At 37.7% G+C, this 61110-nt stretch overlaps 1 protein-coding gene and 1 long non-coding RNA gene across 15 annotated transcripts; one reads left to right on the top strand and one right to left on the bottom strand.

The window, feature by feature from the left end:
• Window positions 1-3201: 3201 nt before the first annotated feature.
• Window positions 3202-60856, top strand: ppfibp2b (PPFIA binding protein 2b). 14 transcript variants are annotated; one of them, XM_066700456.1, is made up of 28 exons: window positions 3202-3354; window positions 15090-15194; window positions 26080-26285; window positions 33841-33927; window positions 35083-35196; window positions 41019-41150; window positions 44390-44581; window positions 45917-46009; window positions 47950-48061; window positions 48777-48809; window positions 49653-49714; window positions 50991-51066; window positions 51358-51464; window positions 51559-51647; window positions 51998-52069; window positions 52734-52794; window positions 53679-53720; window positions 54068-54212; window positions 55172-55204; window positions 56150-56285; window positions 56754-56882; window positions 57499-57649; window positions 58004-58115; window positions 58249-58337; window positions 58482-58604; window positions 58897-59022; window positions 59215-59403; window positions 59871-60856. In XM_066700456.1, exons 2-28 carry the CDS (start codon window positions 15131-15133, stop codon window positions 60066-60068), a joined length of 2973 nt encoding a protein of 990 aa, XP_066556553.1. In that variant the 5' UTR covers window positions 3202-3354; window positions 15090-15130; the 3' UTR covers window positions 60069-60856. The 14 variants fall into 14 exon arrangements, with proteins under 14 accessions (XP_066556553.1, XP_066556561.1, XP_066556564.1 ...); XM_066700457.1 differs by lacking the exon at window positions 3202-3354 and adding an exon at window positions 11903-11974; XM_066700464.1 differs by lacking the exon at window positions 44390-44581.
• LOC136747556 (uncharacterized) lies at window positions 11852-50413 on the bottom strand. The gene is made up of 3 exons (XR_010816530.1): window positions 50186-50413; window positions 49929-49997; window positions 11852-11940 (listed from the first exon to the last, which is right to left on the bottom strand). It is a non-coding gene; the product is annotated as an uncharacterized LOC136747556 (long non-coding RNA).
• Window positions 60857-61110: the final 254 nt, after the last annotated feature.

Genomic DNA, 61110 nt, shown 5'->3' with positions numbered 1-61110 from the left:
GAGGGAGCCAGATACCTGTGTAGTCAGAAGTATGCACGCTGTGGTTCTAAAGTAAAATATAGGCCTATGTGTGATAATATTCTGCACTCAGATGTATGTGTGTATGTTTTACTAAAGTGGAAATCTTATGTTGTAAGACATTCTTATTGCCTTGGATTAATTTAATACCGTGGATTTGTTGTGTACTCCCCACCATTGGTGTTACAGCAAAGCGCTTTTATGAAAGTTTTATGTGACATTCCCACAACTCTATGGATTTTTTCATTTGTTAGGGAAAACAAAATTAAACATCTATTTCTTAAACATCTTCATTCGCAAATATGAGGAATTAGGCCTTGTAGACAAAATTAAAAATAAAACATTACTATGAATGTTGATGCAAATAAATAAATATAGTGAAGAATATAACTAGGAATGTATACGTATATTTCTATTAAATTTATATATTCACACTTTGGGATCAATACATTATTTAAACAGATTCCTACCCTTCTATATGATGAATAAGCACTCAACTGGGTCCCAGTTTCAATGTGCTGTGAATAGGTTGAATAACAAAAAATATAAAAGTATTGGTTAATGAGGTAGTCCTGCTCAATAAGGTTAAATTGTATTGCTGTTATTATTAGGAACTAGACGTGGTCAACATAAATTAAATGTATATATGTAAATGTACTTATTTCAGCCTGCTTTAAACCAGACATTACTTTGTACTGCAAACAGGTTTTCAGTAGTATTAGAACATAAGAAAGTTTACAATCCAGAGGAGGCCATTCGCCCCATCGTGCTCATTTGGTGTCCATTAATATCTAAGTGATCAAGGATCCTATCCAGTCTGTTTTTGAATGTTCCCAAATTGTCTCTTCAGCCACATCGCTGGGGAGTTTGTTCAGATTGTGACGCCTCTCTGTGTGAAGAAGTGTCTCCTGTTTTCTGTCTTGAATGCCTTGAAGCCCAATTTCCTTTTGTGTCCCCGGGTGCGTGTGTCCCTGCTGATCTGGAAAAGCTCCTCTGGTTTGATGTGGTCGATGCCTTTCATGATTTTGAAGACTTGGATCAAGTCCCCACGTAGTCTCCTCTGTTCCAGGGTGAAAAGGTTCAGGTCCTCAGTCTCTCAGTAGGACATTCCCTTCAGACCTGGAATAAGTCTGGTTGCTCCTCTGAACTGCCTCTAGAGCAGCGATATCTTTCTTGAAGTGTGGAGCCCAGAACTGTCCACAGTATCCAGATGAGCTCTAACTAGTGCATTGTACAGTCTGAACAGCACTGCCCTTGTTCTCAATTCTACACTTTTGACAATATACCCCAGCATTGTGTTTGCCTTTTTTATTGCTTCCCCACATTGTTTGGATGGAGAAAGTGAGGAGTCCACATAGACTCCTAGGTCTTTCTCATGTGTTACTTCATCTAGTTCTGTTCCTCCCATAGTGTAATTATAGTGGACATGTTTGTTACCTGCATGTATTACCTTGCACTTGTCCACATTGAATTTCATCTGCCAGGTGTCGGCCCACAACTGAATATTATCTAAGTCCCTTTGAATAGCCTGTGCTGCCGAGATTGTTTCTGCTGAGCCACCTATTTTAGTATCATCTGCAAATTTGACAAGTTTACTAACTATCCCAGAGTCCAGATCATTAATATAGATTAGAAAAAGCAAAGGCCCTAGTACTGATCCCTGTGGAACTCCACTAACAACCTCACTCCAGTTAGAAGCGACTCCTCTAATCAACACCCTCTGTTTCCTAGACATCAACCAGTTCATAATCCATCTACTTACATTACCCTGAATGCCTACAGCTTCCAATTTGAGGATCAGTCTTTGGTGTGGAACCTTATCAAAAGCTTTTGGAAAATCTAAGTATATCATATCATCTGCTTTCACGTGATCTACAGCTGCAGTTGCACGTTCAACAAATTCCAATAAATTAGTAAGACATGATCTGCCTCATCTAAACCCATGTTGACTATCTCCAAGAATATGGTTTTCATTAAGATGCTCCTCTATTTTCTGTCTAATCATTTTTTCCAACATTTTACAGGTGATGCAGGTGAGACTGATTGGTCTGTAATTTCCTGGCTCAGTTTTGTCCTCTTTCTTGTGGATTGGTTTGACATTTGCTGTCTTCCAATCAGTTGGCACATCCCCTGTTCTAAGGAGATGTATCCTCCTATAATTGACATTCATTGCATATATATGGAGGACTAACCATGCAAGATTAAAAATAATTACACAGAGAAAATAATACATCAATAACACAAAATTAATACAATATTGAAATGAATCAAACAGTTTAAATAAATAAATGGATATTATTAATTCATATATTTATTTCAACATTGAGTGTATTTATTTTTACTGTTGGCAGGGATATAGACACTAGAATCCATATGTTGAAAACAAAAACAAAAAATGAGGAAGAAACTTCAGCAGATGGCACTGTCGTGTTCCCCAAAATATTCCTCCTCACTTCGATCGTGCTTGGCCTTGCATTTAAACTATGTGGCAAGATAATTATTCAGTTTAACAGGTTTTGTGAATTAAGGACCGACAGTTAATAAGTAATTGTTTCCATACAAAGGATGTGGAGAAACTAACATGTGGCCGGATTAAATCAAAACTGTGACCCACCCGCTAATAGCGAACTACAAACCTGTACCTCATAGCGGTGACATTAGTGATTAGAAGAAAGTGGCATCTTATGAAGATGAAGCGCAACTCAGTACAGCTCTGTAGTTTTGATTCAGTCCGGCCCATGGTATGATGATTCCTATAGTCTACTGTACGTGAAAAACGTGCTCCAGGCTTTCTGGTGGTTTTATTTACTATAAGGAAATAATTGGAAACACACATTTCGATAGTGTAACTGAAGTCACTAACAGACATTGGTTAGCAAGTTGTAATAAATGAACGGCAGTTAGAGCATGCTGTCAATTGCACGATACAGTCGGAACTGCTACGTCTTTATCCCAGACCGCACAAGTGCAGTGCGTCGCGCTGCTGCAGCGCACATTTGCACAGTGCTGCGCAGATCTGCAGAATTCCACCGATTCCATTCGTGCACCGCGCAGACCCTCGCAGAGCTGCGGACATCTGCGCTACAGTAGCGCTGCGCTGCGCAGTCTGCACCGGGCCGGCCTGGCACGCCTCTCATCACATGACAGGTGATTGGAGACCGACTTGGCTATTGAACTGTGGCGACAGACATTCGCAGTGGGACCGGCAATAAGAGCTGCCAGGCATTGGCAGGATCTGCGCAGAGCAACCTGAACAAGCCCGAAGTCCCCGACACATGAGCCAGCTTCATCAGCAGTGTCTGACCACAGAGAAAAGTACAGCATTAAAGTCACAAGGTTAGTAGTTATTTGAAATGATCAAATATTTGGTTTATTCATTTACTGTTAAACTTACTGTTTGCGTGTGCTTGCTTATATTTGGTATGACTATATAAATAGTATAGGAAGCGATTTTAGAGTGCTTGTTTCTGTTGTTTCTGCAACTATTCAATGATTTTAAACCGTTTTCTTTTAATTGCAATTCAATGCGTTATTCTTTTAAGTGCAAAGAGCCACCGGAGGCGCATAACCTTCCATGCAAGTCTTTTTAGAAACATACCCCCAGTGTTAATATTTCATGTTTTTAAGTTAGTGCACGTCTGTGCATCTGTCTTCATTTGTTTATGTGTATACACACACATTTCACATGCCAAGGACTAAAAACTTTTTTTTTTTTAATGTTACACAATTATATAATTTTAGAAATACTACACTTTTCTAACAGGTGCATGGTAATAAGCTGAAGGTAGATCTATAGCACCTGTCTCAACATGTTGTGTGCTGTAGTGAAATTAGACATTTGTTTCAGTGTGGAAAGTAGAAAATGCAATGTCTGCTCTGTGCCTTTAGCTGGTTCTCATATATAGCAAGTTTGCTTGATTCTAAACATGGTCTATTCAGGTACTTTTGTGACGGATATTCCAAGAAAACCGGTATGAGCTGAACAGCTGGCATTGAACTTGATTGTAACACGTTTTGAACCCTTTTAGAAATATCTGAGGTGCAGAGTTGATGGAGGCAAGACTATCATATTACAGTGTACTAACAAAAAATTACTGAAACTGGTCTGGCTTTGAATGAAAGTGAATTGAGATTAAAGTAGGACATGGGAGAGCTTCTGTTTGTGAGTTGTACCTTGTGTCTTTGGAATTCTTTATTATAAAAGAGTAACAGTAGGTTATGGAGGTTAATGTGAGAAAAGTATTGTATTACACATTTTGATATTAAGGGAAAGCTATTTGCCCTTAGGTCCTCATCTTTACCATGCGGTGCAAACAAGTCAGATTATCGTCCCCTACATTCAGGAAGGGGACATGCTGGTTAATTGTGAACTGTGATTAAAGCAAGACAACCGGCTTTGGTCAAATGATTGTGCTGTGAATTATATACACAGTATCAGTCCATGTAGTTTACACAGCTGGGCAATCCACTGAACAGTATTTATTGTACAAAGGATTTAAAAATAACTAAAACCAAGATGCTCAGAATTTTTAAACTTATAATGTGGGTGTGACAGAAACAAACCTGCTACCTGAAATGTGGTTACCTCCCATTCATTAGCAAAATAAAGGACATGTCCACTTCTCAACTACAGCAAATATAATTTATTGAGGCAGTGGTATCTTAACACAAGGGCAAGAATAGTTCACAACCTACTTTCTGGTAATGATGCTCTGGATAAGATGTAATACTGTGGTATTCAGACATCCCATCGATTCATATTCTATTACATATTTTATTTCCATATACATAGGAAGTACCTTATACCATGACTGTCATGGACTTATAAACCGATAAGCACATCCTTATCATCCAGAATCTGGTACGTTATTCAAATCTAGGAGTCCAATAATAAACAGATCACTGCATCAGTGCCTTGGAGCTGTGTTGTGTTCCCAGCGTCTGCTGACCTGGACGAGAGAAGCCGTCTTTACACAGATGAACAATAACCTTTTACAGTTTCACAGGAAAAACGTTTTCTTGCTCTGGCAGTTGAATGTTACCAATTTCGCTCTGGGAAAATGGATAACCTGAATTAAGTGCTGTTGATATGAACTGTATATGGAAACAGGCATTATGTTGAAGATCATGTTCTGTAGCAAATGCATGAAGCCTAACCTTTCGCCTTGTTCTGCTTGCAGGGTAAACAGTGCACGATTGTGTGTCTTCATTGTGACAACATCTCTGTCCTGAGCAAGAATTAGAATACAGATACTGCAGCTGTCAAATGTCTTGGGTAGAGGAATCATTATTTTAAATGGGGGATGGGAAAAAATATATAGTAATAAGACAAGTCTGTAGGAAGAGAATGTTGGAAATAATCTTCGTCGTTTTAAAATCCACTACCAAATTACCCAAAGGTTAATTGCTTTATTTGATAATACTTTCAGTGTAAGCACACTGTTCATGTGGTATGCTTTTAAAAATACCATGCTGCTCTCAAATAAACTTCATGAGGCAATTCACTGGAACCAAATGGACTTTCTCAGGGAGACAATACTATTCTCTGAAAAGAAACACAGGATGAAGACATTTCCACGCTAGTCATACTTGATGCGTTTAAGCAGGGCTGAGACGTTTTCGTTTTCATTTTCAGTAAATAGTGCATCTCTGCCTTACTGAATGACTCACTGGAATAGTTACACAAGGCCGGTTCTCAAAGGGGGCAGATTGGAAGGAAGTTTGGCTCTTAAATCAATAGCGGGATCTTGTCACTGAAGCTGAAACACAGACCGTAACTAGTGGAAGTAATAAATAAGTCTTCTGTTATATTTGTAGATTAAAAAACACTGGAGGCTGACAGGTTTATACTTAATTATTTATCGTATGAATTACTACCCACTACACATATGGTGAGAAGTAAACAAGACCAAACATCTGCGGTGTATGTAGTCAATTTATTATTTTCAATGCATTAAACTATATTTCTTTGAATGGGCTACAAATGTAAGGGTGAAATATGATGCTTTGCTAGGCATTTCTGGCAAAGGGTCCAACAGTGAAAGGAAGATGGTAGAGACTAAATGTGGAAAAGAATGGCTCATTTGTGGAAATCTCACAAGCACACATCCAATTGTTATTAATTTAACAAGTTAAAAATACATTACACATCACTTCCTCAGTGGCTACAAGGCAAACAATAACCCATTCCCTGGCATAAATGCAACTTGAGAAAGGGGAACATATTTGTCAACTAGATAATTTAGATCTATTCATCCCCATCTAACATAAATCCACATGTTATGATCTATGTAAACAATGACGGGTGTTATAGTCTTGTCTCATCCAGCAGTCACATTGCTTTTACCTAGACAGTTTCCATTGGGTTATCTTAAACCAGCAGTATGAGAGACTAAGCATGTCCTCAGCAATTCAATATCAGTCCTATAAACTTCCTGTGCTGAACCCCCACCCCCACCCCCTCCAGTTCAATATCAATTAAATTACTTTGTTCATTGCTTGTTCTTTACAAGAAAACATAACAAATAATAATACATAAGATAATTGTTCTCCAGAGGAATGAAAATTGGAGACCCTTCATGTGAATCCACAGAGTCACTTGGAATTGCATTCCCGCAGACTGTTCTACTTTCTTTAAATGTTTTCTGACATTTGCTCTTGCGAATGATTTTCACATCAGTGCACTTTTCTCAAATTATATCTCCATGCCCTTCTTGAAACATCCTCTTGTGCGTCAGAACTGCCAGCTCAGATTGTGGCAGGTAAGCGTGCAAGACTGGGTCTGGGTGAGGGAATCGGCAGGGATGTCCGAGGGAGCTTTGGGAATCTTCAAACAGGAAGCTGGTGGACTTTAATGTAATAGACCTAATACATACGGGATGTTTCCATTAAGGATAGATTTGTACAGAAAGCACAGTTATACATACATAGATGCATACGTAACATGTCATGTTAAATTTTATTAATAAAAATACAGATTTAAAGGAAGATATAAAACTGACAGTGGGCTTTTTTGTAATAATTTTAAATGTTGGTGTATTATAAAATCACAAGACCTCCCATACTGACTTTCACATACATTCTCACAGCCGCAAACTGGAAAGATGTTCTTTTTACATGTTGGTGCAAGACTATCACTGTTTTTATTTTGGATGTCCATATATTATAAATAAATACCAATGTGTGAGAGATCTAGATCTAGATATGCAAAAATCATGTTCAGAGGAGGTTAGAATCCTAAAATCCCAATTTAAGAGTCACTCTTAATATATGGATAAAAGCATTATATAATTCCATGTCATTACTGCATTATTTAGCAGCTGCTCATGAATTCTCCTTTCATGTAAAAATATTAATTTGTGTTGACAAGCTTGTGTCATATGCTGCCTTCTGATGTTGTTTTTCCATATCTGTCACATGCGCAGGAATACATTCCCAAAGCATTGCACACTTAAATGCACAACAATTGTATTGCTGTTTTAAGTGTGAAATCAGCAGAAAGTATGTTTTGAAATAACCATTAACACCACCACAACCTGGGTTTTACTTTAGAAACTAAAAAATGTGAATCTGGAATTCTGTGTTTGAAAGATTTTATAAAAAGTTATTTTAGAAAGGAAACAATGGTTTTAAAGTTGTACTATGTTTTACATTTTATTTCATGCAGTTACAATTTCAAGGCAGTTCATGAAAGACCTAGACTGGTCTCCTAACTGAATAACTGACATCGTCTGATAAGGGCCCATGTTGAAACTGGGGCAGTAGCTTGCTTCTATATTCATGTTTATTTTGAAAAATATTATTTTCACCACAGGACAAGTTTAGTTAATTCACACTTCCTTTAAAGATTTCAGAACAGGAAGTAGCTGCACAACAGAAAAATACACCCTTCACTTTGGATCATTTGGGTTAAGCGTGCAGGTTTCGCTCACAAGAACTGTTAGTTCAGGTACAAAATAAGCATTTAGTATCAAAGGAGGTAACTTTTGCCTGTGAGATACAAGGTTTGAAAATGAAATGGTCAGATTTACTTTGCAGGAAGAATGCAGTATTGTGTTGCTTACAAAATCTACTGCTTACTCTGCATTTCCAAACTTCATTTGGCTTGATTGCTGGTACAAATACTGGTGTACCGCACAATGTCGTCGTCTGTCAGTAACATTACACTTGGCTATGTTGATGCTGACATTTTAGATAACAAATAACATTCCTGTGACAAGCTGGAAAGGCTTGACAGAGAATGGCAAATTCAAGGTTGCATCAGGATTTTCACATTACAGATAAGTGAACGTCTGATATAGTAAAGTGGTATATTGTTTATGCGTTTCACAAATAATTTGCACTACCTTTCAATGAGGTCTTTGTTTTTGTGATTGTTAATGACAAAAAAAGAATGTAAGGATTTAAAAATTAGATTTATTTATTGGCAACCTTGTTTTAAATCCATAGAAATCGACCGGTGTGAATCACTGTAATACTTAAATGATGTCCTCATATTCTTCAGTGCCAAATGCACATACAGATACAAGTATAAGTCTAGCCAGGGCTTAATTCAGAAGACATTACAGCAATAACACTTAACAAGCGCAGAATAAAAGCCACAATATGTATACTTGTACTTGTGGTTTGCAAATTATTTGGATTTTACAGCATGTCTAAAGATCACTGAAAGCTCTCCCAAACTCAAATTATGATTGACATACAATGTGATTTCTTTAAATATAATTAATTAATTCAAAACTATTTTAATGACAATGCAAACTGTCAAGTAGAAAAGCTATTGAGTTATATTAATTATACATAAAACAAGGCCATTTCAAAGTAAAGCGAGCAGTTGCAATGTAGAACTCGCAGCATGGCCAATTTTATTTTGTCTAATTTATTAAGTTTTGTTATCTTCTGTATTTATATTGGCTACAAACTGCAACTATCTAGGAAGCAAAAGGGAAAATGAAATCCTGTTATTTATTTTTTAAATACTTATTTCCTGATACATGCTGTAGAAAAAAATCAAAACGGATAGCTGGAATATATGGTGGTAATTGCATCGCATATGAGAAAACACATTTTAAATCAAAACCATACACTTATCTAACTGCAGTAACCTTTTAGCTGTTTTTGGATATTCAATGTGTTTTCTTTCTTTTTTTATCAAGCTCTTTCTTATGAACATGTGGAAACTAAAGTTAATCCACTTAAATAAAAGTGAATTGAAATACTGGAGTACAACAGCAGAGAAAATCCTTGCTGAAAGTAGCCATGGAGGAAAAACCAACACACAAAATGCCAGCAGTCAAAGGATGTTATTATAAGAATAGAAAGCATAAAAATAACTACTTCCTGCCCAAGTGGTTTTATTTATGCTCTGACTAGCCAATACTAGTTATGTCTACCCCACTGGATTTGTCTTGGATCCCTCAACTTTGAGTAGGACAATTCAAAGTGTATTAATTAATTGGCATACAAATATAGATTTATACCCAGGCATCACCTCTTGTAGATGTTATGAGAAAACGGCAAGGAAGTGAAGCACGGCGCTTCTTCTGTCGAAGGTATTAGGAGATTATCAGGAGCTTGAGCTGATCTGTGTATGTTTTCAGACTGTTTCTTATAATGAGGGATTTCTGTTCTGTTTATGTCATGGGAAAATAACTGCAGGATGAGTCCCACCCTGACAACATCAGTCAGATGGAACGGTTTGGGGTTCAGTAACACTGTAAACACCTAGATTAAAAAAATGATATTAGTGGTTATTTTAGTTATAGATAAAAATAATGAGAAAAGATACAAGGGCTGCTCAGATTTCAATAAGTAGGGATTTCAGGGCGAGTTATTTATTGCAGTTCCCTGTGCATTCTCACAATTAAATGGAGTGTATGTGGTAGGGGGGAATCTTGGAGCACTTTGGGTTCCATTCACGGCTGCTTTCGTTTCATATTAAGATTTTCTGCCCGGCTGGCTAAAGTTAACCTGCATGAAATGATACAAATGTTCAATAGTTTGCTTACCTTTGTAAATTAGCACTTAAAACAATAAATAAAGGAAAATTATGTCAGTTTTTGTAATCCTAGAAAAGCGTCCGTCACATCAAGAGACCGTGTACAGGGCAAATAAATGATTTAAATATGATTCATGTTTATTTTATATATTATGCATCAGATTTGAATGAAAGAACTTCTGAACACAATTATATATATTTTCTTTTTAAACTAACTTTCAGTGGAGTACTACTATAACATTTATTTTTTAAATGCTATTTTACAAGGTTGAGCTGGCCTCCAGTTCTGCACTTGAAGATATACAATAATTCTAAGCATTTCACTACTCGGGTTTGTACTGACTACTGGTAATGGACAAGCTACTACTATGCGTCTATTTTGTGGTTTTGTTTTTCCCTTCTCCTAACTTGATAGTTAAACCATTTAAACCATTTAAACCAGTTAAACCATTTTTTGCAAACAGGTTTTCCACAACTGCCATTTAGTTTTTGTTTTTCTGGAGATAAAACGTAGGCAGACGTTTGACTAAGCTTACAGCGTTAAGAACGAGACACTGTTGAGTGTAATTCTATCTGCTGGCTTTAGTTAATCTACACAAAATATATGAGAAATCTCCTTGCAGTACAGATAATACATTCAGGTGTGCAGTGATCTCATGTTTTGACAAAAACATCTTGTATACTTTATTCAGAGGTAATATCCTCATAAATAATACTTAACTATCAATTCTGTTTTATGTTAATTAATGCACTGGATTAAAATGTTTATTGTCACCAACAAATTGGTTGTTGATGTATTTCACAGTAAAGGTCACTTATAAAGCTAAGAACAACAACATTGCATCCTGGGAAAGGATCAGTTATCTCTGCAGGGTTAGCTCAGTGGCTGGCCATGTACCATGATCTGTCTGTTTTTTTCCAGTTGGACTTTGTTTTAACATTTTTTGGTTGGTTGTTTCTTGTGTTGTTAATTATTAAATGACCCCTTCATGCTGGATGTTTGTGCATTGTTACATTGAGCAATGGATGTTATTAACCTGTATAGATATAGCAGTCTCCTCTCTTAGATTAACTGATGAAGAATAAACAAAAAGAAACAAACTCATATGTACAGTATGTACGTAAACAAAAATAACCAAGGGCCTAATTAATATCATAGTCCTTCTGTGCCAAGGACTGTGCTGACATGATGCATTTTCAGCCTTTTAGTGTAGAGGGAATACATTTGGAAAACAAAAAAACCAAAAAGCAAAAAATAAGCCTTGCCCACAAGATACCAGTGGTATGGGCCAGGTGGGGGAACTGCTATAGTTAGGTAACAAACAACATCCTTTGGTTTTGAATTACAGAGTGGATTTTGCTATAAACATGCCAAGTACGCCTCCAGAAGAATGAGATTTTAATTAGGCAAGAAAAACATTGAGACATTTTGCAAAAGGCTGGGGGAATAATGCTTATGTGAGTGTACATTGTCAACATTTAAAATATACATTAAGATTCCTATTTTAATTCACTTTCATAAAGTATTGTTTTCTTTATTGGGGGAGCAGGGGTTCACAGAAAAACAAACCAACAATATAAGCAGAAGTAATTCTAGCGAGAGACCCATTTATGCATCATTCCACACAAAATGCTTCTTGTTTTTTCACAGACCTTGTTCTCAAATCTTATCAAGGTTTTTCCTGCCTGATATCTAGAAACCAGATACTCAAATACAAGCTGGGGCCTCGTCATACACTTACAACACTATCAAGCATGTGACGTCCACAGTGTCACTAATCTTTTTTGCCGATAGCAGCAGTGCCCCACTGTGGCCTGGAGATTCTCAGTAACCCAGTCCCAACTTTGCAATGCAAGTTCTTCTCAATTAATCTTGCTGTGAGGGGTTTCTGCAGAAGCTCAGGAATTCTCTTGTCATACATGTGCTGTGAATGGAAAGGGGGAGTTTCAAGACTTAAGGTACAGAATTAAGGTGCAGTATCATTAGGAATAACATGCTTTCCAAACTAAAGATGACTTTAGACAGTGTTGATTGAATGATGTGGTCAGGAAAAAACATTTATGTTGTGCACATACATAATTTCAACTTCTCTCCTGTTTATTAGAACAGTGAACTGTTGGAAAAACAGTCAGTAAATAGCTTAAGCATTAGCTTGGTGTCATCAAAATGTGTCCTTGTTGTTTACTGCTATAAATGTACCTTATGTAACCCACACAACTACAAATACATTTATCTAACTTGCTGTGGTATATTGAATCATGTGGTAAAAAAACATTTTGAGGGAACAACCTATTTGCACAGGATGATCAAAACCTTGACATGCTTCTACTTGCGAAGACAGACCTCTTACTGGCTTTAAAAACAAAGTAGGGGAAAAAACCTGTTCATAAGCATGGGCAGTAACATTGTTTAAACCAGTTCACGGAGAATGGGGTAGTTTGGGCTTGTGGCTTCAATCCTCCAAGATTAAATCCACCACAGCTATGTACTGAACACTAATTCAGACTGAATTTGCTGGCTTGGGGTGGTCTTTGAAATTCACCATGAAAATGCAGAATTGCTAAAAACAGCAAATAGTATTGTATCTGTTTTTCCTTCTGTCATAAGTGTTCCAGACTGCTTAAAAATTGCATCTTCTACAGCTGTATGGAGTGATATAGATAATAGATAAAGGCTTTTGCATTGGTCATTGCAAACCTATGCTATAGGACAGCCCAGTGAAGATCAGACCATGCTAAGGCACAGCAAGGTATACGATGGTGAATAATGACAAGGGAGCCATTCCGAGCTACAGTTTAGAATCGAACTACTGTAGTGGAAAGCCAGTGAAATTGGGTCAGACAAGAAACATGACAGAGCTTGAACAGTTTTGTAAAGAAGAATGGTCAAATATTTCCAAATCTAGGTGTGAAAGTTTGGTAGAGACCTATCCCAACATACTCTCAGCTGTAATTGCTGCCAAAGGTGCATCTACCCTGTTTTAACTTGGTGAACTGAAATAGCTGGGGGGTAGAGACTTATCCAATTATAACATTTCAGTTGTATTTTTAATATATTTTACAATAAAACCTTTTTTCCCCTTAACAGTATGGAATAGGGTGTGTAGATATGTGGACGAAATCCTCCTATAAATGCATGATACTCTGGTGTTGGTGCAATAAATCTGATCCGAGTAGGTGAGTCAAAAGCATAATCTTGAAAAACCAGAATGACAACATGGGTGTATAAAACGAGATGTAAATTTGCAGACAAACTAGTGGGGTGACATACAATGACAGAAGACTAAAACAAAAGGTTAAAATCAAGGTAAAAAGGTACGTGGAATACAGCATTTAACATCTTCATTACAAAGAAATGTTAAAATAGCAAACACACTTTACCTTTACATTGCGTTCTATAGCTGTAACTGAATGACATCTATTGCCAGTTTTGTTAAATTGACCAACAAGGGTGGGAGATGGATAGGACAGTTTTAACTTTGGGAGAAGCACCATTTTAAACATCTGGAACATCCTTCTTACTTCAAATGTGTATTCAAACTGCAGAATCTATTATTTCTACTCAGTACTAGGAGGTGCTGACCTTTATATAATATTTGACTAAAGGCTTTAATTCAGTTTCTATTATCAGTGCAGTGATTATTCTTTTACCGTTGCCTCTGTTAATAGCCAGTTCTCCAAAATTGCTCAATAGAATGACTGTCAGTAGTCATGAATGGAACCATTACTCTCACTGTTGTGAAACTAAATGTGGCTATATAATTATCACCATTGACGCACACGCTCCTTTCAGCATGCTATTTAGCGACAGTTGTCTTTTGTTTTGAGGCATTTGCATGTTATTAGACACAATGAATTGTCATGTATATTTCCGTAAATGCAACATTCATATTAACTTCATACTTGTGTTTATTTGTTTTTGCTTTTTTAAACTCGCACACTAATATTTAGTCATATCCTGATCAATTACAGTTTTAAATGAACCATCTGCATGTTGAATGAGACACTGTATTGTGGTCTTGTGTAAATTGAAATATAGGCCTTGGTTGCAAAGCACCTCAGATGCAGTAGACATGCCATGACCTCAATTTGGTATAATGGTCTGACAAAGGACTGTAAGCCGAAGCGAACTGAAGGGTTTGAAAACACGTATCCAATGCTCAAGATGTATCAAACAACAACCATTTCTTAGGATTAAACAAAGATCTGGACCAGATCAAACATTCAATTTTCAGATGTAGTATGCGAGAACAATTACTGAAGTTATAATGGAGGATTTATTTATTTATTTAAAGTGCAACCAAAATTAGGAGTTGTATTCTAACAATCTCCAAGCATGATAACACATACCACACCCTTCTCCCATGGGGCGCATGAGGCAGTCAAAGGCAAGGATATTGACATTGGAAAAAGACAGTATGTTATAAGATGCACAGCACTTGCTATTTTGAGATTAGATTCAAATCACTGCGAGGCATTGTGACTGAACAGGCAATCTCTACCTCTCTTTTGACACTAAAACCAGATCGACATTCCTGTGAGGCCTAATTAACCTTTGATTTCTCTAAAGGTAAAATAATAGTTATTTCTCTTTAAATTAAATGTATTCCCCACAGATGTAGTTTGCCAGAGGGGTTCAGTCACAGACATTCCTGCTGAACATATACTTTTTCTTCAATAGCAGGGATAGGATTAAGACTTGTATTGCATAGCACTTTTTTTTTATTGAAATGGTTACTTTCAGTTGGGAGTAATGTATTAGCTACTGTTATTAGCATAATATTTTTAATGCCTCTCTTGAGGACATTTGCATAGATGTGTGCCTGTCAGTATATACTTATACATTTGCTTTTCTGTGTTCAAGATGCTCCAGCTTGTAACCCACCAACACAAACACACACCACCATACCACCATGTTCTGAGCCATTTGAGGGTTTCATTCATAACAGACATTCTCTTTATTTCAACTTTTGTAGCCGAGTTGTGTTTATACAAGAGGCCACGAGACATATGGATTTCAAAAATCAAGATGTATGTTGTTATGACTAGTGATTGAATGTCCTTTTTTTTGCAGGGTCAAGTGAAGTAGAAAAACGGATGCTGTAACGCATCGTCATGACATCAGATGCTAGCCATATGCTGGAGGCAGCACTGGAGCAAATGGATGACATTATTGCAGGTAAAATCTGTGTTTTAGGAGGCACCTTTAAAAACAATATTTCTGTTCAGAAGCATATTTCTAGGTCACTCTTCAATATGCAAGACCACATTTACCAATTGAACTCATCGTGTGGCCCAGTATATTTATATACTACGCTGAAAAATACATGCATAACAGGAAAGCCTAACACCCTACAGTTTGATGAGAAAGTGAAAATTAAGGATGTGAGAGCTATATGGTATTCTTATTTTCACCTAATTTAGGTTGTTGATATTCTGTCATTTAGTCTTTGGGTGCTGAATGTTCTTTAACTGGCATGATTTTTATAATTTTTTTCAGTGAATGTATTTAGTTAAATGAGGTTATACACTCACACCAAATCACCTCCAAAATCACTGGCACTGTTGATAAAGCGAAGATGGAAATACATGTATAATTTGAGAAATCATTAATAAAGTAGAATATATTGCACAATATATGTTGGAGAATTACAATATAGCTCATTACCAGTGTTTATTTTATACAGCCTTCTTTGCTCATCTTTATTCATCATTTTGGAGATAACTATATGCCATAATTAAAAAAAGATTAATTAAATTAAGTTTCACATGATAGGTGACTGAGTTTTCAATCCTAGTATCGTTTAGGAATATATTAAATCAAATAAGTGTATTGTGCCAACTGGCAGTTAATGAATACATGCTTTCTTTATTCAGGTTAGCATGTTGCTGAACCGTCTTATATAAGCAGAGTAGGCCTACATTCACAACAGCTAAACGGTTTATAATTCTTCCCAAATCCCATCCAATCACCTTTGAAATTATTTCACAGGGAGTGGCTGATTGTGAGAGACAGCAGGTGTGGTGAAGTACACCTAACTGAAATACCACGGCTGTGCAAGGGTATCACACCAAGTAGGACTAATTAATACCTCTTCCTTTAAGAACAGTGCACTTTCAAACAAACCCTACCAACAGACAGACCCCTTTAAGTACTGTATCCAGGCACTGTTCATAAGCTAATGATTGTCCGAGACGCTACCTCGGTGCGATGTACATCTCATACAGTGAGGGAAAAAAGTATTTGACCCCCTGCTGATTTTGTACGTTTGCCCACTGACAAAGAAATGATCAGTCTATAATTTTAATGGTAGGTGTATTTTAACAGTGAGAGACAGAATAACAACAAAAACATCCAGAAAAATGCATTTCAAAAGTTATAAATTGATTTGCATTTTAATGAGGGAAATAAGTATTTGATCCCCTATCAATCAGCAAGATTTCTGGCTCCCAGGTGTCTTTTATACAGGTAACGAGCTGAGACTCTCTTAAAGGGACTCTCCTAATCTCAGCTCGTTACCTGTATAAAAGACACCTGTCCACAGAAGCAATCAATCAATCAGATTCCAAACTCTCCACCATGGCCAAGACCAAAGAGCTGTCCAAGGATTGTAGACCTACACAAGGCTGGAATGGGCTACAAGACCATCGCCAAGCAGCTTGGTGAGAAGGTGACAACAGTTGGTGCGATTATTCGCAAATGGAAGAAACACAAAATAACTGTCAGTCTCCCTCGGTCTGGGGCTCCATGCAAGATCTCACCTCGTGGAGTTTCAATGATCATGAGAACGGTGAGGAATCAGCCCAGAACTACACGGGAGGATCTTGTTAATGATCTCAAGGCAGCTGGGACCATAGTCACCAAGAAAACAATTGATAACACACTACGCCGTGAAGGACTGAAATCCTGCAGCGCCCGCAAGGTCCCCCTGCTCAAGAAAGCACACGTACAGGCCTGTCTGAAGTTTGCCAATGAACATCTGAATGATTCAGAGGAGAACTGGGTGAAAGTGTTGTGGTCAGATGAGACCAAAATCAAGCTCTTTGGCATCAACTCAACTCGCCGTGTTTGGAGGAGGAGGAATGACCCCAAGAACACCATCCCCACCGTCAAACATGGAGGTGGAAACATTATGCTTTGGGGGTGTTTTTCTGCTAAGGGGACGGGACAACTGCACCGCATCAAAGGGACGATGGACGGGGCCATGTACCGTCAAATCTTGGGTGAGAACCTCCTTCCCTCAGCCAGGGCATTGAAAATGGGTCGTGGATGGATATTCCAGCGTGACAATGACCCAAAACACACAGCCAAGGCAACAAAGGAGTGGCTCAAGAAGAAGCACATTAAGGTCCTGGAGTGGCCTAGCCAGTCTCCAGACCTTAATCCCATAGAAAATCTGTGGAGGGAGCTGAAGGTTCGAGTTGCCAAACGTCAACCTCGAAACCTTAATGACTTTGAGAGGATCTGCAAAGAGGAGTGGGACAAAATCCCTCCTGAGATGTGTGCAAACCTGGTGGCCAACTACAAGAAACGTCTGACCTCTGTGATTGCCAACAAGGGTTTTGCCACCAAGTACTAAGTCGAAGGGGTCAAATACTTATTTCCCTCATTAACATGCAAATCAATTTATAACTTTTTTGAAATGCATTTTTCTGGATTTTTTTGCTGTTATTCTGTCTCTCACGGTTAAAATACACCTACCATTAAAATTATAGACTGATCATTTCTTCGTCAGTGGGCAAACGTACAAAATCAGCAGGGGATCAAATACTTTTTTCCCCTCACTGTATGCCATTGGATTATGAATCGAGTACTGTGCCTGGGACGCATGCTTTTATTTATTTTGAGGTGGGGGGGGTATATTAAATCTTGCTGTCCTGGTGATTTTTGTTAATAGTTAAAAGAGCGACAAAGAAGATGTTCTGTCAAATGTGGGAACAAAAACATGTTAGAGGAACTCACAAAGATGAACGACATGTAAAATGTGTCTTTTATAACATTTCTTTCTACAGCTCAGCACAAATCATCATTAATTAAGGGACATGTTATCTGAAATTAATAATATTACTCATTTCTCAAAGCAGCAAATAGTGTTTTAATTACACCTTCAAGGAAGTGAATCATTAGTTTCAATTGGCTCTGAATGATGGAGAAGTACAGAACCATTAAAAGCGTAGGTGCAGACGATATTTAAAGTGCGGCGTCTGTAGTTCGTGTCAGTCCTCGTAATCTCTTCCTGCTGTAATGGATGCAGTAACATATCTGCCACCTCTTCTCGATGCTTCTTTTTTTAAACAATATGCCAGACGTCTCTTTCAAGATTCAGAAGGTTGATTGTGGAAAATGGACTTCATCCGGTCTTGCTGGGTAATTTCAAAATCAGATTTGATTTGGACCAATTTAATCTTGGAAGAGGAACTCAAAATCTGTGTCCTAAAAGAAAAGATATACATATACACACATATATAGATACATTGATATTTAATTTCAATTGCATGAATATTTAATTACATATTGATTAGTAATAGTATTGTGATTAAAGAGCCATATACTGGCAACATTGCTACATTTACTGTAGTTACCAAAAATGCTGTCGTTTACATATCACAACCTAAGGACTATAGTGTACAAACCCAACGATTCATCTCCTCATTGAGTTAATGCCAATACTGTTGGTTCATAATATACATCTTATCATTTAACTGCATTTTGAAGTCTATCAAAGTTTTTGCTGTGTAATTGATATACTTTTACTTTTCTGGTATCCTGCCTTTAGTTTTCATGTAATCACAGCATGCAGTAAATCTGCAGCCACCATCCCGCCTCATTGGTTTAGTTTAGTGAACCTTTGTGCTCTGTGTATTTACCAATTATGATGTATGTACTGAGGTATTGGAAACATTTCCTTCAGCCTCCGTTGGATCCATTTCATGCGTTAGTGATACATTTCAGACTGTGTCGATTATCAACCAGCACAAGGATATCAAATCGCATTGAAGTGCTATACCGAATTAAAAAAACAGCTATAAATAGTAAAGGTTAACAACCACAAGCACTGCTTTCACAGTTCTGATAAGGACACAGTCTTGCAGTGCTTTTATATTAATTTTTATATAATTACTCTGTTATAATAAACAATTGCTAGATGGCTGCTCTCCTGAATGGGGATTTGTGCAGCGATTCACTCAGGTATAGAAATGTTCTAATCTTTACTGACATAAATCATCAATAACAGAACTATTTATAACATTATTTATTATTCTAAATTTATACCCTTCTGAATTTGGAGTCAGCAATTGCTTATTGCTGACTGGTACAACCTTTGTACAGCCACAGTGGAGGTGAAGATGACACATACATGTACATGTCCTCCCAGTAATGCACTCTCAGGACTTTGTTTTGTCTCACTGAATACTCGGCATAATCAGCAGAACCGGAAGATTGTAGGAAACACCATCGCTAGCACTGATAACGCTGCAAAATCACCAATGCCAGAGAAGCTTCAAGGGTCACCATTGTGCCAAAGGAACCCAGGTCAAATAGAGGCAAAGCTCTCTTCTCCAATGTGAATCTTAAATACTCTTTACACTATTTGTTCCAGTAAAAAGTTTAACCGCAGCTAAACCAAATCAGTTACTGATCAGTGAATCAGATCATTTTTTATACCAAGTTACTCAATTAAGAGATAACGTTTAGTATAACCATTTAAATTTAGAACTATTTATACATATATATTTACAGAAAGTGTGCGTTTATTTGGCTTAGTCTCAAATCAGTGCTCTTATTAATTGCATTTTGGGATTTCCATTTTTATTTTGGTGGGATGTGCATGAATTAACTAAAGGTGACGCAGATCTTACAAATTAGTTCATTCGTTGTCTAGATGAATTATTGAATTAATTATGATACCACGTACCAGTATACTGTAAATATATATTCCTTTGTCTATAGCATTTTGCATTATTCTGAACAATGCATTTACATAAGAGACAGAGAATCGTCTGCGAGCCTCGTTTAAATATGGGGATCTCTTGTTGGAATTCATGCCCTATTTCGTATTTCTGACCTTGGGGTCAGATCAAACATTCTCCACTCATGCTGAAGAAATGTGCCGTCTAGTAATGGACTTAATTGAATTTTTATAACAAGATAAACAATATTCACAGAATTGGAGTCAAATGTGATGCAACTCTGCCATTAATCCGCTCATCTCGTGCTCCGTATGGTAACAGTTCTTTAAAGATACGGTTTTACATTTAAACAAATATCATAACATTTTTAAAATGAATTGTACAATGATTTGCATAGAAGGGGGATTACAGATTTTCACAAGCAAATGTTTTAACCTTATTCTCTCTGAAAGTAATAGTGCCTAAGGGTTAGAAAGTATTAAGTGTACAAAACCGTGATATTGGTTTTGTATTCAAACCATACATGTTGTATTTGATATATTAATGGGTTTTACTCCCCCCCCCCCACCTATTGTTTATATCGTCATATCTTATTAACATTTTAATTACTAGTTCCCAAACTGACAGGGAAACTCACAGTGGGAAGCTCAGGCCCAGGCTTAGTGGGTAAGTGAAGTAGGCAAATGCCTAGGGTGGCAAAACTCAGGGGCAGCAAAAGTTAGGGGCGGCAACATGGGAAAAAAAAAAAAAAAAAAAAAGTAATCAGATTGCAATAAATTGTGATATAATGTATTGTAATGATTTGGGGGTTCTGCCCATGAAGGGTACTCAAACCCTGTTCTCCTGCGCCTCCCTCAGTGCAGACAGGGCTTCCTCAAAGCTCCTCCCATGCACAAGGAGGTAATCTTAGTAAACCAGGCATCGTGTCGGGGGCACACCCCCCTAACATCTTTTCCATTAGCCGTTCAAATGAACGGCATGGCTCAGAAAATGCAGTCTTGGGCCTGGCTTCAGGGGACAGAGCTACCTGCCAGTAGCCAGTTCTCAAATCCAGGGAGGAGAACCACTTTGACCCTGAAACTAGATCCAGAGACTCATCAATCTGTGGTAGGGGATAGGAGTCGCTGAGCGTCACTTCATTGAGCCTGCGACAGTCCACACAAAATCTCCATGTCCCGTCTGTCTTGGAGACCAGGACCACAGGTGACGCCCAGGGACTGTCGGAGGGCTCAGTGATGCCAGCCGCCTTCATCTCCTCCAGAGCTTGATCAGCAGCAGCTTGGCGGGCCTGTGGCATTCGTCAAGGGCGTTGCTCGATTGGATGGGCATCCCCAGTGTTGATGGGGTGTTGGACAAAGTGGGTCCTTCCAACATCCCCAGGAGTGGTAGCAAAGATGTGGCGGAACTCATGAATTAGGTCCCAGAGCTGTTGGCACTGCTCAGCTTGGAGGCCTTCACAGTTTTCCGTCCACAGCTTGTGAGCGGTGGCAGTGGCGGCTTCAGCTGCTGGGTCGCCTCATAGAGGGCCCGGTGGTTGGGTGGGACTGAACACGATGTGTGACCGCACCAGAACCTCTTTTCAGTGATTTGGAGGCTTGAAGGTGCACTGGCGGCCCCTTGTGGAACTGCACCATGCCAGCTTGTATTTCAAGTACTGCCCCAGTGAACTGGAGGAAGTCCAGTCCCAGGGTGCAGGGCTTCTGGATTTCAGCCACCCACACCATGTGGATGAATGAACAGCTGGCTATATTAATCCGCATCCGCTTCCGTCCTCTCATGGCAGCTTCCTCTCCAGTCACTGTGGTCAGTGGTGCCCTTGATGACCCCAACAACAAGCAACAAGTCAGGGCGTGGCAGAAGACTCCTTCGATCTCAATCACAATATAACAGTTGTCCCCTCCTGTGTGGCAGTTATCAGACCGGACTGGGTCTGAGTGAGGTCGGACGCTATTGACTCACGGTGCGGTGCGGGCTGGTACAGCAGGCAGCTGAGTGGAGGAGAGGCACGGACCGTCCCCAACACCGGTCCCAGCTCGTTTCCCTGGGGAGGGGGTGGCAGACCAGCAAGGGAGACCTGACAGCAGCATTGAATGTGCCCGGGTTGCCCACATCACCATCAAATTATAGGTTCGGGCTCCTCTGACAGGCATGGGTCATCTGCAGTCTGAATGTCATATTTATTCAGTGGTGAGTCCTCAGAAGAAGGCCTTGGTTGCCAGGTCCTCCTTTTCCACAGCGGGGAAACTGTCATATCCATGCCAGGCAAGATAGCGCACAGCAGCGGCGAATTGGCCCAGAGGTTCGCCAGGACAGCAGAAAAGAGTAGCAAGTCGATGACGCAAGATGAGGGCTGGCTCAGCTGCTCCAAAGTGATAATCAAGGGCTAGACTGACAGCCTTATATTCCAACAATTCATTGTTGGTAACATCAAGCGAAGCTGCAGTTAATTGGACAACTTTCTCTTCCTCAGTCCATTTGTCCACAATACTGCTGGCATTGCCCGTCACTGTTGCGATTGGGGAGCGCAGTTTCTTAAAGTTGAAACTGATCAGAAATGATTTGCGGTCCACAATGACAGGATCGGCTGAATGGTTGACTTGCGATCATTTCAATAGAACATGCACTTGCACAAAACCTGGATCTGCATGCCTTTGAGTAATTAAATTGAGTAATTTTAAGGTAATACTGTTTTCTTACTAAAATTGTTCAACATTTTGGTACATTTATATTATTATCAACATGATTTTGTGGTAATTAACTGATTTAGAGTTGCATTTGTGTGTGTGTAAATGAAAGATTGGGGGGAGGGCACTGTGTTTATATCTTGCCAATGGGGGGGGGCACTTTTATGTTTTGCCTATGGCGGCACAATGTGTAAGGCCACGCTGGGGAAGCTGCATTTCCTGGAGCACATTTAGCAGTTGCCAAAACGATTTCACTAATGGTAAATACACGTATAATGTATAATGTATTCAGTGTGTGTGTGTATGTTGAACAATACATAAGGAGTTATGTATTCTATCTTGCATTAAATACCTCTTTAGTAAACCTGAAAAAAGTAATATGAAACATATAGAAAACTAAGAGAGTTACAGATTAAAAATGTGCTTTTTTTCTTGCTCTAAACAGATACATTTCCAAAATTTGTTAGTATCCCCTCTCTCTTGCCAGACATTAACATCAGATTTATGGCAGAACTGTTGCTTGCCACTTACATTATCCTTAATACCTAAATCAATAAAATGGGAATATTAAGCAAACAAATTGTAAAAAAAAAATAATAATAATTAAAAAAAGTTTCTCTATAAATAAACAAATCAAAAACAAAAACAAAACAGATGATGCTTAATACAGGAAACAAATTATTCACATAGCAAAGCAAATCAAATCAAAAATGCCTACAGGGTCAGTAGCAAACCCCCCGTCCTCCTCTTTCCTCTGCAGGTGGACTCCTGCTGAATTTTTGTTTACTTCTCAGGAGGTTTTCATACAGAGTGTTCTATAGGTTTTCCAAAATACTGTTAATCAATGTCCGAGCTAGCAGTGAAGACTTTCTATTTTGTATGACTTTAATTAAAAAAAGGTGAAGTTTGTGCAGAAAAATGAACTAATTAGAATTTGATTTCTATCTCATAACATTGAAATTTGCTAAGCATCTGCAATATATTACCATATCTTAATCTTCAGAAATCAGTTAATGCGATTAAACTTGGCAATTAAATGTGGAAGGAGGCAACGTGCAATGAGAATAATATGCTAAATTGCAGGTAGAGCACAGCTTTTAAAAATTATTAAGCCTCAGAATAAAAGGGTTTCATTTTAATAATTTATTTATGAACAAATCCTTTCAGATGTTTTTAAATGTTATTTGAAATCATTGCTGTCACCCCTATGGCCATCCAACCCCAAGACATCTCTACAATGAAATGGTTAGACATTCATTTAAAATGTGGCCCTCTTCTGGTCACTTGGTAGTACTACATGTACAGTTCAGACATGATGATATGTGCTTTGATTCTAGTTTTATCCCAGATCATTTTAAAGGAATTTGCGACAGAAGTCACTGTTATACAATTGTAGAGCTGAATTGGTCCACATTTGTTTGCTCCAGGTATAAAGCAACTGCTGACTTAGCCTATAAGACTTGTGACATTCTCTCTCTTTTCAGGAACAGAAACATGTCTGCAGCTGTCTACTTAATAACCCTATTACTTTGATGTATGTATTGATTTATTCCCCCAATTTATTACAAAGTTGAGAATCAGATATACATAATACTAAGTTTTATGTTCAAAATAAATTATCATGAGACGGGTAGTGTGCCTTGTCTTCACTCAGAACATATTACTTTGTAACTTTAACTAACAAAAAAACTTCATTCATCATTTCACCTTTTTATATTTCTGCATATTGAATCTAGTTATATATTTAAATAAATTAAACCGATGATTGCTTTTGTTATTTTTATGCAACAATGTGAATTATCCATTTGGGGAAGATCACAAATGCATTAGTTTAGATTGCTGGTCATGATTATTATGTGGACTGTTGGCAATTAGTTCTGTTGCATAAGTCATTTGTGTGTATTGCTTTCAGCAGTTTTCTAACCCTCAGGTAAAAAACTTGTATATACTCATCTGTTGTGTGTTTTTAATTCTTGTTTTTAAAACCAATTCATGCTTTCACAGACAATCATTAGCTTATGAACAGTGCCTGGATACAAACAAGAATAAATGGTCAGTGAGGTCTCTGATGAAGGATGAATGTAGGATGCAAGATCACAATGTTTTGTATTGGATGTCTTTTTAAGGAAAGGTCTCTTAACCAAAACGTTCATGAAGTGAAATAATTAAAGAAATTAAATTAAGTGCATCGGGAAGAGGTTTCTTGGTTTCTGGAGTGTAGAGAAAAAAAAAAACTAAATTCTACTAATTCTCAGATAGTGGTCAAATAAAGTGTAATAGGATACAGCAGGAGCACTTAAATGCTGAGGGCAGAGTCAACAACTTCCTTAAAAGAAAGGAAAATCGACAAAACTGATGTCAACAGCATGTCAGGATAGTCATGGACGATTTGTAACCGGCAACGATTATTACAGCAGCGCCCCACAGCTGGTCAACACCAGACCTGGGGCAATCACTGACTGAATAGTGCAATTCATTGTAATTGTAGTTGAAACTTGGTCATACCTTAGTAATTCTAATTCTGCTCTGTTGATAAACATGTGTGATGCGTAGCTGATCAGGATAATTTGACTGAATGGCATCTACCTCAAACCTGGATGCAGTAAGCAAACAACAAGGAGCAAACTCCTGCTTGATCGGAGACTGACGGTTCAAATTAATTTGAATCACTAATTAAGAGCAGAGCGTAAGGACACACCTAAACCAAGCTTAGCGTTTCCCATTACAGTTTCAACAGTCTCATTTTTAGTTGCCACGTATTAAGCCAAGACCTGTTTCAGCTAGCACACCTAGACACCAACTGTCTGGCAACACCTGTATCAACGCACCTGTTGAGCTTTCAGTTCCTGTGAATGTATTCAGGCCTCCGATAAGTTCCATCTCAGATACTACAGTAGAAGAACCAGTTTTATTAAGGTTGAGTCACCTTATTAATGTATCATAAACACATTTAATATAAAGGAATGGTATTTCTTCATATGCAGATGACAGTATAATTTTAAACTGTGTGTATCATAGGAATTATTGGTGCACAAAAATAAGTAGTCATTCTTTAAGAGAGACAGGGGAGCGGGGACATCATATTGTTGTTTTAGCTTTTTAGGTTTTAATTTTGGTAGAATACAGTATTGGTTTTGGACACATTTACAAACAATATCATATATTTGACTGATAAAACACCAAAAATGTCCACGTAGAATCATTTGGACATGCAAGAAAGTAGTGGTTTAATATCTTCCAGATGTTTGTGTATTTTGTTGTTGCATAACCATTATTTTCTTTCCAATACCAATGTGCAGTAGTTGCAAGATGTATTTAGACTACAACGAATGACACGTGGACCACATTAATTGTGACATTATGAATTGGCTATTCCTGCAGTCTTACAGGATCCAGGATATTTTGTGACAGATGTGTCTACGGTGCTGAAAAAAAATATTCTAACAGAAATCCTGTCTTCTGGTTCAGGCTCCAAAGCTGCTGCCGAGTACAGCAATGGCATCTTTGACATGGGGTCTCCAGGCTACTTGGGAACCCTACAGGTTTTACAGCTTGCTGAAGACCTGAAAATGGCTCTGGAACTGCAGGGGAGTGAAGAGGAGAAAGAGTCTTTAAGAACCCAGATGCCAGCGCCAACAGCCCAATATCTGTTGCAATGGCTGGGGAAAGGCACAGTAAGTATCCAGAAACTCGAGGATCCTTAAAACGATTTTTAATCATTATAATTTTCACCACATCTAATAGAAGAAATATTTACTAGTTACAACAAGTGGAAAATGAATTATGTGTTTAGAAACACAAGCTTTTTTAAGGAGGCAGTTGTTTGTAGTGAATATTGGGTGATCGTATTGGTGGGTTTTGAGTTTTTGAGAAAAGGTGTGGTCGTCCACTAGACACCACTTACTTTATTCAATTGAAGACATCTAATGGCTGGCTTTTACATTTTCTGTGGCCCTTCAAAATATGAACTGTGTTTTTCCACTGGGGAGATTGCATAGTAAATGCCCAATCCTAATCCAGAAATCATGAAATGTGGTAAGCACCATCAGCAAGTTAACGGGAACTGGCAGCTGGTTTTGAAGACTAGAAATGCTTTTTGAATCTGCGTGCGATAAGCAGTAGATGAAAAGGAGCATTCCGCAGACCTAAAACCATGAACCATCTGTGTTTGACTTAAATGAGAAATTTAAATATAAAACAGAAAGGCTCAAGTGTCACACGCACGTAAACGTGTTAATGTGGATCCCTCTCTTTGTGGCTGGAGCTTATTTTGGCTCATTCTGAGAGAGGAAAGTTGGATGTGGTAGAAATTCAATGCAATCCACTCAGACCCTTATGGGATTGCTCTGAACTTCCTGTTTTATTCCTCCTGTAACTCCTTCTCTCACTCCCATTCTCTCCAAATACTGTGAGATCTTCTGCACCTTCCCCTGGCGAGAGGATAAGTTAGAACTGGGACCTGGAGGAAATTAATTTGGAGAATGGGGGTTTAATGGGTCATTAAGTGGGTCTGACTTACTGCTAAGGCAGAGCATCTTTGACTGCTCTGACTTTTAATGCAATGAAAGCAGCCTTTTTTGTAAGCAGCTGTTACTGTTTAAGTGTCTTCAGTGTCTGTGTCAGTTTATTTCTGCTACTCTTTGATGTTCAGCTTGCGGGAGGGAGAGAGAACCGTACCACTGGAAAAAAACAGAAAACAAATATCTAACGTGTAAGTTTCAATCTGTTAACCTTAAAATGTAGAGTTTTCAACCCATATGTGGGTTTGTATTTTCATATACATTTTCAGCATCCAAGAGCTTTTGAAGATGCATGTCAGTGGTGCATAGCAAGTGTGACATTGTGTAGTGCTTTCCAATGAAAATACATATTCCGGTAACGCATTGCATTCAGTTTTAAATGAAAAAGTTTTTAAGGTGGCCAGAACCTTTACATATACAATGTAAAGAGTATGCTTAGATTGTTATTTAAAATAAATAAATAAAATAGAGACGGGGATGCTTTGTGAAGTTTCCTAAAGGATAATCAACAAAATGGAAGATAGATGTAGATGCTGTACCCATTTATCTTTTCCTTTGTGTTTAGAACCTGACCACCTTCAGAATTGTTGCTCTTTCCTTCAGCACTGCAACTCTGTGAATCGAAGGTTTCTGAGACTTGACAGCTGCGTTAACGTGCGCGAGTTAACAACCTGTTGTCGAGTCTAAGCAACTGACGAAAGGGAGTTTGTTTCCACATATAGACCATGTGCTGTGTGTATAACCACATTCCATACCCCAGGGGTCTCGTTCACCACAGAACTTCACAACAACAGCAAAAATGTCCCTCTGGCCAAGAATTGGATCAAAGACACGAGCTTCTTTGGTCAGTGCCCGAGATATTTTTGGGAAAGTTGAGGGAACTGAAGAAAAATGTTTTTCTCTCTTGTTTTTTGACTTTCTTGCCGTATGAATTCTGAAGCAGAATTGGAAGCATGGAAATCATCAAATGGCATGGAAATAGTTTAAATACAGGCATCTTTTTCATGAAAATGTTATAATTGTGGCCACTTTTATAAACTACAGGGCACTAACAGCATGAGTATGTATCCTTCATTAGTTCCTCTAAATAGCTAGCAGTTGCTCTGCACAGTTACTTGGAAAACCATAACCTCGTTTTTCAGGTAGGTTGACTGAAAGTTTTGAAGGTGCATTCTGTAAACAGTATTGAATGCCAGAGGATACCGAATGATCAGCCACATCTTGCCTAGAGCAGGTCAGGATTGCATCCAGCAGCTGACTGGGTCACAAAACAGGTGTGGGCACAGTGTGATCCTGTGCCAGAGACATATTAGGAACACGTTCACAGTCACTCAGATCTGCTCTTTAAATGGTTTCATTTCAAAAAGTGACGCAGTGTAAATTTTTTCTTCTCCTACAGTCTAACAAAACCAAGCAAGGATGTCCAGAAATGGAGGTTGTCTCACAAAGGTCACTTTACACAGTGTGCAAGCCTTTGTGTGATCCTGGTTTAGATTATATTCAAGGCCCACACCTGTTGAACTGCTTTATAGAAAGTACTGCCACAACACCACTGTTTTTCCAAACTATTTATCCGAGGCATGAATACAGGGATCGTTACGTCCCATATAGTCAATTAAACCTAAATACCCACAATTCCCCGTTTTTTTATCTTCAATTTATAGAAGTTTAGAGGCTTTAGAAGTTTATTTCCACATCAACAAGAATCCTAGATGAGAAGCTTGACTCAGTAGCTCCGAGGCGGTTCTCCTCAGAAACTACCCTCCACACCAAGAGGAATTTGAGAATGTAATGGGGATCTGGGGAAATGCTGCTCATGCCAAGGTTGAAGCTTACTGACAGGAAAATCCAAGAGATTGTAACTAGTTTCCCATTGCACGGCTTCTCACACTTCGCTCATTCTGTCATTGGCTGTGTTCAGAGTGACAGGTCTTGTTTTAGTGTAGCATTCATCGGTTTGTGTGGAGCAATATAAATTAATAGCTGTTTCCGGTGCAAGACATAAGACTCGCTACTCGTTACTCGTATGCAAACCCTTTTTTAATTGAAATAAGCTCCTTTTGTTTCTTTTGAAATGTGTGTAAAGCAGATTGTTTTAGGCATCCTCCCTCAAGAGGAGCAAACTGTGGGGGATGTGTGTGCCATGCAGAATAGTAACTAAACTTCAACAGGAAACAAGGTCTTTGGATAATGACTTCCAGCCAGTGTTTAAACTGAGAGCCAGAGCAGTCCTCCTGATTAATGGATCTATCTTGTGAACAGAATGCATGCTGGAGTTGTTTTCTTCTCCTTAGTTTCCAACAACCAGCACCTAAAACGCTGCTAAGTTTAGACTTGTATTAAAACTTCAGTTTATTAGGAGCAGCTCCTCGAAAGAAGCCAGCTGGCATGATTTATTTTCAAAGTCTGCAGCCTGATATTAGAGCTTGTCACTTAGCTTTGTGTTTTGCACTTAAAACCAGATGCTCAGTAGCTTGAACCGGAGGACACATTCGGTTCTGGGTTTTTACAGTTGCTGCTTTGCGTCAGGAGGGAGTACGAAGCACGCCGAGGTGCAGAGGAAAGAATCCGTGGAATAAATAGAGCCGAGGATCTTTCCAAGCAGTAGTACAAAGTAACTTGAGTGCTCCAGACCAGCTCTTTATCTCGTGCCAAGAAAAAGTTACTCTAGACTTAAGCAAAGTTAAGGCAATAATGGGCCTGCAGCATGGACAGTAATATTGATTTTTACAAGCATTTTACGTGGCTTAAAAAGGTAAGTACAACATTATCCAATACTTTATTTTGCTTGTCAGAAGTTATCCAGCTATTATGTTCTAACAGTAAGCTTATTTTCATGTCCAAAAACAGGACTGTATGAAACGCATCCCTTCGCCAAGTATTTCACTAGAATCTAATTTTGTACAGAGCACACAGGGACAAAGATCATCTGTCTTTCTCGTGAGATTTTGTGTGTGTGTGTCTGAAAATGCAGAAACCCCCATAAAGACTGCACATAGAAAAGCTAGTAGCCTATTGTAACCCAGCCTGCAATCAAATACCAGGAATACATCATCCATGCGAATGTTTCAGTTATTTTTATTTTAAAATTAATCTGGACTTTTGAAGGTGTGCTAATGGGTGAGGTTTAATTTCTCCATCTTTATGAATGTATTATAATGAAGTCAGGCATTACACTAGACGCCTTGCGATAACCGTAACAAAACAATTAGCCTTTATTATACAGTGACAGCTAGGTCTGTGCTCGTATAGGTTACTGTGTGTGAAGATTGCATCTACTTTTTTAGGGATGACATGTACTTCAGCATGTGAAGAGCTTTAAAGTAAACACTTAAAAAATAGATTTAGACCATTTATGACCAGAGTATTATCAAATCAAAATATCTTAAATATTAAAAGCAAATATTGAAATGTATTTAATTTTCATTGTTAAATGATTATCAGAAAACCAAAAAAGCAAATGTATGCAGGGGTGTCAGTAACCAGAGCATGTGACAGGTATTTGGTCCGGGTCAAGAGGTGGTACTTCATCGTCTCGGAGTCAATGCAGAGGAAGCAGGAATATGCGTAGGTGTAACTGTATACACGGGATGTTCTCTTTAATCTGTTAGGAGATGACTATTGAAAAATGTGACGATTAATGAGACTTTTTTCAGTTTTAGTTTTCAAACATTTGTCAGTGCTGTTTTGAGCTTAATTATTGGTGTAATTTAATTTGTAGCTATGATTTATTGTTCCTTCATTTGGTATTATGGGTTGTTAAAACAATTTAAGATCACCAGTAATAATAATAATAGAAAAAATATATCCATATCCCTTTAAGTATTTTCAGAAACAGAGACCCTAATGGGTTATGGGAAATTCCATTGCTTGTGGGTTGCCTCGCATCAGAAAGCAGGGCCTCTATGGTTTCAGATTTTGTTCGTTCTCCTCTCACAGCTCATGTGCTGCTCCACAGCCTCTAAAGATGCACATTGTTAACAGGCGGACATTAATAGAGGAGAAAGAGAGAGAACGTGATTTCCTTTATTGGGACACTGGATGGGGGGGTGGAGAGAGAACAGTTTTGGAACTTGAATTTAATATTGAATTTGAGAGCTTTTTTCAATTTTCAGTTTCATGATAACAAAAAAAACAACACTGTGCTCTCAGAGAAGGAATTCCCTCAGTTAAAGCGAAAGTTATACACTGTATGCTGTTAGGAAAGTTTGTTTATGTAATCACTTGATGTTTAGCACATTTCACCAGAAAGCCCATCCCCTTTTTGGTGTTCATCTAAAAAGGCATTATTATTTATTCATTAACAGATGGCCTTAGCCAGGGCGATTTGCTCAGATCCATACCCAGGGCACATTCGCAGATGGATTTGTGGATTATGCGTTAAACATTCAACCACCTCATCCATCCTTGGCAATGGACAGGCTTGCTGCCTTACGGGAGTTATTTTCAAGTTCTCTCTCCCAAAACTATATAAAAACTGATACGACAAGAATTTTGACTTTCATCCTACACTAGAACTGCCCGTCTGCCCTGTGACAACCTTAGAGAGAACTGTGCCGCCGCAAAGGAAGACTCGGTTTGATGCGATTGGGATCGAGCATCGCAGAAGCACTTTCTAAAACAGAGGTTAAACCGTGGTTTGCAATTTTTCCATCAACTGAGCAGACTGTCCCTCCGGGGCAGAGTTAGGGCAACGCTGGCACTGCAGTGAGGGGCATGCATTCATCATCATCGCTGTCTTGGTCTGATGCGATGTGCATAAATGTTATAGGCCCAAGTGCTGTAAAAGTAGCATCTTGCATGTGGATCAATATTAATAAATAACTCAAATCATGCAATGTAACAAAGTTTAAGGTCATGCTCGTAGTGGCTATTTTTGTATGTCTTAAGATGTGCACATGGCTGTTTAAATCCACAACATGTAATGAGCAATGTTCCAAAAACATTTTCATCATCCAGCCGTGATCTTTTGAAATGTAAAAATGTATATTATATTAAATGAGTAATACGCACTTTTGTTTGATACGTTTATAAATAAAAAGACCACATGCAAAGCTCCAGACACGTACCCTTACATTCACTTCAGATTATTTTTCATTTGTTTTTATTTTAAAAATCCTTTGTGATGGGTGCTACCATTTTTGAAACAGGATAATGCATACTTCATCAAGGGTCTCCCAACAAGACAACGCTTACACAAGCCTTGCAGTGACAAGTGACATTTCTAATCTTTCTGCCACCAATAGATGTTCTGCCCCTGTTAAAAGGGATGATCTCATGTGACAGCAGCATTTCGTATATGCTTCAAAGCAAACTGCTGACAGGCTCAACTAATTTTTAATGATGAGGTGTCACTCAAATTTTGCTCAGCAGATATCATGACATGCTTTAGATTAGTAACCCTTAAGCGGTGCTGAGAGAGGACTGAGAATCATGCCGTTCGTCTACTGAAGATCTCAAAAGTTATACATCTTAATAAACTGGGTAATTTCATGGCTGTCTTGGGATAATTGCACTCGCTAGTCCTTTTCAGCATATACAAAATTGATGATTTCCATTTTGATGTATTTTAGCATTTAAGATGGATCATCGCAATACATATGAAGCATAACTAGCTGTGCTGTTCTTCCCCACTTTAGTAGGATGTGGTCCAGGAGGTTTTATCATATGGTATCATTTAAGGAATGACCCAACCAGTTTGAAATCTTTTTATAGTGTAATCCATTATATTTTTTAATCTATGTGCATTTTAATATTTTCAGACTTCCTTTGTTCAAATCAGCAGTTAATACAGACATACTAAATTAATTAGTCTATCTTTGTTTTTCTGAATTGCAAACAAAATTATTTCACATGCCATTATATTACTCCCATAGGGTAGCCACCACATTAATATCCCTCACAATAGCCTGAATCACAACCCTCACCAATACCTCTAGCAGATACAACCAATCTGGAACTCAATACATCTTCGTAGATCAAGTAGAAACACAAACCTAACCCTTGTGGAAGTTCAGTTTTACTGGGGAAACCAAACCCCAAACAAAAACTTAACTCTAGTTTGATCTCTAAATGCTAGTACAAAATCAAATGTGCTGTTCTTATTTCTTGTGTGTAGTTCCAATGCTTCCTTACACCTAGAATAACACTAGATGCCTAAAATTGTCCTTGAATCTTTATACTCCTGTCAAAAATACCCACACCGCCGTAGCCGACTTAAAAGCTTTTGATATTGAAGTAGTGTTACAGTGCTTGCCTTAATCACCCACCCTCACCCAGGTGTGAAAATGCACATGATTACACCTTCGAATAAGCCTTTCACATTTAAAACTGGTGGGGTTTTCAACAAAGCCAGCCTCCCTCTTAAAGAGCCGTAAAGCAACGGCACTCTGTATTGTTTTGAGTCAACAAAGCTTTCAAGTTAAGACCTTTATGACAAGATTAGGAGACTAAAGCTCTTATAAAAGTCCAACCCAACACAGTGCTTACTTTGTTAGATTACTCAGATTAGTTTGTTTTATTATTTATTTCTATAACCATTCACATGTTATTAGCATTGGATTATTCTTAAGATCACTGAATAAATACATGATAAACAACAAATCCCTTTCCTGATCTCTCTCTCTCTCTCTCTCTCTCTCTCTATACAGTAGCTGCGGTCATTGTGTAGATGACCGTAACATTGCTTTCTTTTCTCTCCCCCGTCCAGGTAAATCTCCGGTCTCCAGTGAACAATGAAAGCTATCAGGATCGTCTGACGCGATTAGAAGGCGATAAGGAGTCATTGGTTCTCCAGGTGGGTCTGCCGACACACAATCTTTATTTTTTCTCCTAATGCGCAAGAAACACTGGTTTTGTTTGAGGTTCATGGCATTTTCAAAGCGTTTAACACATTTGCCCTTCACAAATGTAGTTATATTTTGTAACTGCCAGTTGGTTCACCTGCTCTTCTGTTTAATGCACACTGAAGAGCAGTGGTATTTAATACACGCTTGTGAAAGTCCAGGTGCCCCAACTGTCCTGCCAGATATAAACCACAGGGTATTATATATCATGACTATTTGAAAGTGAAGATATGTGTGGGAGGTACAGTTTTATATACACCACATGCAACAAAGGCTACATTACAGAGGGATTCAAGTACAACAGCTGTAAATATGAATCAAACAAGCAAAGCCCAAATTAGCCCTGCATGCGCTCGTTTTACAAGTCTCATTTTTAGTGTTCCCAAGCGTTTCTTTATTTGCCTTTTCACACAGGTTTGTAGTTAAAGCATATAGTTACTGTAATCTAGATGATTCACCTCATTTGCTCCTGGTTAATCTTTTGGTAAAATGAAATGGATCCAATTATCTAAGCATAGACTTGTGCTGGTGGGGAGGAGAGAGAGAAAATAAAAAGTTGTCCAGGCCTTTCCTCACTCACGTCACAGCTTGCCGGTCTTGGAAAAGCTCCAGAGAAATGCTCAGTCAGGTGCCAATACATGCCTTTTATACACAGCAGCACATTCTTTCACCACATCCGAAAGACACCGACGATAGGTGAAACTTTCCTCGTGTTGAGCTACCGCAGAGCCGATTGGCTACAGTCCTTCACAGAGTGGTTTGCTTTCCCTTTTCCCAGCTTTCGGTGGGTCACAGAGTTGTGGAACGGTGGAAACTTCAAAGTGAAAGGGGCCGATTGACATGCTGCCGCTTGATACACTTTCCCAACGAGAGCATTTGCTGTTCAATGTATACTCATCTGAAAATGAGGAGAACTTAAATGTTTTAAGATGAATAACAGTTAAAAGGAGGAGAGGATTGTGCAGACAGAGCCAACAAAGCAGAGACAGCCTGCTGGGAGAATTAGCATATTTTCCCAGGCTGGGAGGTCACTGGAGGGCTGTGTGGGTGGGTTTATGGGGGGCCATTGAGTCATGCCTGAGAGCGAGCTGTGTTTGCCCTGACAGGTGAGCGTGCTCACAGACCAGGTGGAGGCTCAAGGAGAGAAGATACGAGACCTGGAGACTTCCTTAGATGACCACCATCAGAAACTGAACTCCACAGAGGAAATGCTGCAACAGGTAAGGGCTCTGTGCTCAGGCTGTGAGTGGTTTGTGCAGACCCCCCCCCCACACACACACACACACTTTTTTTTTTTTTTACAGGACCACTTGTTGGCTTGGATGTAAATCTTTCCAAAGTTGTGTTTGGATTATTATTATTTTTATTCATTTGTTCATTAGAAGGGGAAGGGGGGGAGGGGGGAATAAAATATTTACAACTGTGAAACTGTGAGTCCATGTTGTGAGCAAGTAGATGAATGAAACGGCTGTTTAGTGCTGTTTACTGTTGGAGGAATTGTTCTCTGCTCAAAGGTGCTCACTGATAATAGAGGGTGTGGTCTAATTCAAACTGCCCTAGTTACCATTTAACCCTAAATTCCAGCTTTCAACTGTCAGTAATACAGTTTACAGAATGTAAGCTTTATTAAACATGTAAATATACCAACATGAAAGAATAAAGAAAAATGATATTTGCTCATCTTCCAAGCAGTTAAAAAGCTAAGTTTAGTACTCAATGTAATAAACACAGTCTGGATTTACAGGTTTACCTTATTGTTCATATATCTTCAAATAAATAAGTAAATTAAGTTAGTTCCCACACAATATCACAAGGGACTAGGGTATGTAAATCAAGTCTAAGTTTAGTATCCTGGTATTGCAAGGTTGGTTGCTTTCTTTACAGTTAACATAAATCATTGTTTTGCTTTGATTAATGGCTGACTGCAACCTTGTAGACATCAGCAGAGGTGCAGGTTCCTACAAGATTGTATAAGTTCCTGAACAAGATCCTGTGGGGATCCTAAATGATCTTGTAGGATCCTGTTGAAATTTCTACCAGGGGAGATGCTGGCAACACCTGCTAGAATGGCTGTAGCAAAGTCCTCTCTCTCAGAAGCATGTGTGTTATGTTACTTTTGATATCCAGCATGCATAGTGTGACATAGGGCACATGTGGATCTAGACAGATAATCTGTACTGTATAAGAGCTAAATGAATGACTAACACATTTTGGTCATTTATGTAAAGTATGCTAAAGTTATTCCCTGATTTGCATCTTATGAATTACCCTAACTGTAACACTGCTATGTCAATACAGACTTTAAAAACAACAACTGGCTCTTCCCCTTGGCTTGCTGTTGTGTGGTTTAGTTTGTAGTTAAAACCTGTCTGTGGTCCCAGCTTAGCCGAGGTATGCAGACATGTGGGCTCTAACATCGCGTTATCTTGATTAAATCAAACTGTTGTGTTGTATTTTATGGAGTACCTTGTCAAAGAAGCTTACAATGACATGTGTTACAATAGGCTAAAGGCAAGTGTAACCTACTTTATAAAGAATGCAAGGACTGACATTAGATTCATTTAGAAAAATTACATTAAACTTGCAAAATACTGATAAAGGCCTCCATGAAGAAATTCCAACATGAAAGGGAAATGTTAACAAGAAGCCAAAGCTCCCAAGGTTAAAGTTAAAACCACAGGCTGACTCACAAAGTAGGTATGCAGCATCTAAACAAGAACAAGTCTGAAGGCAGACAGAAGTAGTTACTTCATCAAGCACCTGAAGGAGATGTACAAAACAAGAAACAATTACTCAAATGCCAAATAAAAACCTTTATTCACAATACCAGACACCACATACACAGGAAAATGTCAGGACAGGCTTTGAATTTAAAGGTTATAATGTTAATAGCCCTAAGACATTACAGACACCACCCCTGCCTGTAGATTGAGATAGAGGTGTGGAATATCAAACCTGAAATCTATGCTACTCAATACAATTTAACAGTTACAAAGTGTGTGGGTTCTTTATGCATAAGAAAAACCTCTCCTAATGCTACTGCTGACTGGACAAAACAAACTAACAAATAAAGTGTTACTTGTTTTGTTTTGGGATTAGTGAACACTTTAATCACAGTCTAGAGCTCTGGGGTGGGTAGTAACTATGGGTTGTACTGCTCTTTAGTAACTGGCAAAGAACTTGTACCAACCAGCAACATTGTAATTATATCACTGGTAACATAATATCAACAGATCAAACATTTCATCCACTGCCGCATCCTAATAACAACCAGCCATATAATAAATATCAACCAGTATCAATTTGTGCAAGTCAATGTGATAATTTTTTTGATAAATAACAAGTAGTGTAATAGCACACAAAAACTGGTGATGTCATTATTTTCAACCATGTTGGTTAGTAGAGTGCTCTCGAATGAGGGGGCCACAGCACCACAGTGGGTGACTGAAGCACTAAGGAATCTCGTGTTATTTCTCATAAATATCTTTGGTAGGGTTCGTTGTTGTTTTTTTATTTTTTTAATAACATTACTGTTGTACAATACAAAACAGTGAAAAGACAACCTTAAGGTTTAAATTCCTTCAGCTCTTATAAGCAATGGGTGATTGGCATGCTGCTTGAAGCTGCTGTGCTCACTGATTTCCCAGTGAGATTGCTCTCCGAGGCCAGAGTTGAATGCCCATTAATTTGATTAAATTCTCTCTGCCATTTGCTTCAGTACGTTATGCAACATGCCATTAAAGCAAATCCCAAAGCCGAAAAGTGTCACTTCAGGGTCACGTGCCTTTATCGCGTGTGATATGCAGTATAACTTGCCAGGAATAAGAATGTCTTTATAATCATGTTCCAGTTTAATTTTCATTTCCTGCTGTTTGCTTAACCGTCTCTGAACAAACATCATCCGAGAGATTTCACATGCGAGACGTCTGGGGTAGGATGTTTCTAGGCATTATAAAAAAATAATTTGATCAAGCAAAGCAACATGTACAATAAAGGATGTTAAATATTTGTTTATCTGACTATGGACTAACTTGTTGATGGAATTGGCAGTTTATTTTAAATCATCTCGTTTTCAAATATTAATGATCAGATGGGCTGTCTTAACTACCCCTTACTTAACACTATGCATCTCCTGCTCAATAACTGCACACGCATTGTGGGTTATATCTCCTACATGTATAGGTTGAGCACTAATCTTCTGGTTTCATCTTGCGTTTTATTTACTCAGACTGTTCATTTGTGTGTTGTTAAGTAGGTCTGCATTAGAAGGACTGTGAAACTTGTCCAGGCCGGTTCTTCAGGTTAATAAGTGATGCCCCCGGGCTGCTGGAATGACCAGAGTCTTTTTTTTTTTTTTTTTTCATAGAAATCTGTTCGTGACTTTGTGACAGTAAATGGCTTCTGTGAAACTTCCCAAAATGCAATTTCCTTCTAAATGTTAAAAATGTGTAGAAGAGTAGTTTCTTTGTGTTTAATAGAAATACACTGTCAAGTATCAAACACATGCTTTTTACCCTCCTTCCAAACCTAAACGCCGACCCTTTGTTTCTCATAAACAACAAATGAACAGACTTCTACATTAACAACTGTGTGTGTGTGTATACATATATTATATATGCATTATGTTTAGCCTATAATATGCATCATTCAAGTAGTGTTAAAACATTGTGGAAATTAAGATATTGATACAGGGCATTTGGCAGTATTTTAATGTAAATCCATATCAAGGATTACTACCACGTAACTATTTCCCAAACTGGTGTGTGTATGCAATGATGTATTTATACGTGTGCCTAGTTGAGTTGAAGGAAACTATCAAAATGATAAATGTAATGACTGGAGTATTAAGTGTAATTCCCCTACTTTATAGAGCAATGGTATTTGTGGTCAGTTTTTCCCATGGAAATTCTGACTCTGATGAGGTAACACAAGAAGAGACATTTCAAGTTTGAAATTGTTTACAGAACTACAAATAAACTAATCTGAAAATCAGCTGGCCATCTTTTCTGAACTAATATACACTTGGCCTGGCATTGGTTTATCCTAGATTATTTTTCTGCTGTCTCTCACTAGAACTACTCACTTGAAGGCTCAGCTTTGAAAAGAGGGCTGTTTTTTTAACCAGTAATAATAATGTTTCGGAGAAGAATTTCTGTTTATGCTGTTGAACGTTTTTCATTCCATCATTTTCATTCAGGCGTAAAACTGTTTATGTCACTCCCTTTGGCTTCTGCATTGGTTTTGAAATTAATTAGGACTGTGTTCTGCTACAGTATTCTTAATAAATCTCTCTCAGGGGATTTCACATTAGTTAAAATACAAAAGGAAAAAATATACAATTTAATGGATGTCTTTACTAATTGTCTGGGGGTAGAATTCCTTGAATACAATTCCTGTCAGCTGGTTTGTACATTACCTTTGCAATCGAGATATATCAGGGATAATTTACTTTTTAAGTAGGTAAGGATTGCTCAAAAGCCCCATAAAGACACTGCCTCTTCCTGATACCATGCCTGACTGGGCAGGTAAACAGTACTTTTGTTTTGTAAGATCAGGCACACCTTCATCTTCGTGAGAGTTTCTGTTTCAGAAGCATGAGAGTTCACTGTCAAGCTTTCCAGTTGCTCGTCTGCACTTTGAACGCAGTCTGAAAGTCATAATTCTGAGTCAGGGACGCTTCTAAGCTATGAAAATGAGAGAACAGAGTTGGGACATCTTTAGCTGGGTAAAAGGACTATTGACAGACTGGCAAAATGAGATAGGATCTACCTTCCAGTTTCATCCGTGTTTCCTTTCATGCAGGTACAATAAGCACAGTTTTGTTGGTTATTAAGCTTCCTGTGTGTGTGTGTGTGTGTGTGTGTGTGTGTTGGGGGGGGTTGAAGGAAACTAAATTTAAGTACAAAGTATAGTCAAAATGTTCAATTTTGAGAAAAACGTAGTACTAGCTGATTAAATATTTAAGAGAACGCATTTATATCTGTGTGTGGTCAAAAGAAGGGTCTTAACGTGGATGCTGTTACTAAGTAGTATTGCACTTATGGATTAAATTGGTGTATTGTCTTTTAAATGATTATGTGGATTAATTTGGCATAGCACAGGCCATGTTCTTACTCAATTCTGTTATTTTTCATTTGTGGACTAGCTGTAGCACAAACTATGGTCACCTAAACAGTTGAAGCATTATTTCACCGTAGAGAAGTATTCCACTTTCTGTTTCAAACACTGAATGTCTGCAGAAGTATTTCAACTCCTATTATAAAACACTGGTGTGGCATATTTTGTATAGCGTGTGGTCCCTTCAGGTCAGTTTAAGTGCAGCTTGGCCTTTGTATTTGGGATATTTGTTCACTGTTGCATAAGTCAGTTATCCATTGGTGTTTGAACTTGATTTGGGTGAGAACAAGTTGCTGAAGGTGTGGGTATGCTTGCATGAATCAGACCGACTAAGCTATTAAGAGGTTTTGTAAATGCAATATGAAATGTGATTAAACTTCTTGAAGGTCGAGAACAGTGCGATATAGTTCATGCTGAAAACAAGACGAGAAGCACAATAGCTCTCATTAAAGGTTCCTGATTAAGGGAAGGCTATGTGCTTATGCAAAATTTAAAACTTATTGTATGCAACTAGTTATTTCCAACCATATATTGTACATCTGCTGTTTTTCCAGCATTAAAATGTTTATTACAATATGGTCTACAGACTTGAACTGCCTCTTTTTTCATCTATATGGCTAATAATTAAATTAACAGTTAACCAAATATTTTGATGTACAATAAATTCACCATATTCTGCACGGAACCTAGGATCAGCCTCCATTGTCCCCACACAGTTTCTTAAACTCATGGAGTTTGTGTTGATAGCCCTCGACGTTCTGGCTTGCTAGCTTGCTTGCATGTATGTCGGGCAGTTACAGTGAAAATATAAATAGCGTACATAGCAGTTTATATTTAGACTTTGTGGATCCTGGTTGAAATGTTTGTTCGATTGACTTTGTGCTCAGCGGAGCGAGTCACTGAACTGTTCTGTCTCTGGTGGCAGGAGCTGCTGAGCAGAACGTCCCTAGAAACACAGAAACTGGATCTTATGGATGAAGTTTCATATCTGAAACTGAAACTGGTCGGAATGGAGAAGGGACAGATCGACTGTGAGGACAAGCAGCACAAAGCCGAGGTAGGTACCGCAGTGAACTCCCCTGTAGAAAATTAATTAAGCGGATGCAACTATAATCACAGAGACGAGACTGTCTGGAGTTCGGTTGTACAGATGGAAATTTGTCAAATTTAAATGGGAAAGAAAGGACAACGAAGAAACCGCTTTAACTTGTACATTTCACTGATGAAGGATTAACGCATGATGCACTAGTCGAGCTGTCATGATCCCTTTAGGAACTTTCTTTCATGCGTTTCTTTTGTAAGTTAAAACCAGTTTGTAATGACAAATGTGCTCACAAAAATAACATTCCATTGGTAGCAAGTAACATGAAGGCAGCTGTGAATTTTGACCTAACGTACCAGGCAGTTTTTCTTTTTGTCTGTATCAATGCTCCATCTGTGCTCATGGACATTGCGCCTTGATACCAAAAAAGAAAGAAAAGTGCCACAGGAGTATGTATAATTAATGAGATTGTAGTGATAGATATTAAGATTCTGCCATGCAAGAAAAAACATGGAAAACTATATTTCCAATGCATTGTGAAACTGGTTGCAATCAATCAATCAATCTTACACAAAATAACATACATATGTAAAACAGACTATTTATTTAATGTATCCATGTTAGGAAATACATTTATTTGGGGGTCTTTCATGCTATATAAGCTGCTATAAACATTGGCTTAAGATTTAATTTATTTTTAAAATGAAAGTCCTCCATTTCTCCATAAATAAGTCTGGCGTGTGTTAAGCTATGGTTTTGCGGTGCCTTAAATTACATCCACCCCTGATCGTAAAGAATAGAAAAGGCCTTTGAAGCCTTTCAGATTAGTGGCAGATCCAATGCTCAGCAAAGGGGTCAGTTAGCTGCCATACATCACAGTGGGACTCGAGCCCGTTCTTCACTGCTCTAAACCAGCCTACTGCTGATGGGGCTGCTTGACACAGTTCATCTTATGTCGACTAGGATTCCTACTGTTTGCAAGCCAATACTGTGACATTAACCGAATCCCACACGTATAGTATGTGACAAAGCTGAGGCAGAGCTCTACCCAGGCCTTCAGAGCCCATGTATGCAGAAATCATGTAGTACAAGTACAAAGCTCAGCACAATGTAGCTAATATCTCATGGGTGAGGAACCGCTTCACTAGAGTCACGTTTGTTGTGAAGGATGTTTCTGATGTACACGCACAAATACATCATGTGATGATCCTGGGGGTTAATGTCACTGATTTGCAGACTTGCACACTTAACCATAGATAACCTAAGAGGTATACTGAGCAATTGAAAAACATGGACATGTTGATGAAATTCCAGATTATACGTTGCTTCATTGCTCTGGGGCAGTAGGTGGGGTAGTGTTCCGGGTGCTTCATTGAAAGAGAATACATGAAATAAACACTCCTTCATTATTCTATACATAGCTTTCGACAAAGCAAAGGAGAGTCATACCTATGCCCCTGAGAAATAGGTTAGTCGGCAAAAGCTCTCTAATTTAGCCTGGATTATCGTTCTTCTGTGCATTGCGCAGTTATTACATCAACCAGTATATCACAATAGCAATTGAGTATGTCAAACATAGACACATATTTAAACAACTGCTATGTGACTCAGAACTTAAGAGACAGCAGAGCCTGCATTCTGCGTGGATTGTCAGAGATGGATATGAATCTCAGGAAACTGCCATTGCCAGAAATGCAGTGATGCTATAATCTGGAAATTGAGAGAGTGATAGTCGACTTCTTTGGAATACTGTATATTCCTTTGTTTCAGATTGTAACTAAATAGTTTGGTATAATTTCCTTTTACACCAGAATATGTTTGAAAATATTTAGAAAAAAACAAAAAAAAGTTACTTTGCTTATTTTTCAAAAATATTTTATAGCAATTTCTGGTGTAAAATTAAAACAATACTACCAAGCATTTTGTTACCACAGATAAAGTTAGTGTGTTTTTGTTTTACAGCCAGTTTTGGATGGACGTTCTCCCTTCTATATGCTATTTCAGAATTCAGAGTTAGTCAGAATATGTGGTGTGGTTGAACATTCGATTAATAAGTATTTATGTACACATTTGTCAGTGTATGTAGCTTGTTTTCCCGCTGCCATTTACCATAAATGAAAGCAGTCTGGATATATATTTTGTTTTTCCCTTTTTCAGATCTAGTCCACATGGGTAACTTAATCGAGTGTACATTTGTTATATCAACAAATATTGTCCCCTGACCTGCCAGCTGCTGGGGTTTTGTCAGTGTGCAAGAATGACAGTAATGTGTTTCGGCCATTCCAGAATCACACAGGAAATTACAATGGTTTGTTACCACTACACACGGTTCTATATTAAGAAGAGAAATTCCTCATTAACTGGCTAAATATCAGAAGTATCTACTTAATGCAATTTCTTTCACTTAATTCATGAGCACAGTGAATGGGTGTTATAGTTTTGGTTTTGTTAATTAATATGGTGAAGTAAGTGCAGGATTTACCGTAAAATATTTTGTTTGTTTTACTTGCCTTTTTTAGTTTTGTTATGTCTACATCAAGAAAAAGTGGCTTCTGCTTTTACTATAACAGCAAAAGTTACACTTTCACAAAACTGCATAAATGTTTCTATTTATACAAGTTTACTCTGCTCAAATATTACATTTTAAAAGCAATATAACATGTCTCTGTGGATGGCCTAATGAATCCTAAGCATTCATTGCATTTCAGAATTTAAAATGTTTTTCTTTCACTGACCTCAGTTATCTTATTCCAGTCCAGCATCAAGATCTGTCCTAAATCTTTGTCACCCTGAAATTAACCCTGAAAAGTAAACCACATTTTTTGGCAACCATACAAACATTCACGTTGGCACTTCTCTGGCTTATAAAATCGGTCAGCAACTTTCTCTAGCAGCCTGCAACTGGTTTACTGTCCATGCCTGCCAGATACATAGCCTGTTGCGGCTTAAAAAAAGGGGATTGGTTAACTTTTTTTCAAGTTCGAGGCAGACAGTGTATAGTTACACTTTAAAATTCAAATTAATAACGAAAACTGCATTTCATGGTTGTTAAAATTTCTCTCTCAATATTTTGGAAGCAGATCAGAATGATTTCAATACCAATTTACATGGAATACAGAACATAGTGAATAAGCATTTACATTAAATGGCATTATTTTACTTATTATTGTACTTTTCTGATTTGTTTTGTTCCCTCCCCCACCTTAATTTGTTTTCTTTCTTCCATCTTTTCATCTTTGTCTGTCTTCTTCCAGTATGTAGTAAATCTGATTAGTGAGCTACAGGAGCAGATGTGTAAATTTCAGCAGGAGATCAATACAAGAATCCAGGAGAAAAAGGCACTGGAAAGTAATGCTGACACTAAAGCTAAGGAGCCACACCAGAGCACAGACACAAGCTTAGGCAGCTCAAACACTGAGGACTGCTGTTGCTGTAGAGGAGAGAATGTAGGCAAATCTTTGTGCACAAGCAGATGCACGCCCTGCTTGACCTAACCTCTCCAACTACTGTCCAAATAACGTTTTCTCTGGAATCCTGTACTTTCATACTAATAGCATTTCAGCAGTGCCTTAATGATATGTCATCACCGGGACTGTAAACAATTTGAAAGGCAATCCCGTGGTTTAAGTATGAGGTGATTACATATTATTTGGGTACCTTTTTCCAATTTAAAATCTAATATAAGCAGTGTGGTATATTTGCATGAGACTTGTTGGACATATGAACAACTTGGGTGATTTCAGTGGACTATCCTTTGATAGGTGATGGCTCAAAAGCTTTATAATATTGATCTGATGTATATATAAAAATGAACCAACCATTTATTATATTGAATATGTTAGTTCTCATTGAGGTTTATCAGCAATCCACCTTTTCAGTCTGGCTAACATCCAACACTATTTCTCTGTCAATTTTGGAGAGCATTGAGCCATCACTCTTGGGCATGGAAGACTATGAGATGTTATATTCTTGTGCATATATTGTATGTAGAAATCTAAATTTAAAGTAAAGGGCTCAGTATCAGAGTTGCGATTTAGATGTGAATCAGCCAACGTTTAGGCGATTCAGGTACTTGATGCAAGTTTCAGGGCAGGCCAGGCAACACAGATAACAGTTATCACAAGACGTTCCAAGGTCACATGGTACACAATTCGCCAGGCACCACCAGGGCTGATTAGATGGGAACAGCTCCTGGCTATACAGCACACCACTGCCCTGTTTGGCTGGCTTTAAGCACCTGTCAGTCGAGGGCATTATCAGTAAGCCTGCCTCAGTCTATTTGAAACAAAATCACAGCTGTTATGTTTCTTTGCTCAGTGTGAAAAGCAGCAGCTTGTGCAACTGCACATTTCAGAGCACACGTGCAAGTTAATCTTTTTAGTGGCTGAGCGAATATTTGGTTATTCAAAAGTGGAGGGGAAAAGTCATGCATTATTGTGATATGTACAAAAACGCTGTGTTCAGCCATTTCTTTATATTCGGAACCAACTTAATAATAATAAACTAGAAAGAAAACAGTGGTATGGTGTTGCTAAAATGTTGAAAAGTTATTTGAAAAACAATGTTTACATTCACTCTGTCCCTCAATCTTTTCTTTGGGTTATTTTAGTTTATCAGGCAGATGAACAAAAAACATTTACAACAGCAGCAAAATAACAAAATACTATAGATCGTTAGGTTTTTAAGTACTGGGGGGTGATTGGTTTTATGTTTGAATATATTTGTATCCCTGTAAGAAAGAATCAAGCAAAAGACCTCAGTGAGATTTCTGATACTTTCAGGGCCTGCTGCAGGAACTCAGACTCCTGAAGAACAAAGTGGATGAATTGGAGGGGGAAAAATCACAGTACGAGAGAAAACTGAAGGCGACCAAGGTAAGAAGAGCAGTGACCGGTGTGGAAGAGAGCTAACCATGTCAGAATGTGGTCTTTTTTTTAATTTGCAATTCTCTGAGACGTACTAATTGTGTACTATTTTTGCTTGGCTTAATCAGTCATCGCAGCACTCCAGTTCCAAATGTAAACTTTAAAGTGTTAACATTTGTACATTTTGTATTGATTGGAAAACCATCTTGCTAGTGCGGTTTGGCTTGGCTGTTTAGCTGCAGTAGGTGATTCTTCTCCTTTCTTCCAGCTTATATCCCATCACTCTGGCTCTTTCTTTCTTTCTAGCTTTCTATTTCTTACTCTCTCCATGTCTGTTACCAGTCCTTAATGACCAAGCTGTCTAGCCTGATAGTCACAGTTGAACACATGCAGGTAGAGAAACAGCATTGGGAGGAGAAATACAGAATCGCTCAGGTGCTTTTTCATCTCTCATCACATTACTTTGGGAAAAAGTATTGTGTTGACCTTTTTGTGGATGTTGTTCCTTTTGAGTTTAACCTTGTTATGGTGGAATCTCATTCATCCAATGTGGTTATGCATTTAGATTAGCAGGGGTTATCAGATGGAGAAATTAAGTGCGCTTTGCTGGCGATTGTTTTAAGAATATATGCTTGTTACCGATTTGCTGCTTGGAAAAAGCGGTCACTCTTAGAAAGTGATACTATCCTTTGCTCAGAGTCTCAGACATTGTTTCCGTCTGTAAAGTCCAATGTTCTGGATAGTGCTTTTTCAGTATAATAAATCAAAACAAATTATTGTGTAATGCAATGTACAGAATATAATTCTGGCATACATATTACTGTGGTGTTTAGCTGTATAAAGGCAGTGGGAGGTTTATTCTGTGTCCAATGCTTTGGGGCAGATTACCAAGGTATTGTTTATGGTTGAATAAATATTTATAATTGTAGAAGACTTGATCAAAGAATAAAAGCATGTTTTTAGATTGATTTACTGCCTGAACACAAACATGAATTCCATCTTTGCTGCTGGATACCCTCAAGCCATGGCCATCATGCATTGTAAATCAAGGCATCTACAGCAGCTGATGCTGAAGGCAATAAGCATCTTGACTGGAAAAATACATGTATGGTCAGTGCGTATCCCTTACTGGCTGTACCACAGAGTAACCACTAGGGAATCGCCCCAGTCATTACAGATTGTATTGCAATAGAAAGGAAACCGTAGCAAGGATACATGTAAAATGCAACCTCAAGTTAAACAGATAAATTTGCATATGTTGATTTCATTGGCTTAGTGAGGTTCCCTATTGTGCATGTGCACTATTATTTAACAGCTTTTCACAAGGGTCTTTTTATAGCACTACATTAGTGTTTCCCCTTTGATGTGTTTTAATACTCTTAATGAACATTATTGAAGGCCCTGTCTAATTCTTTGTGCAGAACTTGAACTCTATGCCTGGGTTTTCATTCCATGTGAGGGTGACATACAATTCAGAATATATGTATTTTCCATTATGTTTTGCACATTCAGTTTTCATTACTAAAGTGAAATTAGTTACATTACAAGGAAACAACGACATTCACAATCTTGTAGAGATTTAATTCACATTCATTTTATAATCCCCCAACATCAAGGATTACGGACAGATTTACTTTATTTACTTACTAAATAGCTCTAAAAAAATAAATAAAAGGCAGGCTTTGAATTTTGTTCCATACTAAGTGCTTTTTTTTTTTGTTCTAAGGAAAACAAAATTATTATGCCACCTTCAATCTTTTACCCTCCAGAGTAGCAAATTTTAAAGCGGGTAAAAGTCATCACATGAGATTGAATTCCAGGGAAACAATTTTATGCATCAGAAAATCGAAGCAATAAAATAATATACATCTTGTATCTTACAACGTAAACAAACACTTTTTATAATGCATGGTATGAAGAATCCAGATCATCACTTCATTCTTTTACAGGCAGAAATATCCGATCTTCAGCACCTACTGGCAACAAAAGATGCAGAAATTGAATGTCTGCAAAGTCAGCTGTTGTCCAGAGCTCCGTTATCCAATGATATCACAGAAAGAGGTAACTTCAAAGCAGAGAATACCTACCAATGCGTGGCCTTAATGGTAATAGTGTATTGTTAACAAACTCTTAATAGCATGGGCCTGCAAATTTCACTTATCACTTACAGAATTTCAGTTTTGAGACAATAGTTGATTATGTAGTTTTTTTTATCAATTTAATGACAGTAGTACGAGGGGCAATTTGAGGTTTTAGACAGGACAAGAAACTAGTTCCCATAAGAAATACTTATTTTAATAGCAATTACACTTAGTGCCATCACACAAAAAGACTTGGAATTTATTCCTTAAAAATATAAGATCAGTGTCATCCAAGAAGAGACTGGTTTGTGTACTCAGACAGATTGCACTGCAGGTTTAATTTTACAGCTCGTTGTGTTTTTGTTTGTTGCGTTTAAATTAAAAGATACATAATTTGCCTCTTAGTACAGTAATAATAGGCTCTTTTTTAAAGAAATGACTCCTACCAGAGATGAAAAAGATAAACACACCAGTCATGTTCTTCTCAGATTTGCAAGTGGTAATTGAGTGGAAATAGTAGAGCCAAGACCTGAATATTTACAGGAACACGCACAAACAGACAATAAGAGAGCCCAAACTTATTGAGCATCTTTTCCATCTCTGGTTTGCATGCATTTCACACATGTTTGAGACCATTCCTAACAATTACTTTTCTACCTTCTCCGTTTCACACCCTGCCATGCCACCATCAATAGAGGAGGTGTATAGGAGAAGGCTGAAAGAAAAACGTAAGCCTGGAGATTCTCTTGTGGCATTAATGCGATGCTTACCCGTTTCCAACCCACCCAGCTTTTCACTGCTGCCATGTCTAATCAATTGCAACACCCCGTTTCGTCCGTCTTACCTGTTTTACCTGCCTAAAGCAAAATATGCATTTGTTTTTTAATGAAGGAAGGAGAGGGGGTTTAATCATGAATTATACAAGTGATTCATAGCCCAAATGAATATGGGTGAACCATGTTATTACTATAAATCTAGCAATATTAAAATCATAATTTTTAAAAAAGCATTTGAAATACTAATCTTAATAAAACATGTTATGTTGAATTGGTCTCTGATTTTCCTCCAGCTAGATCGGTTTGCTTTAAATCATTACCTTTCATGTGCTGCTCTTTTGAATTCTGTTAATCACACATTCGTTTAGAGTGCAGTTTCTGCGTCCAGTCTTGGATAGACAGAAATCTTGAAACTCTCATGTTCCACATTACATCATTTTTAACATAAAAGCTGCAAGTCTTGGCAAAATCATACAGGGCTGCTCACTTTTTCCCCAGTCCAGTTTAATTGCAGAATACTTTCCTTTTTTATGTCACCCTGGCATCACTCAACATGCATCTCTCTTCTTCAGTTTACGGTATTACCTCTTGACATTCAAACATCAGAAATCAATTATTAAATGCATGGACGCTCTGAACACCAGAGACAGATTTCCAATTCTCGATTCTAACAAAGGTTCAACCTTAAAATAAAATAAATAAAAAAGTATGACATAACTAAGAAGTTGAAAACGAAAATTGAACACAGAAGCACAAAAAATTGTTACTAATATTATTGCATACATTCCCTTTTAGATCAGGAACTACAAAGGCTGAAAATAGGAATGGAGTCTTTGTTGACAGCCAATGAAGAAAAGGTACGTTAATAAAATGTTTATTGCAGGGAAAAAGTGTTTATTTTGACTTCCTCTGTTATTTTATAAAGTATATTGTTTTACATTTGTGATAGAGTGAAGATTTTGAATTCAGGAAATATGGGACCTACAAAGATACTCAAAATACTGTGTACAAAGTAGCCTACCAGTTGCACTTTTCTGGATAGTGAGACATCAGACAGGAAAAACACATTACCTCCAATCCTGCCAACGATTAGGCTAGTTGTCTCTACAGCACACTGTACAGCACAAGCCAAGGTAGGCTCTAAATGTAAGCAACACAAAGACAACGTACATGTTTTTAAGAGTCATTGGGCCCCTGTCCCTTCATGGGCACAAACAAATATACAACCTGCATATGAGCGCATATTAATGCAAAACCAGAGAAGGAATGGAAATTAAACAAAACCCCGCCAGCCTTCCAAAACAGAAAAGGTACTGGTTTGGTCTTACCAGACTTGCAGAGATCTTCACTTTAGATCGAAGACTAGCATACTTCTCAGCACATGAATCCACTGGCAGTGTGTCCACAATGAACTCCATCGCAGCACTTCCATGTGCAGAAGCATGGTCTGTCCAGTGTCCATCAACATTACACCAAAGAGTCATTTTAACTGTGCCAGCAAAATACTTTGACAAAATTAGAAAGCAGTACTGATTTCATACTGACAAAAGAGAGTTGTGTGCATAAACACCAGACACATATTGGCAAACATTCCTTCTCCACACAGGTGAAACCTGTACTAAGCCTAATTGCTACATTTAACACACCTCTGGTAGCATTGAGTGGTAATCAGGACAAATGAGCAAAGAGGCAAATTAATCTTTTAAAGTGATTAGGGTGTCATCTAAAGGAACACATCTGGATCTGGGATCACAATATGTGGAGTAGTTAGATAATTACAGACTCAAGCATTGCTTGTGATAGTAGGTAATTGGATATTTTCACATACTTGAAAATAATTGATCACTGATTAGGCATCATTATTTAATTGAAGCACTGGAGATTGCCAACTCAAGGCATAATGAGGTATTTTTCTAGGGAACTTGTAAACTGCTGTAAGATCGGTAAACCCAGTGCACACAATGACTGGTGCAAAGACAACAACATGGATTCTTCAAGAAATAAACTGATTAAATACAACTCTGTTGGCTTAGATTAATCAAATGCTTTATAAAAGATAGTTTACTCTGGCAAAAAAACACAGCTAGATGTCTTTTCTTGTACTGAATATGAAATCTATTCATCACTTTGCAGGACCGTCGCATAGAGGAGCTGACGATTCTCTTAAATCAGTATAGAAAGATTAAGGATGTCATGGCAGTAGCACAAGGTATTATATACTTTCATATATACTTAATCTATCTATCTATCTATCTATCTATCTATCTATCTATCTATCTATCTGTCTGCTATTCAACTATCTATCACAATGCACATACATATACTGACCAAAGAAATATAGTTCAATTTTCTGCATTTGCATACATCATAATTGTCAATCGTTTAATAACAGTTAGTTTGCATCTGTGCTTTCCCTATGGTCTAGAAATTATCTTTATAAACACCCCAGAAAAAAAAAAAAGATTATTTTATTAATAAGTTCTGCCATGACTTTTCAAAGGCGGTAGTGAGAGAAATCTGTCTGGCAGTAGTGAGGAGGAACTCAATGGAAACACCAAGATGAGGAACACAGTCCACAAAAGCAACTCGGAGAAGATTCAATCAGAGGTAAGGCTAAACTCCCGTTCATTTTGAAACCTCATAATAACTTGCCAGTACAGAACATCTATATGAGCTAAGCTAATAAAGAGTGTGTTATTAGTTTTGTTCCCTTTCATCTCAGATGTCTTCCAGAGGTTCTTCACCACTTTTAGTTTCCCCTTCATCAATACAAAGGGAGACAGACACCAGGTAAGCACAGTGCTTATGTAAATGCAATTTGCCACACTATATAGCATCATCAGGCTTTATTTGGTATCGGAAGTCATTACAATCAGTTCTGCAGACAATTGCATTTGAGAATGTATAACTAGGAACTGAAAAGAGACTTGATCTAATAAAAATTGGTTGATTAATGTGACTTACAATAATGAACAGCACAATCAGTTTTATTAGTATAAGGAGTAAACATTTCATTTCATCCCAGTACCGGTGAGGTAATGTCAGAGTGGAAGAAAACAAACAATAAAACAGTGGAAGTTTGTTTTCTCCCTGTAGCAGTACCTTTCGACTGATGCATTTATTTCTCACTCCATTTCCAGCTCTAGAAGTATACAGATGTCTCCAGAACCTGCAGTTTCACCCTGTGATGCCCACTTCAACAATGGACAATGGCAAGTATTGCAGAATAGCAATAGGATACTTCTAACTTCTTTGGGTTTGGTTTAATTAAGAATTAGAAGAAAACCCTATCTGATGACCCTGCCCTGAGCACATAACCCATCCTATTTAATGCTGAGCAATTACTGTCAAATCATATTAAAGTGAATCTTCTTTGTAAGGTAAAAGACAACACAGAGCACTTTCTGGTGACAACTCTGAAATCGTTTGATGAAACTGCAGACTTCTCCTGTAGTTAGACGGGAAAGGGAAAGCACATTTGATGGAAGATTACTTGTATACAGAATGTAATCTCAAGCTTGATTTGAATGTCCCTAAATATTATAAATATCTCTTTAACCCCCAAGGAACTCCCCAGGGTGCTACTAATTGCAGATTTTACCACTACATTACATTATTTTTTTATATGTTGTTTTGATGAATAATCCTCTGTTTCATGACGAAATGTTCACCAGTCACATTTTTAGTATATATTCTACCAAAGGCTGTAATCCAGGTTAAAAGGAAAAATATAATTTGACAAACTAATCTAGTTTCTTTCATGTATTAATTCTGAATTATATGAATCTACACCGTAATTTACATTTAACACTAACTGCATGCAACATGAACCACTGTTTCTGAAACATATGTTTATTTATTTTCCATTATTGACAGGGCACAACAAAGGATGTTATCCAGTAGTTTGGAAGAATTACAGAGTGGGTCTTTACAAAAGGTTTGACAATTAATATTATTGTTGTTGTTGTCATTGTTATTATTGTTATAATAGTAATAAAACAAGTGAAGTTGCATCAAGTGTCACATAAAACTAACCACAATAACGTGCATCCTGAGCTTGCATCAACATAATCTCTTCATGGGGGCACAACTGCAAGATAGCGAATACTGGGCATTGTTTCCCATACTGTAAGAGATGTTAAATCAGATATGAAAATAGTTCCTTCTATCTAATCCCTCTGTAAATAACCTGTCTGCAAATAACTGGGGATAAAACTGTGGTGTTTCTTTTACTGAAATGGGTTAACTTCCTAACTATCTGTGCACTAACATGTGGACTAAACTGTTCACAACAAACAAGGAAATAAAAAGAAGTACTGTATATGTATTTAAATATTGTGCCAATGGAGATATGCACTGCTATTTTCAATGAAACTCCACAATGAGACCTTAGAAATGAGTTATTGGCATTCCCACAATCACTCTAATGAAGAGTTGAAACATATCCATTTATCAATCAAAACGTTTATCAAGTCAACTGACCAGCATTCTGGAAAAATGTATGCAAATACACCATTAATTACAATAATCCACTGATGATAACACACGATACGATCCCGTAAACTGAAAGAAGTGCAGAACAAACATAGTTTAACATCTCACCATTCAACCAGTCTTATTTAGGATTACAACTACTGGCAAACATATAAACATTTACTAGAGGATTACAGCTAAGCATTCATATGTAAGTTAATCTCTAGAATTGTATACATAAGTGTGTGTTTGTAACGTTAATTATCACATTATTTTACTAACCATGTGTCTGTTCTCTTCATTACATGCACTGACTGTTCCTTCATTGCCACCCTTTACAACCCATAGCATGTAGTTGGGGAACCAGTAGAACCTGTTGTATCAGCAGAGGTACATTAATTGGATGATGTAATTTTAACCTTTAACCTTTAACCTGTCACCCGCTGAATGCTCTCCCTTCTTTTCATTGCAATTCATTTAATACATAATTAAAGGAAACATTATTTAATGTAGAATTTTTTTGGTTTTAATTGTCTCTGAAGAACATAAGAAAGTGTATTTCTTTTTTATATCTAGTCTGTATGTGGTCTAGTCTAGTATATACATAATATTGTGCATTTATGTATTCATCATAAAAGGTAATGTAAAGTAAAATGTACAATATTATATTTATATGTATTCCTCAGAGAAGAATACAATTTATTATGTGCTGTTAACCTTGAATCTGCTTTTGACAGAGTCCACAACTTATAGAAAGTTACAAATACCAGACTTTGCCAGGGAAACTATCAAGATCCCACCAAAATGGAGATAAAGAGAAATACAAGTCGCCTGATGTACAAACATCGATGGAGGAGGCTGAAGAAAGTGAATTCAACTTAAGTATGTGCAAACTTATGTGCAGCAATGTAACATTTTATTTGAAGGTACAATAAGCTAAAACATAGAACCTTTGCTAGATGATATACAGACATCTCAAAAAGTTTGTGTTTACTTAATTTAAAGTTTGTTACTTTTTCAGTGCCACCCTCAGCCTCATATTTATGCCTGTAGTCATCTACACAACACACAACCAACCTTTGCCAGCTTTACACATTATGGATCGTGAATTATATTAATTATGAGCATTCATGTATTTATCCCTTTTCACACAGATAAACTATGTAAACCCCTCATTGAGGAAAATAATACTCATAATTAATCTAGCTTCCCAATGCTGTAATTAAACTTTTCAGATCTGTAGAGGATATACAAATAATCTTCTTTGTAAGATCCAAAATCACATATTGGAAACAATTGTGATTTTAAGCTTCTCTTTCAATTTAATATTATAATGTTTTGATATATTTCCTCCTTGCTTAAGCATTTACATTTTCATGCCTAGTAAATACAGGTATTTGTGTTTGGTTATTATAAAAATACCAGGCTATAATTATTTCCTAGTTTATTAAATAGAATCATTATATCTGTATATCAATAATTTTGTTACATTTGTATTGATAATCACATTGATTGTTCAAAGAAACCAAATCAAATCTTACATGTGTTCGATTTCAACACCAGAAATAATGACCAAACACAAATACAGAAACATATTTCTCTATGAACAAAATCAGAACTGGTTATGAAAATGCTTGTGTTTAAATTTTCTGATTTCTTTCTCTCATTTTATTTGCAAACTAATATGATACTTGGTTAACGGCTCTATATTCAGTCGTTTTATTTGCACAGTTTCTGCATGGGTTGTGGTTTTCTGTATTTGCTTTTCCATAACTCTTTAATTTGCTACTGTCTCTTCTTTGCTTTTACGTGATGCTTTCTGCTTATTGGAATGGCTGAAGATCGCTGCAGGAGCGCCAGCGCTCCAGCTTTAGGTATTGTATACACAGATGAATGCTTGTGTACAGCAATGGCTTTCTATAGAAGATAAATACAGTAATCCTTGGTTAAAAATAAAATAAGCTTCAAATTGAATTGTCGCCCTCTTAAAAAAATCTGTCTCATCTATAACCTTTTATAACCCCAAAGGAGGTTAGATGAATTATACTATTATACCCCACCCCAAGTTTGAAATGAGATTCAAATTAGCACATTAAACACTTCTTTTAAGTTTAAATGAAAACATATGAGTGCACATTCATGGTTATACTGTAAACTGATCCCTGCAACATTGTGTGACATTAAGAGGATGAATATTGCTTTCAATTTAAAAATAATGGGGGTGTTAGGTTTCTTTTATGTTCATGAAAATATGTTTTGACTAGTTTGCAAACTTTCCACATTGAAAATGTTCCTTTTCAAACTGCATATCACACTTTACAGTAGAAAAAGGGTTTTGTTTACCGTACATTTGATCTAATCTGGAATATTGTTTCAGAAATAGTTTTTCACAATGATTCACACATGTATTTAAATTTAAATTTCCTTCTGTGCCTCTCTTATTGCATACCTTTGGCCAGGATCTCGTGGGAAACATGATCTTTTTGGAAGTGGTGGGTTGTAGTCTGATTTTAAGTGTCCATGTGTATTGATTTTATTTCACAAAGCTAGACTTCGGGCCGGATTAAATCAAAACTTTGGCCCACCCGCTAATAGAAAACTACTGAATTTTACTCAGTTGCGGCTTCATTTTTAGTATGATGTCACTTTCTTCTAATCATAAATGTAACCGCTATGATGTACAGGTTTGTAGTTTTCTATTAGCGGGTGGGTCAAAGGTTTGATTAAATCTGGCCCTTAGTCATTTATTTTAGTTCACTGAACTGAAATAAGTTATTCTGGCAAAGGAGTAAACTGTATACATATATTTTATCTTTAAGGAAAGACAGAGAAAATGGATGATACAACATCATCTGACCTTTCACCTCTGTCATCGGGCGTTGACTCGGGACAACAGTCTCCCGTCTCGCCGGAGAACAAAAAGAATTCCAAAGGCATCAAGAAATTCTGGGGAAAGTGAGTTTGACAGATTGTATATTTACTATACATTTCACAACATATTATTATTATTTTAGTAATAGGATATTATTTAAAAATGATTCACTATGAGTACTGAGTTTTAATGGAGTTTTAAACTGAAGTTCAGAAGGAGTACAACCCCAATCTCATGCGTTACCAAGCATATAAGTATCCAGCAACAAACGCAGTTTCCCAGCATGTATTGCTCTGGATCCCTCTTCCTCCCCAATCAGCAGCTTTGCAACACCTCCAATGGCCGCACTGTCCTCATGGCAAGGTCATCGTTCCCTTAGTCAAGCGAGTCTAGGCCAAAACTCAATTTACCTTCAACTGTGTACGTGTATTGGGGTTGTCAGAACTCCTGGGATGGTGAATACATTGTTCACCAATACTGGTGTTGGCTAGTTTACAATATACAACATTGCAGGTGTCTGAACACGTACCAATCACAATTTTATTCCTCAGGATCAGAAGAACCCAGTCTGGTACTCTGCAGGGAGATGACCTGGAGCCGTCTGAGTTCAGGAGAGGAGGCCTGCGGGCCACAGCAGGGCCCCGACTGGCTCGGACTAAAGAAACAGGAAGCACAATCTGGTACTCCATTGCACTAGATCTTTCTGTCTGGATTTATTGAGGCTTAAAAACAAAGAAACATTGTTACAACAATCCAGTTTTATTAGTAACTATATAAAATAGTACTGAACATGTGTATTTATAGTGCATCCTTAGTACCCGATGTTTTACAGTGCAATATGTTACTACACTGGTATCTTATGTATAAATGTGTAATTTGCCCACAGCCTGAAAACACAAACTGTTATAAATACTTTATTGTATTCCTTTCTTGTTAGGGATGATATTTTTATTGAGAAATACTTAGATGCCTTTCCTCTACATTGTTATACTGCAGTAAAAATAGTAAAACAGTGAATAATGAATCACCTATCATTCAAATTTTATTCCAGTTGATCAAGGGTAATGGGTGGCGTGAATGGCATTTGTTAACCAAAACATTCATCTGCAATATCTTTTAATTGCAAGAGACAAACTGTCTCACGAACACAAAATGAATTCCCCAAAATAACAAAGTGTTTTTGCACATTTAGAAATTAAAATTCTGTAAAGCAATTTCTGTTAAATTGAGCATGTTGTGGAAGCTGGAGTTTAAGCCATTTAGATACGTAATGATGTAACCGATTCTGTCCGGCAGTGACCTGAACACTCCCTTCTCTAAGTGGACAACAGAGCAGGTGTGTGGCTGGCTGGAGGACTTTGGTCTGGCTCAATACGTGAATCTCGCCAGGCACTGGGTCAGCTCTGGACAGACACTCCTAACTGCGTCTCCTCAGGAGCTTGAAAAGGTACATTAAATCTATCACTAGTGGAGTCTTTCCTAAATATCACCCAACTAATATCAGGGCAAATAATACTAGCATCTTGTTGAATTTGTAATTTGACCACTGATGGATAAAGGCCATGACCTTTCCAGAAATACAAAAACATCAAGACTGTTTAGAGGAACAGCTAAAGGCCATCAGTAGAACTTACATTAATATGCTTTATATACACAAACAAAAGCTTTTATATTTCAGTATTATTTGGGAAGTTTATTTGCACACAATTGCCTGTATAAACCTCTTAAAAAATTAACTAACAAAAGGATTTCACTATAACATAAAACTTTAAATTCATATCCAATTTCCAAACAATCACAGGAGATGGGAATAAAACATGCCCTGCATAGAAAGAAGTTACAGCTGGCTGTCAGATCTTTCAATACTAAACTGTCCGAGAAATCAGCCGACCTGGACCACATCTGGGTGACACGTAAGTTTTGGATCAAATTGACTTAATCTGTGAATTATCAGTCACATTATGAATTGTCCTTTTTATGACTGAATGAGAACATTTTTAAGTTCTGGTACAAAAAATAAACAGATATTGTAACTTCTGTTCTCAGGTTGGCTTGATGACATAGGGTTACCTCAGTACAAAGATCAGTTCAATGAAGCCAGAGTGGATGGCAGGATGCTTCAGTACTTAACAGTGGTAAGAAACCCACATTTCATTGCCTGGGGAAGAATTAATCATCAAAGTTCATATTTATATGGACTTTTTGTACAAAGAGATATGTAGTTTAATTTCAAAGGGCAGTTGCAGGAATTTTCATACTTCTCTGGTTCATATTCACAGAATGACCTGCTGTTTCTCAAAGTCACAAGTCAGCTCCATCACCTCAGCATTAAATGTGCCATCCATGTCCTGCATGTCAACAAGTTCAACCCCAACTGCCTGAGGCGGAGGCCTGGAGATGAGGTAAGATGGGACGCCTACAGTACCTGCTCTCAGTCTCCCCCTGTCATATTAGCTTTCAGTATGAACAAACTAAGAACATTTGGATTTTAAAATAGAGTATTCAAAATAAAAATAATAAAAATAATATTTGTTTAAAGAACTCTTGTGTAGAGGTTCCTGAGAGAGATGACGCTGACCTTGTTGGGAATGGGGCTTTTGAATGGTGTCTGCAGTCTAGTGCCATTCATATCTGGACTTGATTTACTTTCTCTTTTGCAACAAACTGACTGCTGTGTGACCTTGTGTCCGCCAGAATAAGACCTCCCCCTCTGAGGTGGTGCAGTGGTCAAACCATAGGGTGATGGAGTGGCTGCGCTCGGTGGATCTGGCCGAATACGCGCCGAACCTGCGTGGCAGCGGGGTGCACGGGGGCCTTATCGTGAGTATCACAGTCAAACGCACGTAATACGTGGATGTGCTGAAGCCGATGCCACATTTTATCAGTCCTTGTTGTCAAGCTGTACTGTGAACATTTACTGATATTATTTAATTATTTAAATGTTGTAACATTATTCGAAAATAGGCTAATATGGCCCACATGCTGTACCTGAATTGTGCATTTGCTCTGCAGATTCTGGAGCCGCGCTTTAATTCGGACAGCTTAGCGATGCTGCTCAACATTCCCCCGCAAAAGACGCTTCTGAGGAGGCACCTGACGACCAACTTCAACATGCTGATCGGCTCAGAGGCACAGCAAGAAAAACGGGACTTCATGGAGTCATCCAGTTACACACCTCTGACAACCACGGCAAAAGTCAGGGTAAGTGCTTCATCTCACTGGGAGGTTTTTATTATTATTATTTTGGTTAATGAAGTTGAAATACAGCTTTACATTATGTGAAATGCCAGTAAAGAACAAGAGAGGTTTTTTATCATAGGTCTAGGAGTACAATCCATGATTCACATCCCTGACCTAGAAAGATTGAACCGAGGATGTCAAGTTGTGAAATCGTCTGATGTTTTTGAGATGTGAGCAAATAAGCAACCGCGACCAAGTTGACCTCAGCAAAACCCGAAATGATTTAGTCTTTGAGCATTAACATTTTGAGCCTCATTCCCTATATACTCTTAGGTTTCATGTTGTGTAGCTCTGTTTATGTGAAGAGGAATTTTAAATATACTTTAAATATCATCTTAGTCATCATTTCTGAAGGGATAATAACTATAACAGCTTGGACGTTTCTGTGACATGATTCCACTTTGGCAAAATTTTACTTTCCATTTTAGCCAAAGAAACTGGGATTTTCACATTTTGGGCAGCTGAGGAAAAAGAAGCTAGATGATTCCACGGATTATATTTGCCCGATGGACACTGCCCCGCCTGTCACCAATGGAGCCCACAGGAGCTTTGGGGGATTCAGGGGACTGAGTCCAATCTTTGACAGGGATGTGGAGAGACTGGAGCAGGTGGGACAAAACAGCTGATGCAGCACGAATGGGATCCATCACAGCTTGCAAACAATAACCCTGTGCCATCATCTAACACTGAAACCTCTCGACCCATGGGCATGAATACTGTTCAGGACATACTAAAATGGAAATTCGCTGGAAGCAGTCTTGTCACTTTCTAATCATCCTGACAATTGTGGATGCAGTATTTTAGTACTGATGTTTAATACCATTTGTCTCATTAGTTTAATACACCATTTTCATGCATTTTTTTTATTAATATGATATAATTATTTGTTGTGCATTTTAAGACTTTATAAATATTTCTTACAGATTACAGTGTTTTGTAATACATTTTGCAAAGGACAAATTCCAGACTGGTCATTTTACTGTTTGCCAGACAGTTATTTTGAAATGCAAACTGTGCAATATTTGCACATTGAGGGGATATATTTATTGTAATGGAATTGTATTATATTACAACATAACCACAAGACATCCTGCAACTTTGTCCACGTTTTTAGAAAAAATATTTTGTTAATTCTCACACGCTTTTATTTTGCTATAAATATAACCTATACATAATACCTGAACTATTTTTTTATAGCAAACTAAGGTATGCTGTTGTTATTCAGTAGGTATTTGGTTCCTATGTCATTGTAAATAGCATTTTAAAAAATAAATTGGATTACAATAATAAATGAATCTCAACAGAGGTGAGTGCATATTGTTTTTTCCTCAGTATTATGAAACAATATACTGTATTTTTGTACACTGCATGTTAAGCAGTTCTTTAAGAAATAAACCCCGTTCCAACTTGAAAATCTCTTGAAAATCTTTTTTTAAGCATGCCTGAAGTTGAAATATTTGTTTTTTCTAAAATGCAATCAGACATCATAACTGCAACAGATTCTGCAAGCCTGTCAATCAAAGTGTGTGGGGTTGTGAAAGTAACCCAGGACACAGCCTTGTTTTACAGCGCATGATTAACAAAGAATAATCATTCTCTAACCGGCTGTCAGTTAGTGCTTTTGTTGACCCTGAAATGTCAGTTTTGTGCAAGAAGAATAAGTGCATG

The sequence above is a fragment of the Amia ocellicauda genome, chromosome 4, assembly GCF_036373705.1.
Source record: "Amia ocellicauda isolate fAmiCal2 chromosome 4, fAmiCal2.hap1, whole genome shotgun sequence".
Classification (NCBI taxonomy): domain Eukaryota; kingdom Metazoa; phylum Chordata; class Actinopteri; order Amiiformes; family Amiidae; genus Amia; species Amia ocellicauda.
The sequence above is the reverse complement of the archived record's forward strand: the minus strand, read 5'-3'. Positions and strand labels throughout refer to the sequence as shown.

Bases quoted from the DNA above. Each gene is read 5' to 3' on its own strand.
- ppfibp2b (XM_066700456.1), top strand. From the start codon at position 15,131: ATGACATCAGATGCTAGCCATATGCTGGAGGCAGCACTGGAGCAAATG. The intron at 51,648-51,997 runs GTAAGCACAGTG...CTCCATTTCCAG, and splicing joins CAAAGGGAGACAGACACCAG to CTCTAGAAGTATACAGATGT. The intron at 54,213-55,171 runs GTATGTGCAAAC...GAATGGCTGAAG, and splicing joins AGAAAGTGAATTCAACTTAA to ATCGCTGCAGGAGCGCCAGC.